The sequence below is a fragment of the Prionailurus viverrinus genome, chromosome C1 (assembly GCF_022837055.1).
Source record: "Prionailurus viverrinus isolate Anna chromosome C1, UM_Priviv_1.0, whole genome shotgun sequence".
Taxonomy (NCBI): domain Eukaryota; kingdom Metazoa; phylum Chordata; class Mammalia; order Carnivora; family Felidae; genus Prionailurus; species Prionailurus viverrinus.
Genome location: NC_062568.1, coordinates 39,251,871 through 39,305,251, shown reverse-complemented (window position 1 = coordinate 39,305,251; position 53,381 = coordinate 39,251,871). Strand labels below are relative to the sequence as shown.

The 53,381-nt window shown below is 38.0% G+C and overlaps 1 protein-coding gene across 2 annotated transcripts; it reads left to right on the top strand.

Annotated features, from left to right (window-relative positions):
- The first annotated feature begins 7,921 nt into the window (after nt 1–7,921).
- NAB1 (NGFI-A binding protein 1) lies at nt 7,922–51,401 on the top strand. 2 transcript variants are annotated; one of them, XM_047872532.1, is made up of 8 exons: nt 7,922–8,058; nt 18,210–19,047; nt 29,079–29,212; nt 31,684–31,735; nt 42,970–43,059; nt 44,710–44,869; nt 46,847–46,960; nt 48,873–51,401. In XM_047872532.1, exons 2-8 carry the CDS (start codon nt 18,229–18,231, stop codon nt 48,959–48,961), a joined length of 1,458 nt encoding a protein of 485 aa, XP_047728488.1. In that variant the 5' UTR covers nt 7,922–8,058; nt 18,210–18,228; the 3' UTR covers nt 48,962–51,401. The 2 variants fall into 2 exon arrangements, with proteins under 2 accessions (XP_047728488.1, XP_047728487.1); XM_047872531.1 differs by having other exon boundaries at nt 44,707–44,869.
- Nucleotides 51,402–53,381: the final 1,980 nt, after the last annotated feature.

The window sequence follows — 53,381 nt, the reverse complement described above, 5'->3', positions numbered from 1 at the left end:
AATGATTAATCAGACAAAAACAAAGAGATATGACTGCATTTGTAATATCAGATTAAAGAAGTGCAATCAAGCTAAGCCTATATCTCTAGATCTATCTGACACATGGTAGACTTTCAAGACATAATTATACACGATGGATTACGTACAAAGGGCTCAATACATATTTGCTGAATAAGTTCCTGATTTTTGTTGCCCTCCTCAAAGAAGTAGAAAAATATAGTACAATTCTGTTTTAATTTTTATTTCATTGTAAACTGCTTTTGAACTGGAATCTTTGTTAAACATAACACTTAAATTCCACCCCCCCCCCACCGATTTTCAAAGTAATACATGTTTGTTGCTGAAATTTTTGCAAATTAAGAAAGCATAAAAATAAAAATTATCTGTAATACCATCACCCAGAGATAACTATGCTAACATTTGGTAAACTTTTTCCCATATGTATTGAGGTAGAGAGATTGTGGATTATTCTGCTCTGTTCTATTTTGCATAGTAACATTATATCATGAGCATTCCCCAATATTATTAAATTGAATTAAATTAAAATGAAATTAAATATTAATTGAATTAAATTAAATTGAATATGTTCTATCACATTGATGTGATATAACTCAACGAATTCACTATTTGGGGTGTTTTGTTTTTCAAATTTATAAATAATGCTGCGATAAATATCCTCTTCTTAAATGTTTATAAACTTAGGATAATATACTAGAAGTGAATCTATTGGGTCAAATAGAATGAACACTTTGAAACTACTGGTTCGATTTGCCAAATCGCCCTGCTAAAATGTTGTTTTCCTTTTTACCAGACATGTGCATAGGAGCCTCTCACTTTACCAAGAGCAGGATGATTTGGAGAATTTTATTTAAGGAATATATTTTATGGCTGGAAAAAATTCTCACTGTCACTATTACAGATTGTTGTTTCAGTAGGAAATGAAAAAATATACTGACAGAAAATGAAGAAATCAAAGTCTTTATATTTTTTGACTACCATAAATTATTGCCAATCCCAGGCAAGCTGATGGTCACAAAGTATAAGTCTGGGTGTGCACAACAATATAATTCTATAAAACTATAAAGATGTAACTTGGAAATTACATGTGGACAGAACCGTGTTTGATTTACTTTTATTTCAATAATTTTAAATCTCCTATTTGTCAGTACATGCATTGCCCTTTCAAAGTGTCTGCTCCTTGAAGGCAGTCAGTGTTGAGTAATTTGTTGTGACAAGTAGCTCAACTCGTTAACACACTCAATTTCCTTATATTTGAATAATCGCAGGGTGAAAGCACTTGGTGTGGTGGGTATTCTTTGAACCTATTCTGTTCTTCTTTTCTTTTTCTGATATATACATATACCCAAAATATACACCACCACTCCCAATCCAACTCAAAGATAACGTACAGGCTCTCTAAGTGAAGGGGACAGGAAAACCACTTTTCCTCTGTCCCTACTTCCTGAGGATCAATCCCTAATGCTCCCTTCCATCATTGCCATTTGTCCCAGGTCAAGAGCACTCTTTTGTGGAATTTATGTCGGGATGATCTCTTCTCTGTCTCTTCTTTTTCTTCTTCAGCAGAGTCATGAACTTTAGTACTTTCTTTCTTTCTACTTCTTTCAGAATAGTTATGTCCACTTGAGTCAGCTTCTCACAGGTGCATGGTTATTTTCTTTGTCTCTTTTTCTCCCTCCACTTTCTTCCAACTCTTGCCCATTTACCTTAAGAACAGCTCTCTTCCTTTACATGCTATTCCTATTCCCTTCCTCCTTTCATGAACTCGAAAAAGCCCCGTATCTTGGCTGACAAGTCAACACACTTTTGGCAAGGAAAATTCCAAAATCTTTCATCCACCCGCATATGTAATGCTTAAAAGAGGTACACTAGCTGGGGGTGCCCTGGGTGGCTCAGTGCACTGAGCAGTTGACTCTTGATTTTGGCTCACATCATGATCTCACAGTTCGTGGGTTTGAGCCCTGAATTGAGCTCTGAGCTGACAGTGTGGAGCCAGTTTAAGATTCTCTCTCTCCCTCTCTCTCTGCCCCTCCCCCAATTGTGTGCACGCTTTCTCTCTCTCTCTCTCTAAATGAATAAATAAATTTAAAAAAAAAAGAGGGTCTCCTTCCTGCAAAGTGCAGACCTGAAGTAAGAGAGCAGCTCAGAGAAAGGTGGGTGACTGAGCATAGAATTCTGTCAGTCTCAGTCAATTGGGTGGAGAGCAGAAGCCAAACATGGGATTGTGAGGAATGAGAAAGCCCAGAATGAGGTGTGCATATGGAAGACAATTTGGATAAATTCCAGAGACTATGAGCAGAGTATTTCACCCATTCTCCACCCTCTGCCTTGTGTAGTTAGCTGAGAATTATTAGTGACCAGTGTCTTAGTCCATTAAGGCTGCCTCAACAAAAATACCATAGACTGAGTGGCTTAAACAACAAACATTTATTTCTTCACAATCTGGAAGTCCAAGATCAAGATACTGACAGCTGATTTGGTGTCTTAAAAGGAGCCATTCCTGGTTCATAGGTGGCTATCTTCTTGCTATGTCCTCACATATTAGAAGGGGCAAGAGAACTCTCTGGTGTCTCTTTAACAAGGGCACTCACATTGATGAGAGCTTTACCATCATGACCTACTCATCTCCCAAAGGCCCACTTCCTAATAGTTGGGATTAGCATTGCAACAAATGAAATTTGGGAGGACACAAACACTCAGTTCATCACAGCCAGGGATAGGTGGACAGTAGTCAGTGTTGAGACCTGAAAACAGCATTATGAAACAGTTAACTGTACAAATCCTGCATGGACGATGTCAGAGAAGGAAAAGGATAGGAAGAGAAAGCGTAGCTGAGTTTTAATCACTACTGCCAGAGAAGATAAAGAAGGAAGAAAAACCAGTCCCAATTCCTTAAAAAGTGTCCAGAAATTCTCTTTGGAAAGTCTTCTCAAAACTTTACATTTACATTCCCTTCTATCTTAAACACAAATTTTTAAAAATAAAACCAAAATTGGGGCGCCTGGGTAGCTCACTAGATTGAGGTCTGACTTTGGCTCAGGTCATGATCTCGAGGTTTGTGGGTTCGAGCCCCACGTTGGGCTCTGTGCTGACAGCTCAGAGCCTGGAGCCTGCTTCAGATTCTGTGCCTTCCTTCCTCTCTGCTCTGCCTCTGCTCTCACGCGCTCTCTCAAAAATAAATAAACATTAAAAAAAATAAAAAACAAAACTAAAATTACTCTTTTGTATTTACTATTTAATATTATATTAGTTGTATTTACTATTGTTGTATTTACTATTTAATATTATATTAGTATTTTTCTGCTGTTCATATTAGCAATGTATAGTGTAAATGTCTTTAACTGTAGAAGTCAATTGTGTTAGATGACCTCTAAGAGCCCACCTTGTCCCCCCAAAGTCTGTAATTCTGTATTTTAACTTGCACTTTATAACCATTTGTAGATTCCCATGCTGGGAATCAGTCTCATTTTTTTTTCTTCCCCAATAGGAATGGCAATACAAGTTCAAAATAACCAACTTATAAATGAGCTATTTGAACTAAACTAATTGTATGTTGAGTTTCTGCAAGGTATTTGAACATACTTTGAATATACACAAGAGGTTGAATTAGGTTGGTGAACTTCATAATCCTTTACATCTTAAGATCTGTTTACAGTGTTTTATAATAAAATGCAATGTGCGAAAATATGCTTATTTTTTGAAAAAGAGCAAGCTCTTGAAATTACCAGCTATGAAACACATTCCTATTAGCTTACCTTGAAGAAACTTGTTTTTTTTAAATATTCAAGTCTCATTGAAATGAGAAAATACTCAACTCTCACGCATCCAAAAATCTACTTAATTTATAGTACACGTCCAAAGCTTTAAATTTCTTATTGTAAAATAAGGATAGTTTTAATTATATTTCTGGTTATATGAATATTACACATGACTCAGTTAATTGTAGGGCCACCACCACATAGAGTGGAAAATTCGTTAAGTATAGAATTGTTCTGAGGCAGTAATAGCAAATCTGGAGGATAGCATTATATTGTATCTTAAATCTTGTAGGTCATAAGCCATAATGCTATTCTTTCTCTCCTCTAAGAACATTTTAAATATATTATGAATTCTTTTGTTTTGAATCACTGAGGCATTTTAAAGTAAAAAATCTTTCTGAAAGTAATAAAGTAATGCTCTTTCAGCAAAATTTTTCACTCAAATGTCAGAACCACTACCAACTTTTTACATTTTTTTTTTACTAAAAACTTTTTTAGTTTCATCATGTGGAAATGGTTTTGTCCAAAGAACTCCTTATTTGTGCAAATGCACTTTAATCACTGAAGTATTTTTTTGGTTTTTAAAAAATGTTTATTTATTTATTTTGAGAAACAGAGACTGTGCAAGCAGGGGAGGGGCAGAAGCAGAGAGAGAAAATCCCAAGCAGGCTCCACGCTCAGCTCAGAGCCCGATGCAGGGCTTGATCTCAGGACTGTGAGACCATGACCTGAGCCAAAATCAAGAGTCAGAAGCTTATATAGTTCAGGGGCACCTGAACTATACAGGTGCCCCAATCACTGAAGAATTTCTGATAACATATTTTTTTTTAAGATCCTGTTAAACACATATGTATTGAATTCAAGAGAAGTTTAAGACACACTTACAAGATGGAATGGAATATGGAACGATCAGAATTTATAGTTTTTACCATAGGGGATGGAATGTCTTCCCTTAACAAACCACCAGGGCCTGGCAATGGGAGATAACTGTGTGTGTCTGGACATGGGGTGGGGTGGAGGTGGAACAGGAGGTGGTGTTTGGGGTAGTATGGATGACAAGTGGTATGGAGGTAAGTAAGAATCATACTTTTTTTTTTTTTAACATTTATTCATTTTTGAGAGACAGAGAGAGACAGAATGTGAGCAGGGGAGGGGCAGAGTGAGAGCGGGAGACACAGCATCAGAAGCAGGGGGCTATGAAGCCACAAACCGTGAGATCCTAACCTGAGGTCAGATGCTTAACCGACTGAGCCACCCAGGTACCTCAAGAATCATGCTTCTTTATCAGATACAGATGAATTCTCTTTGTGAGCAGCCACACTGACTAGTTGGCTATATAGTTGTCATATAGACACTATACTATACTATAGAAATTGATGCCTAAAAGCTTAAAAATTTATCTTTTCTTCATTTTCCTTCCTCCCATCACTTACCCCAGCACCATAGAGTGTTTAAGGCAATGCAAAGATGGAAGAATAGACTACCTAAATGTGCCCACAAAACAAACAAGAAGGTTTTCAGTGTTTAACTGTAGAAATATGGTAGCTCCAGATTTCACTTTCTATAGTTTCAGTAATCCATCGTCCAGAAGTAGATGATCCTCCTTCTGATACATCAGAAGGCCAATTATGTCACAATACCTAGTCATTCACCTCAGTTCATCTCATCACCCCAAGAAGGGTTAGTATAGGACAATAAGATATTTTGAGAAAAAAAGACCACATTTCCATAACTTTTATTACAGTATATTATTATAATGGTTCTATTTTATTATTAGTCATAGTTGTTAACCTCTTACTGTGCCTAATTTATAAATTTATCATAGATATATACAGGAAAAAACATAATATATATAGGGTTTGGTACTATTTGCGGCTTCAAACATCCACTGGGGGGGGGGGTCTTAGAACATATCCCCATGGGTGAGGGGGAACAACTATTAGCAGTTACAAGTTGGAAGAAAAAATATCTGCTGTGACATATTTCCTTTTCAGCAGCATGTTCAAGACTGGCCAAACATACAAAGGCTCAGGAAAAGGATTTAATGTCATTTCCACCAACTCTGGAAACAATTCTACTGGGAGGCTCAACAGTCCAGGTTAAGACTGCTCATTTCATGACTTGTGAATCACTAACTGTACATACTTATGGAAGAAACTTATTTTTTTCTAGCTATTCAGAACCAACAACGTTTGCAAAACATGAGTATTCCAGACAGAAACTAGAATTTTGCAGATTTCATTGCCTGAAAATTTGTTAACCTGTATCTTTCCAAGAAATTGTCTTTATTTCATAACAACCTGTTAACTTTCTCTTTAGCAGAACAAGGTCCACAACTTCAAAACCACGACAATTAGGCTAAGACAAACTTCCAGCAGTGATTTCTTCAGTTGAAGAACTTGAGGAAGCAAGCATGCTTATTCATTTGATATGTCAATGCAACTACTCCATACAGAACCTTTCAGTAACACTGGAAAAAGAAGTTTAATTCTATATATCCCGTTGTGGTAATACTCATTCTTTCAACGTGTTTTTCAAAGAAAGAAAAAAAGAAGTTCAGTACTTTAATAAGGCCTTTTTCTTTCAATGTTATCATCCCATCCGTTGCTGCAACATAAAGATGTGGTATGAAGAATTTCCCATTTCAAAGAATGCCTTGTATCCCCATCCGCGAAGTAGGCACACTGGGAACCCAGCCAGGATGTGGGAATGGCTTCCTATAAAACTGAGTTTTTATATGTATGTTAAAACGGAATTCTACCTGTATCTGCAGTAGTTTAGATTTACTAAATGTGTTCTGCCCTTCAAGAGCACGTTGCTAAACATTCGGGGAATTCTTTCATTTTCCCGTTTTTGTAAAGAGATAATAGATTCTAAAACAAATTTCCAAAAATTGTGACAGTAGTTGAGGTACATTTATGGAGGTGTTTTAATACTTTCTTGGGTTAGAAAAGTTGATGCAAACCAAACTCAAAAATTCTATAGCGTGCCTCGGGAACTCTGTTTAAATACACCCCAGAACTGTTCTAAGCACTATCGGATTTCTTTACCCAGGAAATAGAAAATATTAACCAGTAAAATAACACAGGCAGGTTTTTAGGAGGGTTGAGAAGGGTGGAATTAAGTTGCCGGGCAAAGCAGGACAGTCGTCAAATCCGCACTTCGGGTTTGTGGGTTCTCACTCTTCCCCTCCTCCCCCACCCCCAACGCCGAGGCAGTGCTGGGGAGGGGGCAAGATGGGCGAGGCAGAGATTCTCCAAAATCGCCAGTTTTTCTCCCAGCTCTGCGCACCTGCCGCCCCCACTCAGTGCGGTCGCGGCTAACTTCCCGCAGGCCGCCTGGGACCAAAGGGCAAGGGGCGCACCTGGCGCACCCGCCTCGCCTGCGGGGGCGAGGACGGCGCCCAGATTAGTGGGCCGAGGGCGCTCTCTATTTTTTTTCAAATCAGCCTCCCGGAGGATGTTGGATTTGGCGGGGTGTGCTCTTTGAAATACTATATTGGGAACCTCACACATTAAAAAAGAATTTTTTTTTAAATTGCAAATCTTCCCGGTTCACTTGGCAGCTGGAGAGCAGGCCCGAGGCGGCGTCCCCTCCCGCCCTCCACCCCCGTTTCCCTCCTTCCCGCCCCCTCCCCCCGCCCGGAGCGAGACTCGCGGGAGCCGCCCCCTCCCAGGCGCCCACTTGGTTCCTCCCAGCTGCCGTGTGAATGGGCCGCCCTCCGGATTCCGCGGAGGGGGCGGCGGGAAGAGGCCGAGCCCGGGTCCCGGCGGCCGCCGCCCCCGCCCCCGCCCCGCGGCGGCCCACGCCGGGATCTGCGTCACTCGGCCGCGCGTGGGCGGGAGCCGGAGCGGCGAATGTAGCAAGAGCGGAATCTCCCAATGTGACAGCGCGCGGGGGGTGGAGGCGGCGGAGGCGGGCGGGGGAGGGGGAGGGTGCAGCGCGCTCCGGGAGGAGAAGGGAAGGGAGGAGGAGGAGGGAGGACGCGGCGGGGGAGGTGCGGCTGCCACCGCCCGCGCGCCGGAGCCCTGAGGAGCCGCCGCCGCCAACGCGGCCGAGCGGAGCGCCGTCGGGGCTGGCGGGCAGGAAGGAGCGGCGGGTCCGAGCTGGGGTGGAAGCAGGGAGAGCGCGCCCACCACCTTCCCTTCCCCCTCGATGGGAGCGGGGGCGTCCCGGCCGCCGCTGCCGCCTGAGGAGGGAGAACTGGGGGCCGTCACTTCGGAGTTGGGGCTGAGCAGTCCTCGCGGGAGAGTGTGCCAAGACCGCTGCAGCCGCTGGCCGAGTACGTACCTGCTCGCTGTCTGCCAAGTGCGAGACGCGTTGGCGCTCGTGAGGCGGCGGGCGAACTTGGGGCGGCAGAGTCGCCGGGCCGCGCGGGCACTCGGGGGCCGGCGTCCTGGGGAGCGGGCCCCGCGCGGCCGCCACCGGAAGGAGAGGGCGGCATCTGGCTCGTGTGGGCGATTCCCGGAGAAATTCGGTGCGCGGGGCAGCGAGAAGAGGGCGAGCAAGGCAGCGGGCCTGGGTTGTGCGTCTTTCCTCCGAGAGAGCCAGGGGTGCGAGTCCATTCTAACGCGACTGGGGTCGTCGCGCGGGGCTCGGGGGTGCGTGGTGTATTGTGCGTGGTGGGTGTTCGCGCTGGCTCCTGAGTTTTGCAGCCACCTTCCCCGGGGGGGGGGGAATCTTTTTGTTGATTTGTTTACTTTATAGAAATGTTACACTCAGTCTTAATTTTTCTCCTGGGTATCCTCTCCTTCCAAATGTAGTTTTCTTTTTAAAAGCGGAAGGAGAGTTTTGCTTGGAAGTGGCTTACAGAAACTTGGCACCAAGGTGCAGGGAAGCGAGAGACTCGTGCTCACTAAGGCCGAGTGTGGAATTTGCAAACACATGTGGGACGTAAAAGCCTTGGATGCAGGCAGAGGTGTGTGATCTTATTCATGGAGAAACATTGCAAGTGCTATCAGGTTTATGGCTTTCAATCTCAGGGTTCACAAGGCTTAAGATATGAAACGACACTTCCAAGTAAGCCTAAAAATATAAAAATATTCCGACGTCTTGGAAAAGGATAATTGAGTTGGAAGATTCAGGTATAGATTCTGCAGACCAAGTTTGCAGCCGGTGATCTGAAGGAATCTTTGACTTGCATGTAGCTTTATCCCACCACGCTCATTGAGATCCGTGAGGCATGGAAAATTTGGGGTAACTGTCAATTTCAGATTGCATCCCAAAGAATTGACTTGGAGTAACCTGTCACTACCAATTGGTTTGCCAGTGACGTGTCTGCAAACTCAAGGAGTGCAAAGATCAGAAGCTGAGAGGGAAATTCTCAGATCTTGTTTAAAAATATTTTGGCAGTTTTAATAGATAATATTAGATTGCATAGGAACAGAGGAACGGAATTTAAAATAGATTAGTCACGTAGGAAATGCTAGGCTGTTTTGTTAGAAAAGTGTGCACACAGTGAATTACCTTTTTAGATTTTCACTTTTTTGAAGATTTTCCCTTGTGAAACATACCAAATTATGACACGTCACAATTTATGTGTGGGTTTTAAGGAGAAATATTGGAAAACGATGCATAGGACTTTCTCTATTTTGGGTGAAGGCTTAAAAGAGCTGCTTCTAACCTAAGTGCCAGTAGAAGTGGGCTCTTAGATTCAAGGGTATCCTTTTTCCTCTATCTTTCAATATCATTTGAGACATTTAATATTGTCCTTTAATTAAGCTTAAAAATTATGTTATACCCCTAGGTATTAAAATACATATAAAAGTCCTCTTAAGAATGTATAGCTGTCTGGCAAGGTCAGCCTTCTTTGTTCTTGTTGGGGTGTTGGATGCTGGAAAATTAGGTCTCGAAAGAAAATAATTTCAAGGAACCATGGGAGAGTTTCTTGTTTTAATTTTATTAGTTTAGCATCTTGCACAAAAGTTAATATGCCATCCTGGTATTAGAAAAATCTCCTATTCCTTGTCTCTGGTGATTCTCTGTTATATGTGAATGAATCCATATTAATAATAATAACATTGAGGCATTGTAGACTTTTAATTTTATTTCATTCTGCCTGCTAATTGTGGATGTAATTAAAATGACAGAAATCCTTAGGAATACTAAACCTGATAAAAGAAAATTTAGTGAGTTTATGTGTCTAATAAGTAATTTGATATATTAATTAAATCTCATCCTTTTTCAGAATTATTGATATAATTTAATCTCAGCTAAAATAATTTAAAATTTTCCTTTTTTTGTGACTATTAAGGAACACCCATTTTCCTATAGGAAAGTTAATAGATATTCATTCCTCTGAGAATCAATCAGTTAAAGCTTCCGATATTTTAATCACACTTTAAGGACATAATGGTTTATTATTAAGGATTTTGGGGGTTTGCATTGTGGATGCTCTGAAAGAAGAAATTAAATGTATTACAAAGTGGGAAAGACCTTTGAAGAATCTATTGCATGAGCTTTAAATATTTAAAGTAAAAGGTAGTTGAATGGAAACAAATATGGCAGGTTTGTGTGTCTCTTGACCTAGACTCTTTTCTAAGACTTGGGTCTCATCTATTCCATTAGAAGTCTGTTTATTTTTGTTGGTGCTCTTCATGTGCATTATGAATATGATGTTTTATGCTTTATATTTCTTTCATGGAAAGGACCATTTTATAATGTTTTGAACAGTTTAGATCTTGCTAATGTGTAATTGTCTTGCATATGAATATTTCATCATGGAGTTCTTTAAATCTATTAAGGAATAAATAATCCCCATTCAGGCATAATAAAAGGTCCCTAGCCCCTTTGCTTTGGATTTAGTGTTATCTTACCTGCTTCTTTCATACTTTTCAGTAGAATGAAGATTAGCACAGTTACGATATTAAATGCAAATTTCCTTTTTGATCTGACATGTTCAAAAAATTAGTACAATAGTAGAGTGTCTTAAACTCTCTTAAACTTAATAATGGAACAAGTGGGAAATCAGAGAAGTTGATGCTGGGAAAAAATAGTAATCCTCATCTTGTCAGAATTCTCACAGCTAAAACATACCATTAGGGTTTCAAATAGTTTGTCATTTCTCAATACATTCTGTTTAGGGGGCTGCACGTTAATTTGCACAGTACATTAATTTAATTTTAAAGAGAAATTTCTTTTTTTTTCTTTCTTTAACATTTATTTATTTTTTAGTGACACAGAGAGACAGAGCATGAGCAGGGGAGGGGCAGAGAGAGAGGGAGACACAGAATCCGAAGCAGGCTCCAGGCTCCGAGGCATCAGCACAGAGCCCGATGCGGGGCTTAAACTCACGAACCGCGAGATCATGACCTGAGCCGAAGTCGGACGCTTAACCGACTGAGCCACCCAGGTGCCCCAAAGAGAAATTTCTGAAAAAAGTGATAACATTTATATACACTACATGCATTCTGTGTGCTCAGAGGACAATGTTTCTTGAATGATTTGGCTGTGAGTTAATTGAAGAATTTCCAGCCGTATCCTATAAAATACCTATGTTAATGCGTAGTTATTGTTTAATTGAAAAAATAAATATAATATACTGTTTTTCTAATTTAATAGATTAAACTTAAGCATTGGATACTTTAATTAAAACTTTAAGGGGTCTGTAAGACATTTTTCTCCAGCTTCATTCAGAAATCAGAAAAAATCAATAGGAGGGAACATTTTAAGTTTCCCAAGTTACGACTAATATCCATTAGGAGCTATATGTTTAATTCAGAGCTATGACAGCAATGAGATCCAAAATACCTTAAGATCACTAAATGCTTAGTAATAAATGTGTTTAAGTAAATTATTTGGCACTTGGAACATACAGGAGTTAGTGCCTAGGCCAAGTCTGCAGTCTTAAGTGTAAGCCGTGATGTAACTAAACTTAATGATTTTAACTTGAGTTGTAGGACTAGGACGAAAGTTAGAATTCATTTCCTAGGCTTAAGGCTCATCCATTCCTAAGCCCAGTTCTGGCTTTTCATAAACCTTTTGTGTTTCAACCTGTGTTGTAACCCACTGAGCCCTTCTCCCCAGGCCCTATACCTTTAAGCTACAGTCTTCCGAACTTGGTGGTACTTCAGAGGCTTTAAATGCGGTCTCTACCCTCAAGTTTCCTGTTTTTTCCTTACCATTTCCAGTCCCTATCTTTCATTCCTTGGCACACACTGGATCTCATCTAGATGTTAAGAGGAAAACAGTCTGGTGGAACTAATTCACCTTAATCTGTAAATGACTCATGAGCTAACTTCCCAAGTTTTTTTCACATTTTTTATAAATCTGTAAGAAGCTGCTGTTAACTTAGACAATTTTAAAGTAAAAATTTCAGGCTGTGTTGGGAGGAAGGAATTTATAGTCCTTTGCATAAAAAATCAGTCACATTTTACTGGGATTTTGCCCTTGCTTTCTCCTCACTGCTGGAAGAGTCTCTCCTCTTTGGAATGCCACAGACTTCACAAAAGTGTGTATATTTCCTATGTCATGAAGAGGAGGATTCAAGAGTAGTGATTATGAATCCATTTGGTATTTGTTATTTGAGGATAGCTTAGATTGCATTTTTATTTGTGGAAATGGAGGGAAAAGACTTCTCTTTCATGATCTCTTAAAATGCTGGTGCTGGGTCTGGACTAACACATGAAGTATATTCTAACACTAATCATATGTAGTTTCTGCATCAGGGAATGCATCCTTTGATCTCTTGGAAAAATAGCCATGTTATGGGAATCAACCATACAGCCTTATGAGAAATAAATATTGAGGATGAGAGAATGTAGGAGATTATAGGGAAAGTAACAGCTAAAGCACTGTTACTAGATTCGAAATTCTTCAGGACACCAATTTACACAGAGAGCATCCCTTTTGGTATGTGAAAGGGGGCCAATGACCAGATTTTGGCTCAAATGTTGGTTTCATTCAACAGCAGCCTTCATAGAGACTTTATTCTACATTGAGCACTTTGCTAGGAACAGAGGGGATAACAAGGCCGGTTCCTACCCTCAGGGAGCTTATAGCCTGACAGTAACCTGTTGCGCAGAGCCAGGTGGGGTTGCTTCTCTGTTCTGTGGCTTCTTATGTATAACACTTAGAATGGCAGTTGTCACAGTGTTTAAGTGTCTGCTTATCTGTCTTCCTACTCCCTCTTAACTCATTCCCCATGAAGGTCATCTTTCTTCCAGATCCCCAGGACTAGGTCAGTAACTGGCATATTTGAATAAGTGGGGGAAAAATGAGACAGGAAGTAGTGTGGGGTTCAGAGAAGGGAGAGGACACCTACACCAAGGGGGTGTGGGAAAGGCTTTATGGAAAAGGCTAGTGGAGGTGGGTGGGAGGGAGCGTGCCTGGCACAGGGGCAGGGAAGTGGGAGGCACATTCGAGGAATGCCCGGTGTATCAGTTTGGCATGAGCACAGGGGCATGTTTGGGACCAGAGAGAAGGGTGGAAAGGTAGGTTTGGGTCTGGGATGCCTGTATGAGTAGTTTGGATTTCTTTCCCTTGAAGTGGGGGCATTTGCACAGGTGGAGTAAAGAGGAAGATCTTTAGGAAGATAAAGTTGGTATTGCAGTCTGGGATGTATTGAAGGTAAGGGGGAGCTGTTTTCAAAGTTGAAGCAAGAAGCAGTCAAAACTAGAATTGGGTGCTTTTGAGGCAGAGAAAGAAAAAGGGTGGTGATGTGGTTTAAAGAGATGAGGATTTGAGAAAGGAAGAGGAAAACAAAGATGAAAGAGTAGTGGCGCAACTAAAGAAATAAGAGTTGGGAAGAGTAGATTTGGGAGTGTGGAAGAAGGGAGGAAAATGCGAAGTTTTGACAATTTCCAGGTAGTAGTTGAAATGCGAAATTATCAGAAAAATGATTTGGTCTGATGGTTCTCAAACTTTTCAGTTACGAAGATTATTTTTTTAATTAAAAAATTGCACATGTTCATTGATATTTTTTAGTATTTTTGAGTGAGAAACATATACTGTAATGACAACAGCTACTGTGACCACTTCGACCACTACTGTGAATTCGGTTGCACTTTTAAATAAGTTTATTATTTTATTAAATCACAAGGTGTTTACTTTCATTCACAAAGTAGGCCTGTGTGAAAGGCATGTTTTTTACTCACTAGCCAGTGGTTGTTGCACATTTGCCAGTAACCCCACGGTCCCTGGCACTGGTCCAATCTTCAGATAACGATTTGGAGGTCAGTCTGCTTTTTGTGATAATTGAAGCCTGGGAGTGGTTGAGATTCTCTTTTGATGGAGAATATGGAAAGACAATAGAAAAGAGATTTAATGTAAAAGTTGAGAGAACTCTTGCACTTAAGGAAGGCATTGCCATTACCAAAGTCAGGTATAGAGTGTTTCATGGAGTTCTGTCAAGCTGCAGAGAGGTTAAAGAGAGAGGCTAATGATAATAGCTGCTTGAGAGTTTTGATAGAGTTGTAGGACCAGGAGGCAGGCGGAAACTTCTTGGAATGGATTCAGGCAGGTTTAAGGGAAAGGTTTGTTTCTCTAGTGACCAGTAAAGGCCTCTGTCCTACACTAAATGCCAGAGAAGTTTTGTTTCCTGTAGCCATATTAAGTGCTTCGTTGTGGTTCAAGGACAAAATAGTAGGAGTTGACCTGTCAAGTTTTCTGGGCCAAGCTAACCCCTTATTTTATTGAGCATAATTCGAATCTGACAGGTGACTGATGGTATCCAGTAAGGAAGCAAAGTGAGTTTGTTTTTAAGGTTCTGTAACAATTATTACCATTAAAAATAGATTAATGAATAACAAATGGCCTTAATTGAATCCATTGTTGTTTAATTCCTCTTCCTCTTGAACTGACCAGGCTGAGAACATTCAAGCTAGTACAGGTGGAGGTTTGCTGTATATAGGCAGCAGGCCTTTGGTTGAGATTTTGAATGCAGTAAAAATTAGTAACCGGTTTCTCTTAACTTTGGAATTCATAAAAAGGTCAGACTCAGCATGGTTGTTTCAGCATCCTGCAAAGGCCAGGTAGCAGTAGTTTTCAGCTGGGTAGATTTACTATACTATTAGCTACCTGTTTATCGTGTTGTCGTTCGGATCTTTTTATATTTACTAAAGATTGGAGAGATGTAGATAGATGCTTGCTCTTGACTTGTTTGACCTTCATGTTGAAGCATGAATAGATACAGCGTTTGTAAAAACAGAAAAACTCATCTTATAAGAATTTTCTTTTAAATCAAATCAAGTTAATGTATGAAGTGGTGGGTGTTTAAATTATCACAACTGGCTTTTGTAGGAAACTGAAACATTCTCCTAAAGCAAAAGCTTAAGGAGAAAACTCCTTTCCCAGCAGTCAGTGTGGGCCTTTAGAAGCCTCCTGGGACTCTAAATAGTTGACTTATTTATCTTTCATCTGGTATCTTGACTTTGGAAATGCACATTTGGTCCTATCAGTCATTACGGAGGCAGTATAATAATTACTGCTTTCTTAATGGCACTGCTTTCTTACCCCCTTAGGAACTAGAGGGTTTCTTTTCTTTCTAGGTAAAGATGAGAAAGGATAGACATTTTAAATTAATATTTTCCAAACTTATAGACTTAATGTCAGAAGAATAAAAACTTAAGTTTGGGTCTTTAGTTCTCCTTAAGTTTTTTCTGTTTTATATTTGTCTAACATATATTCCTTTCCTTTCTTATTGCTAATAAAAAGATTCAAAAACTATTCTTACAGATTTTCTCATGTAGTCTTTCCTTTATTGTATAATTTGGGGGAGCACATATGATGAAATCATCACAAACCCTGCAAAGTTATAGTCCTTTTATTAAAAAGATTGTGTGTGTACCTGTATTTTTTTTTTTTTTTTTTGTATACTCTTGAGCTGAAAGTCTTTGAAGCTCTTGCATTAGGTGCATGATGGGAAAGGAGGTTTCCTTTTTTCTACCTCAGACACTTTCTGGAAGTCCTTCTATTTGGTATAATGTAGTTCAATACGGACTTTATCTTGCGTCTGTAGTTCCAAAGAACTGTGTTCTTAGGTTTTAGTGTCCAGCTGGATGAAACGCTCTCTCCCTGGAGAGGCTCCCTGGAGTGGGAGGGCAAGCGGATCCTCTTGTGGGTGATTTGGAAGATGCGAGAATGTTTTTATCCAGAGGGCTGAGGTGGCATGAATATGAAGGTAGACTTAAAAAATCTGGATGATCACAATATGTAGGAGTTTGTGGTACCCAGAAGGTGTACTAAATAGGGATCTTCTAGTGTATGTTGCCAAATTTATCAAATCATGAGTCTCCTAGGGTACAACTCTGTGACGTAGGAAATTGTATTTTTTAGTAGCACCCCAAGTGATGGCTGCTGCTCCCCAATTAAGTTTTTTTTTAATATCCCTTATAAAGGGATATAACCCTTGGGGACAGGTCATCAAGTCACCTGGCAATACCCTTGTAAAATAAAGAACCATAAAATTTGAGGAAGTCACTAGTTGATCCAAGCAGATTGTGGATGACACAGAGGTCCCCTTAGAAGTCAGTCCTTAGGGTGTTAGAGAGCTACATTCTTCTTCAATGGGATGACTGAGACTAGGATTTTGTATAGCATTCTGGTCAATGACATAAAACAGAAGTCCCAAAAATTGGATGACCTCCTGGCCTTTAGAGATGTTCCTAAGACTATCTCCCAGTTAACTGTTGCTCTGTACAATTTTGAGTTGCAAGTGGAGCTTCCGTTTTCCTCTGATGTACATACTCTTTTGGCTTTCGATAACTTTCTCCATGGAGGGCTATAGGATACTTTTTAATCCTAAAGGAGTAGGTTGATTACAACATGTTTGTTTGTTTCTCTTAAATGGAAGTACTTGGCCAACTCCTCTTTGTACGTGGGAGGTCTCCAGGCAACTGTGAATAACTTTTAAAGGCTGCTAAGAGGTCAAGAAGTGCTTTGCTGGGTCTTGTTCTGTCTCTTTAAAAGCAGGCGTCTCTGTCTTGATTGGGTTCTAAGAGTATGTTTCTTCCTGGACTCTGTCTTAGGCTCTCCTCTGTTTCTTTGGAGGGCTGTTCCACTCTCCCTTTTTCCATTCTGTATCTCTAACCGTTATACACACTTAGGCTCCAGTCTGTTACTTTGCATGCAGGGCATATCTATTTAAGCATTCTACCTTACGCCATCTTCAAGTGCCATATGTTTGAAAGAGAATCTCATCATCCTGATTTTTCTGTATCCCCAATGCCTGTCGCGGTTCTTAGACTGTGTAATCCTGTAGTCATCTATTAACTCTTTTCTTCGTGGAATCACAGAAAGTGTCAAAAAATGGTAGCCATTTCCTTTCCTTCATCACTTACATCTAAGTGATCACCAAGTCCTGTCATTTATTTGTTTGAATTTTTCCTCCTTCTCTTTTTCTTGGTTCTTAAATTACCACCACCTTCTATCTTCTCACCTCCAATTCATACTGAAATCTATCTTCCTCTGCCTGCCAGACTAATCTTGCTAATTTTTCTTCATAAAATGGGAATTACTATACCAATTTCGCAGGGCTGTTGAGAGGATTAAAGATCTTCTTTGACTTATAGTTGGGGTAACATTCCAGTAAGTTGTAACATGTCATGTGTTGAAAACGGGTTTAATACACCAAACCTAACTGAACATCATTGGTTAGCCTAGCCTACCTTAAACGTGCTCAGAACACTTACATTGGCTTACAGTTGGGCACAATCATCTAACACAAAGCCTAGTTTATAATAAAGTGTTGAATATCCATGTAATTTATTGAATACTGAAAGTCAAAACCAGTGGTTGGCATGGGCACAGAATGATGGTAAGCATATTGGTTGTTATCCTCATGATTGTGTGGCTGACTGTGAGCGTTGGCTCACTGCTGCTGCCCAGCATTACAAGAGAGTATTGCTAGCCCAGGAAAAGATCAAAATTCAAAATCTGAAGCATGGTTTCTACTGAATGCATATGGCTTTCGCACCATCGCAAAGTTGAAAAATCGTAAGTCAAACCTGTAAGTTGGGGACCATCTGTAGATGTAAAGTATTTGTCATATTGTCTGAGGCAAAATAAGTATTCGGCAAATGGCAGTATAACATACTTATTATGTCCTTCTGAATTTGATTATCCTTCACTTCACCTCTGTATCCATACCATGGAAGCAGCAACGTGAAAAGTCAAAAATAGAAGATATAGAGCCCTGTAAGCCTTGGTTTGAGTCTTAGACTTCTGCTTAACTAGTTGTGAGATTTTAGGCAAATTACTTGCATTCTTTATAGTTTTCACTTTAAAATGGAAACAATTATATTGACCACTAGGATTGGTAGGAGAATAAAATGAGAGAACTTATGTAGAGGGGGGATGCTTCCTTAACGGTTGCTATGCAAATGCTCCTTGTCTTTGTTCTTCCCACACTGTATTTGTAAATCCTGTGGTGTCTGAAAAACAGGTTTAAGAATTTTGGAGCAAGTGAGATGAGTATTTCCTCTCTTCTTCTTGCAGGTTAAGACCATCCACAGTAATGGCTGCGGCCTTACCCAGGACCCTGGGGGAGTTGCAGTTGTATAGAATATTACAAAAAGCCAATCTGCTGTCTTACTTTGATGCCTTTATTCAACAAGGTGGTGATGATGTCCAGCAGCTCTGTGAAGCTGGAGAAGAGGAATTCTTGGAAATCATGGCGCTCGTGGGCATGGCTAGCAAACCCCTTCATGTCAGAAGGCTACAGAAAGCTTTGAGAGACTGGGTTACAAACCCTGGCCTTTTCAATCAGCCACTGACTTCCCTGCCTGTCAGTAGCATACCCATCTATAAGTTACCAGAGGGATCACCAACGTGGCTGGGGATATCCTGCAGCAGTTATGACAGGAGTAGCAGTGCCCGGGAACCTCACTTAAAAATCCCCAAGTGCGCTGCCACCACTTGTGTGCAGAGTTTGGGACAGGGGAAATCAGATGTGGTGGGGAGCTTAGTGCTGCAGGGTATCGGGGAGTCCAGACTCTGGCAAGGCCACCACGCCACCGAAAGCGAGCACAGCCTCTCTCCGGCAGACCTTGGCTCCCCGGCTTCCCCGAAGGAAAGCAGCGAGGCCCTGGACGCTGCCGCCGCGCTGTCTGTGGCCGAGTGTGTGGAGCGGATGGCCCCCACGCTGCCAAAAAGTGACTTGAATGAAGTGAAAGAGCTGCTAAAAACCAACAAGAAGTTGGCCAAAATGATCGGGCACATCTTTGAGATGAGTGACGATGATCCACACAAAGAGGAGGAAATTCGAAAGTACAGTGCAATATATGGCAGGTTTGACTCAAAGAGAAAGGATGGGAAACATCTCACGCTTCATGAGGTAAAAGGCCCACATTTTTCTTTGTATGTGTGTGGTAGGTTTTGTTCCTTAGAGGTAAGTTGGGTAATATTTTGCAGCGAAGGAGATACACTCCCTGAAAGCAGTGTTAAGAACCTCTAGGTGTTCGCAAAATATAAACTCTTTTATGAAAATAGACCTTGTTTATTGTGTTGGGGTGTTTTTGCGTTGGACTCAAACATGTTCAGCTTTGGAACTACGGTGTAGGGGAAGAATTTAAGCAGGGAAAGCATAAAGTCTGTGCACTTAGAAGGCAGTTTGTATTTTAATGAAGAAATAAAACAGGATTTTAAATACAACCATTTAAAAAGCATTTTTATAGACATTTTTTAGAAAAGCAATTTGTAAAAAATAGCTGGAACTTAAAAGGAATTTTCAGCTAGCATAGAAAATAAAATTATATTAGATGAACGTTATTATTATAGGTTTGAAAATTGTTTTGGTTTGACATTTGGCATTCAGATTCTCATCATTGTATATTTGTAGCACTCTGTCCAGAAATATCTTCCTTAATTAGAAGAATGCATATATATCTCTTTTGCACGTACTTCCTTTCTCTTCTTGTCCATCTGGTCAGTGCATCATCTTTAAGATTTCACTCAAGCATAAGCTTAAGTCTGTTCTGATATGTTTTCCCACAAGTAGAATGATCTCCCTTTCCGTTTCCATTTTTATCCCTACGTATACTACTGTCATAGTAACTTCGGCACTTCATTGTACTTATTTGAATACTAGTCTGTCCCTCACAGTTTACTTTGGGTTCCTTCAAGGCAGAGGTAATGTCTCATTCATTTTTATATCTTCAGAGTCTAACACACTCAATATGTGCTTAGAAAATAAACACATTTTCAAGAGTTAAAAAGGCGATTTTATTGCTGATTTTTTAAATAGCTTTTATCCTGTAAAGATTGAAAAAATGTTCAGTTGAATATAGTATTCCATGTAAGAAACGTTAGATTTTTCTCCTAAGATTTGTACTTTAACACAGAAAAGAATGTATACTTACTGCAAAATATTCAGTCATTACAAAAGGATGTAAAGTAATTGAATCTGTAAACTTTCAGATAGTTTTCTTTACACATACAAATAAGGGATCATAGTTTGCACACTGTTCTCCAAATTCCTTTTTTTTTTTTTAATTTTCACATTGGTATTCCTTTTTTTTTTTTTTTTTTTCTTTTTAAAGTTTATTTGAGAGAGACAGAGCAAGTGGGGTAGGGGCAGAGAGAGAGGAGACAGAGAATCCTAAAAAGGCTCCGTGCTGCCAGCGTGGAGCCGGATGCAGGGCTTGAACTCAGGAAACTGTGAGATCGTGACCTGAGCGGAAACCAAGAGCCGGATGCTTAACCGACTGAGCCACCCAGGTGGCCCTCCAAATTCTTTTTTTTTTTTTTTTTTTTTTTTCCAAAAAACTTAACAGTACACTCACAGTAGAATATACTGTTAGATATCTTTCCAAGTAAGTAAACGTAGAGGTGCCTTTTTAATTTTTGTGTTGCATTATATTCCATAATGTGAATGTGCCATTATTTATTTATCTGAACCATTCACTTGTTGGTGTCATTTAGGTCATTCTATTTTTTCAATACTATGTATGGTGGTACATGAATATTATACACCTGGTCCTTTACAGACAGACTCATGCATATTTTTCTATGGAATAGCTTCCAACATCTAAAATTATGGGATCAGAGAATATCTAGATTTAATATTTTAGTAGATACTGCTAAATTGCCTTCTGCAACTTCTATACTGCCATTACTATATGCAGGTATCCATTTCTCCACACTCTTGCTAATACTACAATTATCATTCTTTTTAATCTTTGCCAGTCTAACAGATGAAAAATTTTCATTGCTCATATTTACTTTCCTTAGGGAGGATGAGTATCTTTCTATATGTGTAATGGACATCCAATTTTATGTTCTTATCCTTTGTTTTAATGTTGGGGTTCTTCTTAACCTCTAAAAAATTGATTGGATAGAACTTTTTATATTTTAAGGATATTAACCTTTTGTCTCACGTTGTAAACATTTTCACAGATTATCATTTGTCCTTTGACCTTTCAGACTCATTGCCATACTGAAGTTTGATTTTATGTAGTGTTATTTACTGATCTTGTCCTGTTTGATTTCATTAGTCTAACTCTCTATTCCTATACCAGTGTAGAGTTACATTAATTAGTATAGCTAAATAATATATTTTGGTATCTGGAAAGGCAAGTGTTCCTTCAGTAGTCTTGTTGCTTCTGTTTTTTTAGGTAGCCATATGCATTTCTCCTTTCAAATGAAATTTTTAATGCATTTGTTAAATTTCCCAAAATTTTCTGTTGCTATTTTTATTAGAAATTCCTTAAAGGTATGGATTCACTTGGGAAAAATTGACATATTTACAATAATGAAAACGCCCATACAATAAGTATAGTGTCTATATTTACATATTCCTCAGTAATTTTATAGTTCTTTATTCACATATCACATAGGTTTTGCACATTTTTTGTTAGGTCAAGTACTGCGTATTATATATATGCATGTTAAATGTTTATTATATATTTAAATTTATTTTGTTTAATACAGGGTATGCAAATATATAGGATTTAAAAGGGATATAATTGTAAATGAAATTTTTTTCCCCACTTTTTTTTAATTACTATCACTGGCTGATTTTTGTATATTAATCTTGTTTTCAGCAATTTCACTACCTCATCTTTTTAAATGCTTTAAATTTGGATGCATAATGGAGCTCAAAATAAGGAAATTGGTTAGTAAAATGCCTTAAAGTAACAGCGAATCTGTAATTTGATATATGTTGGGCATATCCTTTTGCAATTGTTATACATATTGTTGCCATACAATAACAGACTCACAAGGATTTAGGAATAGATCCAGAAAATACTTAGTGTTATAATTCTGATACACTTTGACGTTTTCACTACCTATGAATTAATAGAGGAGTTGTTGTGGTTGTCATTAGTAGAAAACAAAGGGAAAAACATGTTGGCAGTTTTAGTTTCATGCTTTAATCTAGTTTTTATGTGATTTTTTTAAACATAGCAGATGAAACACAGAATTGAGCCAGTATTATTATCAAAGCAAACATATGTTAAAGAGATGACTTTAATAAACCAAATCAACCTCACTTTTTTCTTTTAGAAGTCCTAACCTACTTTTAAAAGAGAGAAAAATTATTTCACACTTGGTTTTTGCTAAAGGGTTCTTTGCTTCTGTAGATAAATAGGTACAGATGGTATTTAGGTAATGAGATTATCGTGGGTTTCCCAAAATAAGAGAACACTCAAAATGAATGCTAGTAGGCTGAGATGTGGGGGTGGGGGCTTTAGAATATGTGGCTTGTATTTTTGAAACTTAGACCACTTGTTATTTGTAACTCAAGTATGTGAATCTGGTCCAAAATTATAGCTTAGGATAGATGTTTATGAATCAGGATGCTTCCTTCAAACTAGTAACCATTCAACAGCTTGGTGGAAATTATGAAATCTTGAGAGAATTAAAAGAGAAGGTGCTACATTAAGTGTACCATCTAAGTATGATAATTTCACATTTTCTCACTTGACTGTTTAAAATGAATGAAAGATATTTGAGTTTTTTCTAAATTCCTAAGATTAAAGAACGATACTGGTTTGTCTTCAATTTCCAAATATAGAAATACATGATTTACTGTTAATTCACTGTTCCTGTTTGTGAGTTTTCTTCATATACACGCAGTGGATACTGTTCTTTCAATCTTTCAAGACATAGAGCTGTATGTAGGTCTTTAGTGGATGAAAATCAAAAAGTTATCTACACCTGAAAACATTTTTTCAACTTTCTCAGGTACTTAAAATTCTTTTTTCTTGTATGTATTTTTATATTTGTTTCCAAATGCACTGTACATGGGCAGTAAAGAATTACAGAATTAATCATTGTTATAAACTTTTTTTTTAAGCTAAAGAATCAGCAGTGGTCTTAAGACCTGGTTATATTGATTTAACATAATTCCCAAAATTTTGGTATCAAGTTATTTTTTTCCAATTCTGATTACTTCTCTTTATTTATGATTTCGTACCCATGAACTATTTATATGTTTTTTTATTTCCAAATATGAGGGGTTTCCCTTAATTATTTTTCTAATGATTTTTAACTGAATTACAGTGTGGTCAGAACACAAGGTTTGCATGATGCCAAAGCTTTAAGATTTGTTGAGATTTTAGTTACAGTTCAGTATGTGGTGTTTTTTTATGTGCTTCTGTAGCTGTTGGTAGAGCGTTCTGTGTCTGTTTTAACAAGCTTATTAACTTCACTAGACCTTCTAAAGTAGTATTTTATTTCATTTCATTTCATTTCATTTCATTTCATTTCATTTCATTTTTCATTTCATTTCATTTCATTTCATTTCATTTCATTTCATTTCATTTCATTTCATTTCAGTCTGCTTGCTCTATCAGGAAGACTTTTGTTTGAAAATCACCTGTGATTGTGGAGTTGTCTGTTTCTCTTTGTATTTTGCAGTAACTATGTCAATCTTTAATAACACATTTTGCTTTAAAAGCCTATTTTGGGCACACCTGGGTGGCTCAGTTCGTTGAGCATCAGATTTTGTTTCCGGTCATGATCTTGCAGTTTGTGAGTTGTGCCCCACATTGGGGTCTGCGATGACAGCCTGCCAGTGCAGAGACTGCTTCAGATCCTCTGTCCCCCTCTCTCTGCCCTTCCCCCGCTTGCGCTTTGCCAAAAAATAAATATTAAAAAAAAAGCCCATTTTGTTTGATATTAATATAAATACATGTGCTTTCTTTTTGTTAGTAATCGCTTTATGTTTTCTGCACCCTTTTACTTTCAGTTTTTCTGAATCCATGTTTTACATACATCTCTTGTAAATACCAATAGTTGGATTTCTTAAAAAAATCGAGTCAAATTTTGTCTTCTCACTGTAATATTTGACCTTTTTACATTTATTATAATGACTAATATTTTGAATTCATTTCCCTTATTTTATATTTCTATCCTGCCTCCCCCTCTTCAGATCTCAGGTTTACTATTTGGAATTAAGTTTCCTTTAGCCTGAGGTACATGTTGTAGAATTTCTTCAAAAAAATTTTTTTTAATGTTTATTTTTGAGAGACAGAGTGTGAGCGGGGGAGGGGCAGAGAGAGAGGGAGACACAGAATCCGAAGCAGGCTCCAGGCTCTGAGCTGTCAGCACAGAGCCTGACTCAGGGCTCCAACTCACTAACCAGAGATCATGACCTGAGCTGAAGTCGGAAGCTTAATCGACTGAGCCACCCAGGCACCCCATATTGTAGAATTTCTTAATGAAAGCCTACTGACCTACCCCAACCACTGGAATATAGCTTAATTTTGCCCTCATTCTTAACTGCTGTTTATTCTGTGTATCAAATTCTATATTGTTATCTTTCCTTAGTAATTGAAGATACTTCCTTGGCTTTTGGTTTTCATTATTATGTTTGCAAGTCAGTGGTCATCTGACTACTGGCTGCTTTTGAAATCTTCTGTTTGCCTCTCCCTGTTTTTTTTCTCTCCTGATTTCTCAGTTTTTCTTGGTCTTTTCTTTACTGTATTATTCATGTCATGTTTTCAACTCTTTTTATTTCTTTAAATGAAATCTTTGAGAGCTCATTCTGCTGTCATTTCTGCTGATTATTACTTTCGATGCCTTGTTTCTTTGGATGTTTTATGATTTCTACCATTCATATTTCTTGGAACTGTGGGAATGTTTGGAAGTCTGGGAAGAAAATGGATTCTCCTAGAGGTTATTTGCTTTTGCTTCCACCAGGCACCTGTTTTCTGCACAATACAAGTCTGGGACCCCCTGAAAAAAATTCTCAGCCCACTTAGTGTGAATTAAGGCTAAAAATCATGTGAGGGCTGATTTGGAGTTATGAAATCTCCAGAGAGTATCTTCTGTTTTCTCCCACTCATAGTAACAAGGGTCAAAACAGGTAATTTCCCCAGCACTCTCCTGGGAGTACAGGTGTATTTTTAATTCAGGCTAATAGTGGGTGTGTAGTGCTTTGGGATTTCAGCTTTGTGGAGGAGGGGTCTTAGATGCCTCACCTTTAGTGGATCCTGCGTTTTTCTTCTTCTCTTCCCAGAGAGATGTTCCCACACTTCAGGCCGTGAAAACTGAAACTCGGGGTCATCTGGTTTAGCAACTGTCCTCAATTTACTCCTTTGAGATACTGTCTTCATTCATTTGAGCCTGACTAACCCTTACTGTTGTCTTGCTGGCTTATTGATGCATTTAAGATATTTTTCCCCTCCATTTCATCCAACATTTTTTAGTTGTTTCCTTTCAGGGGGCCAGTCATTCCCTCCCTGTGCTGGAAAATGAAAGCCTTGAATGCCTTTGAGCCTCCCTATCACACAGCGTTCTCATGGTATTTTTATGCTAACAATACTCAGTGGAAAGTCAAATCATGTGATTGTTAAAGATTATAATTTTAACTACCAGTAAAGGAAATTTTAAGTCTAGTTATAAATGCTAGAAAGCTATCTTCAAGAAATATTTTACATCAAGATTGAATGGAATTTTGGTGGTTTTAGCCACAAAAAGAGGAATTGGAGGAAGTAAACAATTAGAATATTTTATACTTTTAACAAAATTAGACACTTGGAATTTTTAAAAAGCTAGTATGGTACTGCAGTGACTACTGTGTTAGAGTATTTGTATAAGTTTTCGAAATATATCATAATATTTATTGATTTAATTATTAATTAGTATGAAGTCTAGAAAACACTGACAGAAAATACATTTTTGAGGGGTAACCTTGATGAGTCAGCTTCTTATTGTAACTTGGAGTGGGCCATAGTTATTTCTGCAACCTCAATTTTAATACCAGAGGTCTCCCTAAGAGCCTGGAGTGCTCAGTCTACTTTTTTTTTTTTTATCTTTTAAGCCTGAATTCAAGTAACGAAGGATGTGTTATGTTTGTTTGCTTTTTTGGTTCCTGATAGGATGGTGGAAAGAATACCAAATACTGTTTTCAGTTTATGTTGAAAGGTTATTTTCTCTGGTTGTGCATAAGGTGGTGCCTCTAAAGTGTTGTCAACTAAAATATCTTAATGACAGTCAGAAGTTCTCCATACTAATTTAGGGTTATCAATACAGGAAAGACCAGGCTACATAAGAAGGAGCTTGAGAAGGACTTCAAGGTCATTGTAGCTACTACTAAGCCAAAATTGAAGTAAATTTATTTAGGAAATCATTCTTTAAGTATATTTCACTTTTAGCTCCATTAACACTGTGCCTTTCAAAAGCACTTAGGGAAGAAATTGGTCTATTGATGATTCTTTAGGAAGAGGGGAGAAGACTGAAAATACATTGCTTCTATTATGCTCTCCTATTCAGTTGTGGATTTAAAATAGGAAGGCTGGGGTTGGGGGGGAGGGTGTGCCCCAGCGGAGCTCAGTTGGTTAAGCAACCAATTCTTGACTTAGGCACAGGTCCTGATCTCATAGTGGTTTATGAGCTCAAGCCTTGCTTTGGGCTCTGCACTAACAGTGCAGAGCCTGCTTGGGATTCTCTCTCTGCCTCTCCCCTGCTCACTTACTGGCTCTCTCAAAATAAATAAATAAACATTACAAATAAAATAGGATACTTGGGTTTATTATAACATTGTCAGTAGCAAAATTATTTGAGAATAAGCCAATGTAAATTACAGGTGGAAATCTGGGGAGGAGGATGTAAGGTATGTAATTTATATCATATAACATATTCTTTTTAAAAATGTTTTTTATTTTTTTTGAGACAGAGAGAGACAAAGCATGAGCAGGGAGGGGCAGAGAGAGAGTGAGACACAGAATCTGAAGCAGGCTCTAGGCTCTGAGCTTCAGCACAGAGCCTGACACGGGGCTCGAACTCACGGACTGTGAGATCATGACCTTAGCTGAAGTCGGATGCCTAATCGACTGAGCCACCCAGGCTCCCCTATCATAACATATTCTAAATGGTTTCAGTACTTAAGTGGAAAAAATAAAGCTGTTAGACTAAATTACAGGAAAACATTTATGTATTATTAGGGTGTGAACGGAATTTCTATGCTTAGCACCCAAGACAAAAATTATAAGGCTGATGATAAACTGAAAAAGGAAAATACCTCTGCACATGAAGAGTTAATGTTCTCAAGTTCCTGAAGTCCATAAGAAACAAAATAGTTCAATGGAAGAAACAGGCAACTGCCATGAGCAAGCAGATTTTAAAACAACTTAAAAACATTAAAAAAGGTTCAGTTTTATAGTTAAAGAAATGTGAATTATAATCAAATGTCATTGAAAATACATTAAATTGGTAAAGCTTTTAAAATAAAATAACCAGTGTTAGTTAATTCTGAGTAATGGATCTTCATATAATTGTTGCTAGCATTATGATTTGGAGCAATTTTTCTGGAGAGTAATTTGGTGAAATATGTAAGTTTTAAAATGTAGTATGTTTTGTGGCCTTACGAGTTTATTCATAGGAATTTATTCCAAGAAAATAATTGAATATGTGTGCAGAGATATACAATTAAGAATGTTCTTTGCAGCTTTCTTTGTAGTACATGAAAAACTGGGGAGTTTAATGTTCAGAGTGAGGTTGATTTAAATAATATATTACTCTTAACTATAATGGAATATTTCTAGTTAGTAAAAATGAGATCATAAAGAATACTTAAATTCATTTATCAGTTTACATGCCACGTGCTGATGTAAACAAACCACCTTTCTGCCTTAATACGTGATGTACAAAAATGTAGCGTATGTGAGAAAAGGCAATTGCAAATCTATATTCACGTGTATGTTTATATGTTCACAGATAGTAGACTATATACATTAAAATGTTAGTAGATGGAAGGTGTGCATTCTGCATTTATTTTCTTCTTTTGCTTCTATTTTTGAAAATTTAAATGCAGATGATCTTTATGAATAAAGTGGGATGCCTGGGTAGGGAGAAAGTAAATGCCTGCCTTTTTATGAAAGGAAACCAAGAACTAAGAACAACTTTGTGCCACGTGTGTCTCCTCATTTATCTCTTGTTAAAATCCCTTGAGGTAGTTCCCGTTTTGATTATCCTGTTTTTGCCTCTGAGAAAACTGAGGCTCTGAGAAGATTTTACATGCCCAAAGTCCTACAGATGCTAAGTGATGGAGCAAGACTCCTCTCAGATCTGTCTGCCATCAAATCCCATTCTCATCTTGCCATCAGTCATGTGTGGAACCAGCATGTTTCTTGCTTTTTAAAAAAGTGTGATATACCTCTTCGCAGTTCCCTCCATCAATTTAAGTTGGTAAAATTGTGTGAAAAAAACTTTTTCTGATTTATGAAAAAATTAATAGGTTTTGAATTTAAAAGGTAACATTTGCTACTTTAAATTTCATTACAGAATGTTTTGTCAGGTAGCAACTCTGTATTGGCATTATTTAACACTTTGATGAAAAAGTAGAATTCGATGAATTTTAGAGAATTACTGACTCCAAGACAGTGATTTTCCTTTTTGGCCCTAATTTGTGATAACTCTGGTACTAAGTGATTTGATAAATATTTAACTCCAGTCATCTAATTTTTATTCCTTTCTAAGAATTTTCATATCCGTTCACTTTGAAAAATAGGTCAGACCATGTATACTCATTTTTAGTTAGGGGAATGTTATCACCAAATCATATCCTATCCCCTGGCTTTTCATAAAAATGAGATACAGAACATTTTTTACTTTTTATTTTATTTTGCTTACTTTCTATAAATTCTCATACCTAAACAGAAGTATTTTAAGCATATAAATACCTAAAACCAAGATGACTATTTTGATTAATTTGAGTCCTGAGAGATGGTAGATGATGTGATTTTCCTGTGAAATTAGGCATTAGGACTAATAAGGAATAAAGAAAGGCCCATCCTGATTTTTATAAATTACGATCTCATTATATAATGACCTGACATTTTTATATCCTTAAGTGAAGCATTTTTCACACTGGTGAAATGAGGGTGTTTATAACTTTTAAACTTGGTTTTGGATCCACAGCTCACTGTTAATGAAGCGGCTGCTCAGCTCTGTGTGAAGGATAACGCCCTGCTGACGAGAAGAGATGAACTATTTGCCCTGGCTAGGCAGATTTCTCGAGAAGTCACCTACAAATATACCTACAGAACCACCAAGTAAGTGTCTAACTAATTGGCAATATTTTTACATTGCTTTATGGGAGTAGGACATTTTTCCAGACATTGCTAAAGTGGTTTTTCTTGTTTTGTTTAAATCCTCTTTTGTCTTTCTTTTGAAAGGCAGTTCCCTAGTATTACAGCATCGTTCTGGTAGTGGTTTTAGACGTTCTTCGCACACAGATGCTTTGGTTTTGAGTGTGAGGATGGGATTTAGTCAGTCAGCATGTGTAGGCTTTTTTGTATACTCACTTACCATATGAACTTGTTGAACTCTCTGAGGAAGCAAAGGGGTTCCTTTTGCTGCAGGGTGTTTGCAAGCTAATGAGATTAGCAGAATAGATAAAAAAGACTCCATTGATGAGTATTTAAGGGAAAATTGAAAGATACCAGATGATGTGGAATATGGACATGTAAAATATGGAAGTGCAATATGGAATATTTGAAATAAAAAACTTACTTGTTGAAAAGCAGTGTGGCTTTAAAATTTGATATAAATATCTTATTCCTCTTATCTCATCCTCACTTAAACCCGAAGCAAAATGGTTGTAGTACCATTTTGATTGTATTCTTCGGTTCCACATGGACCCTAACTTCTCGTTCACCATCAGTTGTGTGTGCGACTGCTTCTCTGAGGAGATGCCAATGACCACTGGCATTGGAGTAATTGAATGTGTATTCAGAAACCACATCCTGAGCACCCTCCCCGGCCCTAATAAATCACAGTTTCTGGATGGAACCTTGGAATCCACATTTTCACAAGTATCTCAGATTATTCTGGTGCCTGCTCCAGATTGAAAAACCACTGTTGTAGGCATTTGCTGTCATTGTCATGATTTCCCCCTAGCTCCTAGCAGCCTCATTTGCTACCCTGCCTAAAGAAAGATCCCACATGTTTACAAACTGACACAAAGTAAAATTCTGCAGACTAAATGAACAAGCTAATCAAGAGCTGATTCAGTGATATATTTATTTTTTTCACTGTATTCTACAAAATTTCTGACTGCTTAATTTAATTTTTTTAATGTTTATTTTTGAGAGAGAGACTGAGCACGAGTCGGGGGAGGAGCAGAGAGAGAGAGGGAGACACAGAATCCAAAGGAGGCTCCAGGCTCTGAGCTGTCAGCACAGAGCCCGACTGAACCCATGAACCTCAAGATCATGGCCTGAGCCGAAGTCGGATGCTTAACTGACTGAGCCACCCAGGCGCCTCTCTGATTGCTTTATTTAAATGATTTGCTTTAATCAGAGTAATACATATACAGGATTTAGGGAGTCATGCAGTACACAGGGCTTATGATGAAACTCAGCGTTTCTCTGCTCCACGCCTTCCCCCTTCTGAGTACCACATCACATCTTAGAGGCAGCTGCTTTCAACAGTTTTTAGCTATTTCTTGTAGTATGTACATTTATATGTTTTTTAACTTAAATATATTTTTAAATATATAAGACTTTTACATCATGTGAAAGTCAAAACTATGTGAATATGTAATATAAAAAAGTTGCACTCTGGTTCTTGTCTTTTTACCCTCTTCCTCTCCTCAGTGTGTAAATGGTTTTATTAGGTTTTTTTTCAGCTTTCTAGTGTATGTTTATGCACTTGCAAACAAATATATTTTCTCATTTTTACCTTTTTTCCAAAAAACAATAGGCAGCATATATTTACATTATTCTATATCTTGCTTTTAACATATCTTGGAGATCTTGTCGTGTTAGTACGTACACATCTAGCATTATTTTTTGCATCTGCATGGTATTGCATTGTGTGGATATACCATGATTTATTTAACCAGTCCCCTATTGATGGATACTGGAGTTATTTCTAGTCTTTTATCATTATAAATAGCACCATAATAGATAACATCATACGTATTTTGTTGGTTCTGAGATATACTTTTTTTTTTTTTTTTACATTTTAACATCTTTATTTTGAGGGATAACTTAGAATTGATGGCTTATTGTAGTTTAAGTGGCCATAGTATTTCAAATATTTGTAGGTACCTTTGGGAGATTTCCCAGAAGAGGGATCTGTAGGTCAAGGGAAAATGCCTCTGTAGTTTCAATAGATAGACAAAATGTATTTTAATCTTATGTAGCCTTAAGCATTCATCTTAAAGAGCCACTGGTCATTTTATCCTGAAGTGTTTCTACTGATTCATAAAAGGATATCATGCAGTGTAAACCTCCTTGATTTTTTTTTCTTTTTCATTATGTGATCATTACATATTTATTAAGTAATTTCTTTGTGGGTAGTTCTTAGGTAGTGGCCTTTTAAAGTGTATAAGTGTGTCTGCGTATTTTTCTAATTTTATTTAGAAGTGATAAAAAGTCTCTTCTTTATTATGTCCATGTTCACTATGAATCTCTTACTTCCAGTGTAAAGGTTCCAGTGGTATATGTTTTGGTGGAAGTTTATAGATTGAGATGTCTTCAGGATAAAATTTTTTACCTTCTCAAGTTTTTCTCTTCAGGTCAAAATGTGGAGAAAGAGATGAATTATCTCCGAAGAGAATTAAAGTGGAGGTAAGATTATGCGTTATATATTTTCATGCTAATAATGTTTATTTACTAATTCAAACCAAAAAAAAGGATATTCCATGAACAAGTGAAAAATGTGAATTTTGGAATCTTTAAAACAATATAGAATTTTGTTGCTTTGAAGTATCTAATTTGAACTAGGAAACTGAAGAAATTCTTAGAAAACAATGATGAGATTGATGTCCAGTCATTTTATTACAGCTTGATATGTCGGCGGGTGTTGCTTATAGATTTAAAACTCTCCTGGTTACATGATTTCTTTCTTTTTTTTTTTTTTTTAACTTTATCTATTTTTTTTTTTTAATTTTTTTTTTTCAACGTTTATTTATTTTTGGGACAGAGAGAGACAGAGCATGAATGGGGGAGGGGCAGAGAGAGAGGGAGACACAGAATCAGAAACAGGCTCCAGGCTCTGAGCCATCAGCCCAGAGCCTGACGTGGGGCTCGAACTCCCGGACCTCGAGATCGTGACCTGGCTGAAGTCGGACGCTTAACCGACTGCGCCACCCAGGCGCCCCCATCTATCTATTTTTTTGAGAGAGAGAGAGCACAAGCAGGGGAGGGGCAGAGAGAAGGAGAGACAGAATCCAAACCAGTCTCTGCACCATCAGCGCAGAGCTCAATGTGGGGCTCGAAGTCACAAACTGTGAGATCATGACCTGAGCCACAATCAAGAGTCGGACACTTAACCAACTGAACCACCCAGGGGCTCCAAATGATTTCTTTTATAATCTTATTTACATCATTTAGTCATCTTATCAAATACATTTAGAGGAGCCAAGGTTTATTTATATTAACAATCTGAGAGAAATGACAATTTAGTAGCTGCAAGTAATGGAGACTTGCCTATAATTAAGCCTCTTAGAGGATTGTGGTTGAGGCTGTCCCTTCAGATTTTAGGCTTGCAAGAGGTAAGGTGGGAGTTGAGCAAGAAAAACGAGCTTTTGTTAGGGCTATCAGAACTATAGAATGGTTTCAAAACCACTGTTCCTTAATTTGGAATAAATACTTTTTAAAGGCCAGTCTGAAGCAGAGTAGAAATTTGAAGTCAGAGAGCTCCTTCCTTTTTTTCTTGGGCAGGGGATTGACAAGGGGGGGAGGGGAGGGGGTCATTAATTCTCTTAGCCATCCATTATTTAATTTCAAGTTCAAACAAATAAACTATGTTTGACTATCCTAAATTCTCTCATTTTAACTAAGCATCTGTTTGGACTAATCTTTCAGCCATACCAAAGCCATAGTTATCTTTTAAAAACATAAATCCTGGGGCACCTGGGTGGCTCGGTTGAGCATCCAACTTTGGCTAGGATCATGATCTCACGGTTAGTGAGTTTGACCCCCACATCAGGTTCACTGCTGACAGTGTAGAGACTGCTTCTGATCCTCTGTCCCCCTCTCCCCTGCTTGTGCTCTGTCAAAAATAAAAAAATAACAAAAATTAAAAAAAAAAACAATTACAAAAGAAAAAAAGAAAGAAACAAACAAACATAAATCCCTTCCTTGCTTAAATCTTTCCAGGGCTTTCTACTGTACCTAGAATAAAATCTACACTTTTTCCTGAGGCATCTAAGATCCTCTATGATCTGACTCTAACTTTGTATCTCTGGCCTCATCTGCTACCACACTTCCCCATTCTTACTGTGTCCCAGCTACACTGACCCACTTTCTGTTGCTGAAACATGCCAAGCTCATTTGTGCCTCATCACTCGCTGTTTGTTCCCCTACCTAGATCTTTAGCTCTTCACCTGGCTTTAGCTCATAGCTGAGAATTTGCTCTGACATACCTGCTTCCCTTTCTAAAAGGGCACCTTTACCTCAAAATCACATTCAGGCTCATTTTCCTGGTTTGTTTGTTTTCATAGCACTTACTGGTACCTGAAACTATTATGTATTTATTTTTATTATCAGTCTTCCCCATTAGATGAGAGTACAGCTCTTATCTGTCCACTACTTTATACTCAGATTTTATAATAGTGCCTTGCACTTAATAGGCACTTAATAAAATCTGTTAGATGAAATAATGAATGGCCATGGTTAAGCATCTTTGATTTCTTAAAAACTTTAGCCTAAAGCAGTGGTTCTTGAAGAAGGGAAGAATTTAAAACGTTGTGTTTATATTTGTAATCAACCTCTTATTAGGTCTTGAGTAATGTTTAAGATGGGTTAGCTTCAGATACTATACAAAAAAAATTGTTCAAATGATCCAAAAGTTAACAAACCTATACAATTTTTAATTTTATTTGAGAGAGAGAACATGCAAGTGGGGTAGAGGGACAGAAGGAGTATTGTATAATATATAGGACTTTTCATCAAGTATTAATGCTTTGTCTAGATCTACTTTCTATGTGGCTACTGCGAAGGGGAGAGTTTCTGGCATGAGGAGAGATTAAGGGAGGCTCTGTTGAGTAGATAGCTGTTTGAGCTGGTTTATTTTATTTAAAAAAAATTTTTTTAATCTTTATTTACTTCTGAGAAAGAGAGAGAGTGTGAGCGGAGGAGGAACAGAGAGAGAGGGAGACACAGAATCCAAAGCAGGCTCCAGGCTCCGAGCTTTCAGCACAGGGCCCGATGCGGGGTTCGAACCCATGAACCGCGAGTTCATGACCTGAAGTTGGACGCTCAGCCAACCAACTGAGCCACCTAGGGCTGGGTTTTAAAATAAGGGTAGGATTTCAGAAGGTAAAGATGTGGGGTGGAGGGTAGAGGGGCATCACAAAGGTAGTCTATCTAGCATGGGCAAAGACACAGAGGAGAAAATCCTGTGCATTTTTAGAGAACAGTGAGAACAGTTTGTTCAGAATATATGACTGACACCAAGGACTTCATAAGTACAACTAGAAAGATTTTAGAATTCTTTGAACATAGTGTTTCTTATTTCATTTGAATTACTAATTCTCTATTAAAAGAATATACTATAAAGATAACCTTAGCACATTGTAAATTATAGCAGATTACTAATTACTAGGTCCATATGAATGAGAATTTAGTCTTTAATTTTCATGTTTCTGAAATCCTTGACAGTAACCAATTGGCATACATGCCAAGTTGCTGACTTCTTTTCATTTTAAAAAGATAATTAAGAAAAAAATTTTTAAGCTTATTTATTTTTCTTGAGAGAGAGGGAGAAGAGTGCATGAGCAGGGGAGGGGCAGAGAGAGAGGAAGAGAGAATCCCAAGCAGGTTCTGCACTGTCAGCACAGAGCCTGCCTGCCCAACACAGGGCTTAAAGTAAGGATCCTTGAGACCATGACCTGAGCCAAAACCAAGAGTTGGACGCTCACCCAACTGAGCTACCCAGACACCCCTTAAAAAAGATAATTTTTATAATGAACAAAAAGAAATGTAATGTCAGTAGATAAAATAGAAATGACATCACAAATAGACACGTAAGGGAAAAAAAATTTCTTGCGTGCCATTATCAGTGCATTAGGATAAACTAACGAAACTAAACGAAAGTGTTTTCTTGTTGCTGAATTATGTAATTTCCTGAACTGTTTGTGAAGGATTGGCTAGAAGTTTTAAAATCCTTATCTGATATTTTTCCTCTTATTATGTAGTGAGTTGTTCCCTTTTAAAGATTTTTTTTTAATATAAAATTTATTGTCAAATTGGTTTCCATACAACACCCAGTGCTCATCCCAACCGGTGCCCTCCTCAATGCCCATCACCCACCCTCCCCTCCCTCCCACCCTAAAGATATTTTGTAATGGTAGTTTTGAGAGTGTGAGCCAGTGCGAGTGGGGAAGGGTCAGAGAGAGAGAGAGAGAGAGAGAAAGGGAATCCCAAGCAGGCTTCTTGCTGTCAGGATGGAGCCCGGCTCTGGGTTCTATCTCAGGAACTGGGAGATCCTGACCCGAGCTGAAATCAAGAGTCAGACTTGCAACAGACTGAGCCACCCAAGCACCCCAGTTTTTCCCCTTGAAGGATAGTTAGCTATTTATTTGATTGTTTTTGTTTAATACAGGATACGTATTGTAGTAAAAGTACTCAGCATAATCTGTTGTCCTTAAGTAGCACTCCTTTCTACAGGGAAAGTTTGACATTAAAAAACCTAGAGATTTTAGGGGCGCCTGAGTGGCTCAGTTAGTTGAGCATCTGACTCTTGATTTCAGCTCAGGTCATGATCCAGGGTCATGGCATGGAGCCCCGGGTCAGGCCACCCCACACTGAGTGTGGAGCCTGCTTAAGATTCTCTCTCTCCTTCTGTCCCTCTACCCCACTTGCATGTTCTCTCTCTCAAATAAAATTAAAAAAAAAAAACAACATAAAGATCTTGAACTTTCTTTCTGTAATTCCTAGAATAATGAAGTGGACACAGAGGAAAAAGGTTGCTAGCTTGGGGAGGCCTTAGGGTAACTCAGTGGAGCCTCTAGGGAAGGCACCTCTTCAACCCTGTAGGTTAGTAAGCAAGGCTTGGGAATATTTCTCCTGTCAAGGCTAGATGAATAACTTGTCCACCTGGAATACAACCCTTTGTGTAAATCCACTTTCAGCTAAAATAAAAATGAATTATGTTTATTCTTTCCTTTTTCATCAGAAACCCCAAACCTAATTTCTGGGACACTTGGAAAAATAACTGCTTTTTCCTGAATGTATTGTATGCCTGTCCCTGCTAGGCATTTGAAATTCATGATCACAAACCTTCCTGTCTCTCATTATATGGAGGCTTTATGATTTCTGTGTATAGCCAAGGAGACACCCATGAAGTCTCAGGAGCCTGCTCAAGTTGCCACATTGCTATCTAGTGGCAGAGCCAGGGCTCCTAATCTAGGTCTGACTCCTAAACTGCAAAGCAGAACTACCTTCCTGGGTGCTCATGAACCTTGGCTATAAAAACACTGTTAGAATTATACCTTTTCTCCTGCTAGTCTGGTATGAAAAGCCAAGCGTGTATAGCAACTGAAGTCTTTGAAGAAAGGGGAAAGGGTGGCAGTTACCATTTTCTGTTTCAAGGAAGCTTATCCGAACAATTAAGTTTTGAGTAGAAAATTTAACAACATAAATTACAAAATGTATTTAAATATAAGACGTTACCATTTGTCAAACTAAATGCTTAGCATGAGGAAAAGCACTGTCTTTGGAAGGAGGTTAAACCGAGTAAATCAAGAAAAATTAGCTTGATTTACGTATACTGTACCTATGACAGTGTGTTTAAGACAGCTTGACAACTAAAGGAGGTGAAAAACCAACAGCCAAAATCCCTGGCACTCATATCTTTCCCTCATTTTTAAAAAATATTAATTAGGGGCACCTGGGTGGCTCAGTCGGTTAGGTGTCTGACTTTGGCTCAGGTCATGATCTCACAGTTCGTGGGTTCGAGCCCAGCGTCGGGCTCTGGGCTGACAGCTCAGGGCCTGGAGCCTGCCTTGGATTCTGTGTCTCCCCCTCTCTCTACCCCTCCCCTGCTCACACTGTGTCTCTCTCTCAAAATAAAGATTAAAAAAAATTTTTTTTAAATATTAATTAAAATAGATTTCAGTTGATAGCCTTTCTTTTTCATTAAGAACATAACATGTTCTCAGAACAAACCCTGTCATTACCTTCAGTGTCGTAAGTAGTGTCTTGGAAGAGAGGAAGGATATGGTGGTTACTGTTCCAATCTCATCTGTAAGTTTTCTTCGTTCACTGACATTGCTGGAAACTAGGGAGAGAGATGGGAGGTGACAGCATTCTTGATCCTGTGTGGGCTGGGAGTGCCAAGCAATCAGAGATAACTGCATGAAAGAAATGCAGTTTGTTAATAGAGTCCAGAAAGTCAGAGAATTGGGGTTTTGAAGAAGAAAGACTTAGAGGAAACATCTGCTAGCAGTTCCAGGGGGGTGGGGGTGGGAGAGGGAGGCAGGGGGAGGGAAGAGGGTCAGAACATCCACCTACGCTGTTACCAAGCTATTGAGAGAAAGCTGGTCTAATTTGATGTAGACTCTTCCCCTCTGGATCAGAAAAACAGAAGCATTACAATCTGCTATTCATATAGAAAGTGTGAGTAGAAAAAAAAAAGGAAAATGCACGTGTGAGGCTGAGAACATCTGTTGGAACAAGTCATTTTAAAGACAGCTAAGCAGTGGCTTTAAAGCTTGCCGGTATTTGGTGGGAAAGTTGAGGAGGAATGGGGGTGGAGACCAATGGGATGAGAGTAATTAGGTCACGAACAGCATCCCACCCTGTGTCTTTTATTTTCTCAGTGCTCAGAATCAGAGTCTCACCAGTAAGGGAACACTGTGATTAATGGCAGCAGCCAAGAATATGACATGAAGATAAATTGCTCATAGCGTGGTACAGCTGGTTCTTGGGAAAAAAGCTTGAGAGACATATAACAAAAGTCCTGCACCAAACATAATATGAAAGACACCAGTTTCTTGGGAATGTTCTCACTTTTATTTCTAAGCCACATATTTTGGGTACCTGAAACCTAGATCATGTAGTGATAGCTCCTCAGTCCTGTATTTTTCCATAAAGAACTATCAAAGACTGTGGGAGAAAATCAGAATGACTAACGTCTTCATTACAGAGACAGACCACTCATTACTTGGATATTGTTGTTTATTGCTTATTGCATGTTTTTACATCTCTTTATTAATGAAGGAGCAGTGTCCATTTCCCAAAAACTTGCGCATACATGTAGAGTTTGAAGTTACCCCTTCCAGCTTTTCCAAATTCTCATGGTTGAATAATCCTGACAGTGTTGCCACTGTATGTTTGTATAGCAATGTGGGCTTTTCCAAGAGTCACTGTTTGCATTACTTCATGGAATCCCCACAAATCTCCACTGGGCAGATAAAGCAGATGGTTTAAATCTCCATTGAACAATAATGAAGTTAACTTTCCTACCTGGGATCACACATCTAGTTCTTAACATAAGAAGACTAGATCACTCTTTCTTCTGTGAGTTCCTTTAAAAATACCGGAATATAGGCGATTCTGGCCTGGGCACACCCCACCCAGGGCTTGTTGAGAAGCTGGAATTCTCTAGTGTGGTTATCCAACCTGACTCTTGCCCCAAGTTCACAACTCCGTGAACCTGCCTTGCAAACTTACCTGCACAGAGGTCTCCAGAGGGTAAGATGTAGCCTGTCCCCTACTGAATTCATCAACCTTCTGCTCCCTCCCAAGCCTCCTTCTTGGTGCTGAATTCATTACTTTAGAGAATGTTACCACCGAACTCCTGGTTGCCAAAGCCATATCTTAGGAATTCGTGTGTTTCTCTGTTGTAAGGCCACTATTCTCTGTCTTGGTCACAGCCTTCTAACCAGTCTCCCTACCACCATCCTTGCCCCCCCAGTACATTGCCCCCATCACATTCAGATTGGACTTTCAGAAACACAGATCGGGTTCATTTTCTCCCTGAGAGCTATGTTTCTCCCTGAGCTATGTTAAATATTCTCCAGCCTCTCAAGTGTGTCCTCCTGTTCTTTTTGCCTCCAGGCTTTTATATAAGCTGCTCTCTTTCCCTAGAGCCTTCTCTTCTTTCAAGTCTCAGCCTAGATGTCATGCCTTCTGGGAAGCCTTCCCTGACGGCGTCTGTGCTCAGGATCTCTTCGTCCTTGCCTTCTCTAGACTGTTTGCTAGAAGGGCAGGAGGCATGGAGTCCAGGCATCGAGTACCGAGTCTAGAACCTATTATGCAAACGAGATTTTGTATGAATGAACAAACAAGTATTTCCAGATTTCCACTGTTCTTTCCACTAGAACAGTTCCCTTCCAGTATGGTCAATATTGTCCTGCTGGTTTTAGTGTTAAAAACCCAAGATGTCTAGTATGTAAGTAATCTCTGAGCTGCCTATGCTATATCATAGAAATGCAGTAAGTCACTTAACAGCGTGTTCTCTGTTTTACTGTGGTTAAATCTGGTAGCTTTTAATTTTTTTTTTTCAACGTTTATTTATTTTTGGGACAGAGAGAGACAGAGCATGAACAGGGGAGGGGCAGAGAGAGAGGGAGACACAGAATCGGAAACAGGCGCCAGGCTCTGAGCCATCAGCCCAGAGCCTGACGCGGGGCTCGAACTCATGGACCGCGAGATCGTGACCTGGCTGAAGTCGGCCCCTTAACCGACTGCGCCACCCAGGCGCCCCATAATCCGGTAGCTTTTAAAGGGAACTTAATAAATATCAGTAGCAGACATTTGTTGGGTAATGTCTGTGTGCCAAACATTGTGCTAAGTGTTCTTTATCAATTTTTGCTTAAAATGGTTCTAGGGGCACCTGGGTGGCTCGGTCGGTTAAGCGTCCGACTTCAGCTCAGGTCATGATCTCACGGTCCTTGAGTTCGAGCCCCGCGTCGGGCTCTGTGCTGACAGCTCAGAGCCTGGAGCTTGTTTCAGATTCTGTGTCTCCCTCTCTCTCTGCCCCTCCCCTGTTCATGCTCTGTCTCTCTGCCTCAAAAATAAATAAACGTTAAAAAAAAAAATGGTTCTAAAGTTAGCAGAGTAGACAGAGTAGACAGAAACATGAAATGGTCTGTCCAGTATCACAGCAAATAAGTAGTACAATTGGATTTGGAACTCAGTATAAATCAGAGGGTTAAACCCGTTCAGCTTATGAAAATCCAAGAGATGTGCCTCTGTTTATTGTTAGGAGTTTCTTAAGTATGTAAGTCTAGGACTTTCTTGTTTGAGCATAGGCTTTGAAGCCAATGTCCATAGCTGTAAAATGAGAGAAACCCAGGGTTGTTTGTGGTGGGGATTAAATGAGATAATATATGTCAAATGATAGTTGGGAATTGGTGGTACATGGTAGTCACCTGGAAAATGATAGCTTCTCTTTTCCAAGTCTTCTACTACCTTACCTTGTTGAACTTCAGAACTTAAAGGAGAGATCGCTAAAAAGAGAAAGTTAGATTTTTAGGTCTAAATAAGTTCTTAGAGAAAAACTGAATGGCTAAAAAAGTGTACTTTTGATTTAGACTTAGATTATATACACTTGCATAAAGTTCATTCTGGCTCCGTTAATGATTATATTCCATACATTCTTCTGAGCCAAGTGTCTTTGGTCTTGTAGGGGCCTAGACAGGAAGCTTTTTTCAATACTAAAAAAATTCTACGGTGCCTGGGTGGCTCGTCGGTTAAGCGTCCTACTCTTGATTTTGGCTCAAGTCATGGTCTCACAGTTGTGAGATTGAGCCCCACATTGGGCTCCACGCAGAGTGTGGAGCCTGCTTGGCATTCCCTCTCTGTCTCTGTCTCTCTCTCTCTCTCTCTCTTTCTCTCTGTCTCTCTACCTGGGCCCCTGCCCTGCTCACATTCTCTCTCTTTCTCTCAAAATAAATAAATAACTATTAAAAAATAAAAATGTTGATTATATGTTTACCCACCATAGAGCTACATGAGATTATCTCAAGATGTCAAATTTATTTGCTTCTGACTCTTTCATTTCATGTCTTTGAATTTTAAAATAGTAAATTACTGCTTAAGAAAAGAAGTTTGGGGGGCGCCTGGGTGGCGCAGTCGGTTAAGCGTCCGACTTCAGCCAGGTCATGATCTCGCGGTCCGTGAGTTCGAGCCCCGCGTCAGGCTCTGGGCTGATGGCTCAGAGCCTGGAGCCTGTTTCCGATTCTGTGTCTCCCTCTCTCTCTGCCCCTCCCCCGTTCATGCTCTGTCTCTCTCTGTCCCAAAAATAAATAAACGTTGAAAAAAAAAAATAAATAAAAAAAGAAAAGAAGTTTGGTAGATGAAATCTTTGAAAACATGAGTTCTGCAGTGGAAAAATAAGACCTTGTTGGGGAAAAACTTTTGAATCCGTATCTCTTATTTCAAATAAGATAAAATATTTTGTTATTATCACATCTCTTTCTGCTGTTATTATAAGAACTTTGGTTTTTAATGATTTACCCTTTGTTACACAAATATATAGTTCATGAAACAAGGGGAGAAATGTTTTGGAAGTCAATGACCATTTCTGTGAAGAGTCCTTTAGTAGTTTTTAGTAAGGTTACTAAAACCATGCTGTCATGATATTTGTAGATAACAATTTCATGTGGAGCAATAAATTACCAAAAAACCCACAAAATAACTGAGAAAAGTAGTAGATTGACACTTTTATATATACATAAAGTGGACAGTGGTAATAATTTAAGTTGGTATATTGTCCAGGAGTAGAGTGCCCGAGGTAGGCTCTGTTTTATGTAAGAATTAAGTATGCATTGATACACTTATTTAGCAGTGATTACATGCTGAAGGCAGTATCTCATTTGCTCCTCACAACAACCCTAACAGATAGTTGCTCTTATCTTTATTTTTCATATGAGGAAACTAACCTTCTGAAAGATTAAATTACTCATCCAGTGTTAAGTGGTAGAATTGGAACTTGAGTGCAGGTGTTGAGAATTCAAATCCCCATTGCCTCTTATATGAAATGCTAAAGGAGAAATCACAAGTCAACATGGAAGAATTCTGAAATTCCGGTCGGGATTATTGGGTAGCACTTCGAAGGAAATTTACACTGGTTCTTTACAACATTACATATAACAAAATAAAATCCTGATGGACTAGAGAGTTAAATTTAAAAAACAAAGCAAACAAGATAAAGCTTTAGAAAAACTGGAGGGTAGAGTTGAGTATTTATCAAATCTGTAAAGCAGAGTGCCTTTCTGAAGTTTATAGTGATAGAAGAATTTACAAAATAAATGTATACACAACTACAGTAGATAAAATGTAATAAAAATTTTTGAATATTGATAACAAAATGCAAACTGGCAAAAATTAAGAAGCCAACACCGCCCAGTGCTGGCAAAAAAAACTTATGGTAAGATTAACCAGTGAAGGCCCTTGGGTAGAGGATGTGAAAGAAAAATGTTCATAAAAATGTCCATCCCTTTGCTGTAATTGTACTTCTGCAATCTATTGTATCGGAAAATCTAAGCTATGGAAAATGCTATTTCCATGAAAATATTTTTGTGGTGGTTTTCAAACCAAAAATAAGAAAAAGAAAAGAATGTCCAGTATGAAGATAGTGAATATTACTAGTTGAACCACTAGATGAAATGCTATGTGAAATGTATAAACATATAAATCTTTTTCTCTTTTTCATTTGTATTTTTACTGATGTTACAGCTGTAGAAATAAAGTTCGTACCATAAAAGTCTGAAGTGAAGTATTATACATTAAAATTGTAATCATGATTACTTGAACTGTAGGATTAAAGCTGTTTACTTGGCCCTGTCTTCCCAGTTCTGATATTTTATTTACAAACTCCAACTAAAAAGGACTTATGCTTTGGCCCATAGGATGGATTTCCAGATTTCCAGGATTCTGTGCAGACACTCTTCCAGCAGGCTAAAGCTAAGAGTGAAGAACTTGCTGCTCTTAACTCACAGGTAACGTAAACCACCAGTTAACATTTCCTAATAATGTCTGTCGATGAACAATAAATGGCTGCTTCGGCTAGCTTCAGTTTTAAGCATCCAGGGATTGGATTTCTTTCTGGTGGTTTTTTAAATGTCATCTGATCCACAGCTGTATCAACAAGATAGCAACAACAATGTAGTTTGATTTGGTTATGAGCAGAATCTGATAGAGTGATATTTATTCTTTGTAGTTTTGTAGGAAGAAAGACAGATTCTCTACCTAAGAAAACTCAATTTGGTACCAGGAAAACAGCCATGTTGACTATGGCTGTGTGTAATACAACCCTGAGATAAACTAGAACTCGTTCTCAACACAACATCAATTGCCATGGTAGCTATTGTTAAATCATTTCAATTCGTGTATGGTAAAAAAAATCCTTAATGTGTAGCTTCAGGTGCTTTTGCTATTGAGTTATTTTATTGTTGTATGTGAAAATTAACATTTAATTTAAATCTAATTTAACATTTCTAAAAGGCGTTAAAAGGTCTAATTTAACCTTTTAGAAAACACTGGAAGTTTTATTCCTGTTGATCTTCTGCCTAGTGACTGCTTTGGGTCAAATTCAGTAGTGCCAACTCTTGTTTTTGTCTTGTTCAGAGGATGAAAACTCCATTTCCTCCTTAGAAATCTTACTGAAGTTTTATCAATTAATAAGCTCGAGTGAATCGACATTACTGTTCCTTTTGATCTGGTTTATGTGCATTCAGAAAAATAGCATAAGCTTTTATCCCAGTCTCTGAATTAATATTTTTCACCTGTTGATTTTTACTACTGTGAATCAGGATTTTTCGTAACTAATTTTATATAGGAGCTTCCTTGTGCTACTGTTTCATATGGAATGGTAGTGATTCCTGTCTGCATTTTGATTATTACCTGCTTAGCAAAATACATAAATACAGTGTTTTCAGTGTCACATGTAAGTAACTTAAAGCAATACATAAAGAAGAAACTTACAAAACACACACAGAGATAATTTGTATGTCAGCCAACTTAATTGTGATTTTAAAGCATGTCTTTTTACGATTGGTTGGGAAATACCGCAGTCTCATTCCATGAGCAAGGTGAAGATTCTTGTTGGCACTCATGTTTTTCCTGCATAATTTGCATTGTTTGATTTTGGTGGGAGATGTATTTGTCTTGTTCTTCTAGACAGCCATTTTACACCTTTTCTCCCCCAAACATACTGTCATCATATCAGAGCATGTGTAGTGCCAGATCCTAAAATAAAAAATGCCAAGATGTCACCCTGCGTGTTAGAAGCAGATTATAGCAGATGTTGCTGTTGCTCTGAGGTTCCTTTTTAAAAAAAATATTTTAAAGGACTCAGTACTTTGGGAAACAAAGCTAAGGTTATTTTGCCTTTGAGCTGAAGTGGAATTCTCTTTCAAGGATGAGCAGGAAGGTTTTTTTTCTTTTGCACAAAATCCAACATTTTATGTTTTAACATGATGATATAGACATCTAAGCATATTTATGGAATGTGTATACCACATGAAGTGCGAACTAATTTAATGAATACTAAATATATTTGCTGGAGTCTGAAATTGGCATCTTTAAACCATTAAAACCATGTAGAATGTTTTAGTTACTGATTTTATTTTTGCTTTACTTACTAGCAGCCTGAAAAGGTGATGGCAAAGCAGATCGAGTTCCTTTGCGCCCCAGCTGGCTGTGAGAGACTGCAGCATGCTGAGAGAAGACTGTCCGCGGGGCTGTACAGGCAGACGTCGGAAGAGCACAGCCCTAACGGCCTGGCTGCTGACAGCTCTGACGGACAAGGTACCTCTCGAGAGTGGCCTGTGCTTCTAGCACAGTTGCTAGGTGCACATCAGAGAGAAACAAAAGTTTGCCTACTTTTAAATCTTAATATTTTAGAGAGATTATTTTATACATTCTGTCTAAAAATTAATTGGTAAATTGTCTCTTTTTTAAAAAGAAGGAATTCATCCTGCAAATGTAACTCGTAATTATCTTGGGGTTTTTTTTGTTTGTATGTTTGGTTTTTACCTTATTATCCCTAAACAGTAGCCGACACATGCATTTGCCATGTATTTTGTAAAGGGTGAGTGGGAATGGGAAATGTAAACATTACAGATCATTTCCCCCCAAGAAACTGATTCCATGGGAGACGTTTGTCATTTTTTAAAAGACCACAACTTCATACTTTTTTAGACTTCAAAAACAGATTTATCTATGAAATTTATAACATTTGGTTTCTAAGGGAATATGGTTAACTGCTTCTAAAGTACTGTGACGAGTGTTGAGATTTGTAGAGATAGTATACAAATGGAGAGACTTGAAGAAATTTTGTATTCTCTCAGGCTTTAGATTGGCCTACAGTCCCTATGAAAATATTTTGTGTGGTATGTTGGAGATTGTTCTCTTAGACACTTAGGTTTAGAAAGCTATGATTCATGAGTATTTTTATCATTTTAAAAATTATTTTCATTTTTTTGTATTCACACATGAAGAAAATCTCAAGTCATTGTCATTTACTCATAGTATTTCCTGGGTGCCGCCAGGCATCCTTCTGGGCACTGAAGATGCATTGGTGAAGTTAAGTCCCTGCTGGCTTGGAGCTTATGCTGCAGTGGAGGAAGATAATAACTAGTTTCAAATAGTGATATGTGTCTGAAGAAAAACAATAATTTTTGTAGGACCGTCTTTTTTGTTTTGTTCACATATTATTACAGTTTTCTAGAGAGTGGTTACTACTGTCAAAATACTAGATTTCTTTCTAAGTAACAGTACCATGTTTTTTGTTTTTTGTTTTTTGGTGGTTTTTTTTTTTTTTTTTTTTGGAGAGAGAGAGAGAGAGAGGGCGCAAGTGAGTGAGGGGGCAAAAAGAGAATCCCAGGAAGGGCAGAGAAAGAAAGAGAAGTGGGCTTCACCCGAAGAGGGGCTTGAACTCAAAACTGTGAGATCATGACCAGAGCCAAAGTCAGATGCTTAACAACTGAGCCACCCAGGTGCCCCAGTAACAATACCATCTTAATAAGCATTCGCCAAATGTAGAGTAAAATATGTCAGCTGATTTCAGAGTACTGGAGGAGAAGAACATTCTTCCTTTTTAAAATATTATGGAAACTTTATAGTTGAGGTCTTGTTTAACTTCTCTAAGTCATCCTTGACAGTTAAGACTCAAAAGGGTTAAGAAGCAAAAGCAAAATTAATGAAAGATTTGGTGACTCTTAATTTGTGAAACCAGGACAGTGCACTGTGGGGTAGCAGTCAGCTCTGTGTGATGGATTTAGGATTATGACAGAGAATAGGATTTGGTGCATTAAGCATTCTTACCATATCTGTGCTAATTCTGTCTTCATGGATTTACCATAGACTTTGTTGTTAACAGGAAGTTGCTTGAAGCCTTCTCTGTCTCTAGTGTTATTATATAGTGAATGACATGTCTTGGTAAATAAAATGGTTGCACTGCTAAGAAAATGCCTTACTCGGGGGATGTATTACATGCTAAAGCTGGAGTGCTTACTGGAAATCCCAGTCTTTTGTTTAGTTCATGTTTCAGTCTTAATGTCCCGGCAGATTCATAAACCTTGGAACTAGCATGAATTGCCATTTCCCTCTTAAGTTATCATTTAAGATATTTCTCTAACTCTTATTCAAATTGTTCAGTGCCTGTTGGCCTTCCTTACTTCTTTCCTAAGGAGTGTTCAGGCAATTTGTGAAAACTTATTTTTAAGAAAAACCACAAAGTGTTTTTAGTATTGTTCATGTTGCTTTTTTCCCCCTTTTCATTAGGAGAAAGACCTTTGAATCTCCGAATGCCTAATTTACAGAACAGACAACCCCATCATTTTGTGGTGGATGGAGAGCTGAGTAGACTTTATCCCAGTGAGGCAAAGTCCCAGTCAGGTAAGAATATGGGATATTATTAGAGTAACACTGGAATAAAATATCTTTAAATTCTGTTTTCCTGCCCTCCACTGTCATTCCCTACCCCCCCGCCCCGCCAAAAAAAAAAAAGGTCATTTACTAACAATGTTACTAGTCAGTTTTTCTCCTTTTGGAAATAATAGATTGCTCGAATAATAGCAAGTCTTTTGTTTGTTTGTATAAAGTAGGCTTGAATTCATGACCCTGGGATGCTTGACTTGGGATGCTTGACCCCGAGTCAGGGTCTTAACTGGCTGAGCCACTCAGGTGCCCCATTAGCCAATCTTTTTTAGAAAATGGTATTCCAGGGGCGCCTGGGTGGCGCAGTCGGTTAAGCGGCCGACTTCAGCCAGGTCACGATCTCGCGGTCCGTGAGTTCGAGCCGCGCATCGGGCTCTGGGCTGATGGCTCAGAGCCTGGAGCCTGTTTCCGATTCTGTGTCTCCCTCTCTCTCTGTCCCTCCCCTGTTCATGCTCTGTCTCTCTCTGTCCCAAAAATAAAATAAACGTTGAAAAAAAAATTTTTTTTTAAAAAGAAAATGGTATTCCAAAGAATTGACAGAAGCTTATGAAGGTTGATACTATTTTGATTAGCTATTACACGAATGGTTACTTTTATACAAGATTTAAAACCAAATAATACATGGCTGATTTATGTAATTACCTTTTTCCAGCCTTTCATAATGTGAAATTGAGGGATTACATGTTTCTTTTCATACTAAGAAAACCCTGTACACCAAGTCTAAACTTTTCTTACAGATGCATTTTGGGGGTGATATTTATATTTCAGAAGTAAACTGAACTCCATAAAGGAAAAGTTATTCCTTATTACTGTTAGATGTTTACCTATTTTCACCCAAGAAAAAGTGAGTTAGACACAGTATTAGAGAACAACACCATTTGAAAATATGTAGTATCACTCAGCCTTTGAGTTAAAGTAACTTCTCTTGAAGTCCGTTGCTTCATCTGTAAAACAAGTATCATTTCTACCGCATGGAGTTAATGAGTGTTCTACAGGTAGCATATATATAGAATTGTCTGGTTGATAGCATATATATATAGAATTGCCTGGCTGATAGGAATTCAGTAAATGGTAGCTACTGTTTTTATACTCTTGCTAAATTTAAAATCTACTTTTTCATAGAGAGTAAATTCATAAATTGAACTGCCTAATTTCGGATCAGCTATTCGTATTGGTTACATTTCTAGAATCCTTTTCAAAGTGTGTGCATATATATTTGTCTTTTAGTGCTAGTGCTTCCTATCAATGCTCTATGCTGTCATTCTCTGGTGTTTTTTGTGAGGTTGAAATAACTGCACACACCTGACTCTAGGAAATGGTTCCTTATGAAAGTAGTCTTCGTTCTTCTATCATGTGTCATGGCTGGAGATACTTTTAAAGATAGTTCTATGTTGAAATGTGGAAGATTTTTTTGTCTCTTTTTTTCATTGATAGTGATTAAATATTTTAGCCAGTAACTTTGTATACGTGTGACCCATTTTATTTCGCATATATTTTATCATGTTGAACCAAATGTTTAATAAAAATATGGTCTATTTGTTAAATGCTTTTTTGTGCCTTTCATCGTTTAACTCTCATGCCGCCCTATATAGATACTATCCCCATATTACAGATACTAAGGCTTAGAGAGGTGTGTACGTTGCTTGGAGATGTACACAGCTAGTAATTGGCAGAGATGGAATTTAAATCCAGAATCGAAGCTCTTAATCACAAACTCTATAAACATAAAATGTTTTTATGGAATTGCTGAATTACGAATAGTTGATACTGTTTGCTGTGGATTTTGGGGATTTGTTTCATATGTTTGAATTTGTTTTTTGTGATCCATTGATTTAAAGTATCGACACACCCTGTTTCCATTTTTATGCAGAAAGTCTTGGGATTTTAAAAGACTACCCTCACTCAGCTTTTACTTTAGAAAAGAAAGTCATCAAAACAGAGCCTGAAGATTCAAGATAGCTGTGATTCTCCCACTGTTCTCTGGAAATGGCATTCAGTTTAAGGATAATGCTCCATCATAGAAATAAGCCTTAATAACCAACGTTGCCTCATTCAGCTCAAACAGATTTCATAGCCAAAGCATAAGGATTGATACAGTAGTCTGTGGAAACCAGGAAGACAAAACAACAGCCACAAAAGAGAAAATTGAGAGAATGTTGCAATCTGTAACAGAAATATTGATCCATTCACATTCCTGTGTAAGTCATTTTACGTGGAAAAGCTTACAAATTAATATTGTAAGCATTCATTATTTAAGAATGTACAATGTATTTGTGTAATTTATAGAAGTAAAAGCTAGATGTGGAGACCTGTTTGGTCCAATAGATGTGGATACAGTTTATTTTACTTGAAATTTCACTGTCTACTTTTAAGTGTATTTAGCATAGATATTATTATTTGTTAGAGTTTAGATCTTTGCAGTCGTAAAGAAAGTTCAAGTGATGTAGTTATTGGCAAGGTTGCAATGACTTTGGAAAAATGGAAAGCAAATGGCTTAATTTAAACCAAGAAAAATATTGTGTATTTAATATTTGATAAAACTGATTTTAATAGGAAATGTGTCTTTTTTAGTAGTAAAATGTCACTTTTGCTGGCTTAATCAGGCACATTTATGCAATTAATAAATACTAAAGTAAGTTTAAAAATGGGCACTAGAGTAGCAAATCTCTTACTTAGTCGACTCAGATTGCATTATATCATTATATCGTAACAAAAATAGGAAGCTATTACTTGGACAGAGTATTTGAAACAAGTGAACTGATGTGTAAAAGCCTTGACTTAAACATTGTTATTTAAGAATGTGTTGAATAGATTAAGGCATAATAAGTTAACCCCAAATGTGATAAGGATGGTGACTAGTAAAAAGGCTATAATATAGAATATTATAGAGTAAGAACCATTTTATATCCAGAAATTCTTCTTTATGTCCTAGATAGAGTCTGAGAAAGTAGGTGGCTCTCCCTGGGGAATGTCTCACCACCCAGACCGTAACAAGTGTGGACAATCACTACATCCACATTTGCAGGCATAATTCTGGGACATTTAGTTGACACCTGTATTTGTTATTTATTTTACAATTTTGTGGACCTTTCATATTTGTGTCTGCAGTTTTTTTCTTAAAATTCATTTTAGCTTGAAAGTATGTTTTAATTTCTTCCCCCTAATTAGTGGGCTGTGTGCATATTTATGGGGGTGTGCTTAAATGTTAATAATGTACTTGCATACTTAGGAGAATTTCACATTGGAATCCATAGTTTAAAAAAACCAAATACTATTTCTACCAATTTACATTTTTTCTTTTGGTTTAAAAGAAGACATTTGACCGCTTTACCTACTTCCTCCAGATTCATCTAAACCCAGATATTGCTGACAACAGCATACTGAGTTGAATATGTGGGTTTTTTTGTTTTTAATTCTGCTCTAGGTCATAATTGTGTACAAAATACTCAGTTGTACTCTGTTATACTAAAATTCATCAGCCAAATGTTGGATGAAATGTTGGGACTATAGTCTCTGATCACTGTCACATATATAATTGCTTTTTCATTTTGATATGTAGAATAGCTTTACAGTAGAAACACCAGTAAACAACTTTTATACTATTGAAAGGCTCTTTCCCCTACCTAAATGTTTTAATTGTACCATAGTGTTTAGCCCACTGAAGAAGCTTTTTATGGACCTTGCAACTTCGTTGCTAGCGTGAGGTTGATTATTGTGGTGGTATTGTTCACTGTGTAGAAATAGTAGGAGTATGATTTAAATAGATTGTTCAGTTTTTAATATTAGCCATAGAACTGGTTAGTATCTCAGTAGTTTCATGAAACGTTTCCTGTATTCTAATCTATTTTGAGAAATTTTGTGGGTTTTTTTTTAATTGTCTTACAGTTCAAGTTTGTAGATTTTAATAAGCAACAATTTTTAAAGATGCGGTAATCTTCCAACTAATATTTATCCATCTTTCATGGCCCCACAAACTGCATCTTTAAATCCATAAATAAGTTTCCGTAAGTATCATACTTTCCTGGTCTTTCAAGCTTAGTGATAAGGGGGAAGCACAAGAAAAATTTCAGTAGAATACAGTTTTTATTTTGTAAACACTAATGTATTAAATTTGCTATACATTGAAGCAAATAATATATATTTTTATTTGAATTGTATATATGAATTGGATGTTATAATTAGTTGATTTTTTTCATTGTGTTGGAGGTATTTTCACTGAACAAGGTCAATTGGTTACCTCAGTATTACAGCCAATATAGTCCAAGGGACCATTTCTCCCCAAGTCTGTGTTGTGCTTTATTATGTGAAGTCTGCGTTTCTGTGACTCTTAAATCTGTTGGTGAGGTGGGACGAGTGCACTTGCTTCCTGTGGCAATAAAGATTTTCTGTGCCTCACACATTTATGTGTATAGAACTTTCTGCATAGCACTTTTCACAGTAGGTATTAGTAGCCTTCTCTGCCTCCCCTCTGTGATTTTTTGGGCTGGACTTGGGTGTTAGGAGCCAGGGCCAGGACTTCTCTCTTTAAGTCGAAACTAAATATCATTGTCTGCCTTCATTTCTAGAAACTAAATATTATTGTCTGCCTTCATTTCTAGAAAGTTACTTGGCAAACAGGTACTTAATTTGACTCTGTCGGGGATGGCGTTTGGTTTATATTGTTCTCACTTAAGAGAAGTTTACAAAGACGTTGTAAAAACTATCCACCATATCTAACCAACTAATAAATTAAAGGAGGAACATTAGGATTTAACATTTATGATACACTAATATTTATAAAGTGTTAATGTGATTTGGCCTCAGTGTTACAGCTAATTACATGATATTGAGCCAAACTGTGGTAGAGTATTAGCAAAAGCTTTGCAGTGAAGTTTTAATTGATGAGTTTGGTGGGTTAATAAAGAGCTTCATTGTGTCCCAACACTGTGCTAGATGGTAGGATGAGGGTGGAGGCCACAGAGGAAACCTAAGACATGATCCTTGCCCTTTGTGAATCCAATACCTAGTTGAATTGGAACTAATACCACTCAGATAAAAATACAGATTTTCATGCGTTACAGACTTGGGATGAATAAGGAGCTGACATTTATGTGTATTCTGTGTTTAGTAGGCATTATGGGAGTAGGCACTGCACAGGTGAAAGAAAGCATATTTAGTGATTGAGATGCAGAAGAGATCAACCACGACTAGAATAGTTAACAGAAGGCCATGAGATGTGATGAAAAGCCATAGCGGTTGTGCATTTCTCTTTGAGGCCACTTAAAAAAAAAATTATTAGGTTGTTTTTGTTGTTGTTGTTGTTGTTTTTTAAGTTGAATGCCAGTTACATCTGCTTGCCAGGATAGTAATTCTTTTAACCGGCCCACTGAACCTGTCAAAAGGCAGGGGGAAATTGTGTTTTTTTTTTTCTTGTCCTTAATTAGCAAAACCACCTGGGTAAAAGCTTTAGGACGCGGTGATTATGAGGCTACCAGCACCTAGTGTACCTTTACAATTATAGTTGGCGGTATTTAAGACTTAAAACCTAAATAAGCATGCAAGGAATTTTCTCACATACTTGGTTGCTCAAATGTTAAAAAGTATTATTGACACGATACCTCTTTTACTTGTATGCTTGTAACTTCACTTATTGCACTGAGACTTCAAAAGAAAATCAACCAACGTATTAACCTACTGAAATTGAGGAGGTCTGTCTCTTATAGGAAGTGAATTCGGTTAAGTAAACAGCTAAAGTTAGAGTTGAGTAAATGTTTTGTGTTTGTAACAGCTTAAAGCATATAACCAAATATGGTAGCTGCTATTTAACTAAAAACCACCTTATGGTCCAGCTGTGTGCCTGGGTGTTGTTTCAGGGAATCCAGGCTTATTTATTTATTATTATCCGTGGGTGTCCTCATAAATGAGATTCTCAAGTGGGCCTCCAAAATTAATAAAAGAATGAGCCAATGTTCAGAAATTTATTTTTATTGTAAACCCGTTTAATCTTAAAAACCCTACTGTTAACTATTTCCTTACTGACTCTGTAAGATGATTCTTATTTTACATAGAAGTGACCAAAAGCTAAATGCGAGGGCCAGAGTTTTTCTTACTTTTTGAGTATGCACTGGTTAAAGCTTTAAAACCTCTTCTCTTCCATTTCTACCAACCTTTGAAAAAAAATTTTTAATTACCTTGAAGGTCTTTTTATTTTTTTGTATGTGTGCAGAAAAAGCTAATCGGAAATTTATTTTTTAAGTTCCAACTTGCAAGTCTTTATCAGTGGAGAAATTTTTAACAAATCACTTTTAAGGGAACAATGAATAATGACTGGTTCTGCTTACAGAATTGGTTAACTAAGCTTCTTTCTTTCTTTATTCTTTCATATCCTCCCTGTCTTTTA

What these genes read in the sequence shown, in the direction of transcription:
- NAB1 (XM_047872531.1), top strand. Translation starts at nt 18,229, where the DNA reads ATGGCTGCGGCCTTACCCAGGACCCTGGGGGAGTTGCAGTTGTATAGA. An exon ending in TTGCTGCTCTTAACTCACAG is followed by an intron (nt 43,060 to 44,706) that starts GTAACGTAAACC and finishes TTTACTTACTAG; the next exon opens with CAGCCTGAAAAGGTGATGGC. An exon ending in TGAGGCAAAGTCCCAGTCAG is followed by an intron (nt 46,961 to 48,872) that starts GTAAGAATATGG and finishes ATTTTTATGCAG; the next exon opens with AAAGTCTTGGGATTTTAAAA.